Raw genomic sequence first — 72,089 nt, forward strand, 5'->3', positions numbered from 1 at the left:
ACAGGTGCAGGATGAGAAGAGATTAGTTTGTTATGTTTGGAAAGGGGTAGAGAGAATGAAATGAAGAAGTGATCAGATGTGTGGAGCGGGTTTACAGAGAGGTTAGAAGTAGTGCAGTTCCTTGAGAATATGAGATCAAGGACATTGCCAGCTTTATGAGTTGGTGGGGATGGAGACAGTGAGAAAGCAAAGGCGGTTAACAGAGATGTTAGTTCGTCTATCTTCCCCGTCTGGAGGTTGAAGTCTCCGAGAAGTACAGCGGGAGGGCCAGTTTCAGGGATGTGTGAGAGGAGATTATCTAATTCCTCCAAGAAGTCCCCCAAGGCGCCTGGTGGACGGTAGAGAACAACAATGGTATAGGATGGGTTACTGTGACGGCATGGAATTCAAAGGTGGAAGGAGTGCAGTTAGGTAGCTCGAAGAGGGAAAAGCTCCATTTGGGAGAGAGTAGGAGACCAGTGCCACCTCCTCTGCCAGTGGGTCTGGGTGTATGGGAGAAGGAACAGTGATGTACCTGAACGCGTTCAATGAACGATCGTTCATGAACGCGTTCATATTTTGGGCGAACGTGAACTGAACGTACTGTATTTCCGCTAGATGAACGTAATTGAGAACGCGTTCATTCTCAGCGCTGTATAACGGTGTTCAAAAGTGCGTTCATTCTCAGCACTGTATTATAACAGCGTTCAAAAGTGTGCCAGATTTCATATGCCTTTCAGCCGAAAAACCAGTTAAAACACACCGTAAACAGGCTTCAAAATAATGCGGAAAACCACCCAATCTGGCAACAGCAAGCTGCCTGTGATGCGTACGCGCCTGTCACTCCTGGCTGTCGCACTAAAATATAAATATACTAAATATATCAGACTCCTCACAACAAACAATGTGGAACCGCGGAACCGGCGAGCATTGAATGAATGAATGAATTAGTATGGACGAAGCCGAGAGCAGCTGCAGCAGCACTCGCTCAGAGTGAGACTCTACGGCAGGGGTGGGGAACCTCCGGCCTCCGGCCGTATACGGCCCGCGAGACAATTTGGTACGGCCCTCGAGGTAATTTATAAACACACGCAAAAATTAAAGAAATCTAGACCGCAAAAAAATTAAACAAGCGAGTGCCTGTTTTTCCTGGCCAAGGTCAGGGTCCTTGAACACAACACGAGCCTAACGTGTCATCACGTGGTATATGTCTCGACTGACAGGGTTGCAGTTCTGACGGAGAGCACCAGAACGCCGCTCCAGCACTTCAGAAATTGCAGTACCGATAAGTCCATACACATGCCGCAGTTTCTGCGTGTCTGTGTCTTTAGTTGAAAGCCCAGTGGCGATCTGTTCACCTGTCATACAGTCAATAACTGTGTTGTTATCATTAGCATCTGGTTAGCTAGCTATGCTAACGAATATAAGAAGCTTTGTCTACAACCAGTGAGGTAAAGGCACATCTTTATATGATCATTATAGTTATAAAAAAGATAAGATAATAAAGTAAACAGGTATAAAATACTATATGACAGTTATTAATAAAGAAGAATACAGTTTGAAAGGGTAGTGATTTGTCAAATATCCATAAATTAAAAGAAAATCTGCTTACAGTTGTGTTTGGGTGTTGAGAGATGTGTCCATAGATCTCCTAATGTTGCTCTCAAAGTGCAACAAATCTTCCCAGGGGAGCATGCCCCCCGGACCCCCCTAGAGGAGGTTAGGTCCCCCCCCACTTAAATCATGTTCACATGGATAGGAAACTAAATACATTTGCACACATCTTGTGTCCATAAATTATCTTTCTGTTTTGGTGGTCACGCCACACCCTGCACGTGCATGCATACGCGAGTCATGGTGAGATATCTGGATTAAGAGGTTGCTTTTTCTTTGCACATAATGAAATGAATGGGCTGTGATTTTAGTTTTTTTAAGCAGAGGTCAATAACTTGTACGGCCCTCTGAGTATATTGTAAAAATTGAAATGGCCCATTAACATCGTACAGGAGAAAAATAATAGCTCGCAGCAACGTATAGAAAAAAGAACTATGAACTATAAATTAGTTCATTTTGAATTATGAACTATGAACTGAACTAGTTCATTTTAAAATGTGTGAACTGTGAACTGAACTAGTTCATGTAGAAAGTGAACTTTCCCAACACTGAGAAGGAATATGCTGCGGAGAGAGCTGCTGGGGTGGATGTGTTGAATGGAGTAATCCAGGTCTCAGTGAGAGCAAGGAAATCCAGGGTCTGCAGGGAGGCGTAGCCAGAGATGAAGTCAGCCTTAGGAACAGCTGACTGGCAGTTCCACAGGCCACCTGAAACTAGATGTTGGATCTCAGTGGAGCACGTGGGATAGACGAGAGCAGGCCGGTTATAGCGATTAGGAGATACATGGGGCCAGTGATAATTGCGAGAAGATACATGAACAGGAATGGAGAAAATACACATGATTATAGCATGAGGGGCTAGAAAGCTAAATAAAATAAAAATAAGACACCAGCGATACTTAGCTCAATCAGAGTAGGATTTGCCTCCTCTTTGCCACCCTCGTGACTCCAATGTCTTTGTCAGTCTTCGGCTGTCTGACGCTGACGCTCCAGGAAAGAGCTACCTAAAATGGACACCTGATTGCTGAGTTCTCACAGCTGTGGGGCCACGCCCCTCTAATTAGTTAACTCTCTACAGCTGATGGGCGACAGCGGAGAGGCCCTGCCTATTGTAATGCAGGCTTGAGTGCCCACTGAGACCTGTGTAACAGGTTCACGTGAGTAGATCTGAGATTTAAAATCTCTCAAAAGTGCCGTTTTAGCTACAATAACTACAGAACAATTATACAGAGTAGAATAAATGAAACAGAGAAGTCTAATTAAACAAGAATATAACTTACAGTGGTTGCTGCGTCAATAGGTATTGTCGTCACCCGGTCTAGATGCACACTGAGTTCTTCAGTTTTTGAATGCGGTATTTGAATGCTTTTTTAGCTGGAAGATGACTAATTCACGCTGTTGTATACTTCACGCAATCAGCTGAGAGGCCCTGCCTATTGTAATGCAGGCTTGAGCATGTAACCAGAGGTTTAGACTCGCAGCACACATGGACATTAAAGTCTCCGCAGATCAAAACACGATCATATTTCACCATGATCCCGGACAGAAAGTCAGTTATAAAATCATTATTGTACTTTGGCGAAGAAGTCGTTTAACAGGAACGTCTTGTTTGCTATTGACCTAGCATTTAGCAAAGCCATGCAGAGTTTTCTCTCTGGGCTGGCCGAAGGTGTAGTGCGTCTCAGCTGACGAAGATGTGCGTGTTGAACACCGCGTGGACCGGGAGCAGTCAGTCGGGCAGGAGGAGCTGCCAGCGGGCCCAGCAGAGGCCGCAGCTCCGGAAAGACAGGGCGAATCCACCGAACCCTCGGATGGCGTGCGGCAGGAGGGCCATGACATCTGATGCGTGGATAAGTCACGGAAGAAGCCATCAGGTGTGCTTTTTGATGGACAAGCGCGCCACCATGCTTTCCCAGTCGCCTAAAGCGCTTTCGGTGAGGCAGGATGCAGGGCAACCGGCGCAGGTAGGTGGGAATATCTGACAGTAGAGAAACCTTTGATTTGATCATCAAAGGTAGGCCTAAGTCATTTTCAATGCAGGCCGCCGTGCTGACTTAATTCATTTGTAATTGTTACTTGGCTGTGGGTGCCCTGTCATGATAGGTGTTTATATAAATCATGTTGTTTTGTAGAGGGTCTCTGTCATTGATGCGTTTTGCACCCCGGGCCGCTGTTTTGATATTCCGCTGAAGTATACTCTGTGACGTAATATCTCTTCTTTTTTTTCAAGGGAAGGGCGGGGGGGTCAGAGGGCCTAGGTATAAAAATCACGGCTCGCCACTGGCAGTCTCACTGAAACTTGGTTGAGACATGAAGAATATGTCAGCATAAATGAGGCCACTCCACCCAGCCATATCAATACTCATATTGCCCGAGGCACGGGTGAGGAGGTGGAGTTGCAGCAATCTTTGACTCAAGTTTACTTATCAATACTTAACCAAAATTAAATTATACCTCCTTTGAAAGTCTCGTTTTCAGTCTTACGCATCCGACCTGGAAAACTTTGCAGCCAATCTTATTTGTTACAGTGTACCGTGCACCAGGTCCTTATTCACAAAGCCGGATTAACCATATGGGCAACCTAGGCAAGTGCCCAGGGGCCCTTGAGCAAAGAGGGCCCTCAGTGACAAGATGGAAAAAAAAAACTCACGGGCACAACCTCACTCATCATACATTGTTTTAAATGACACTCACTCTTCGCCATAAACAACACAGCTTTTCTATAGGGTCAAATTAATATATTTTCTAAACCGTTTCTGTACTGTAGGTCTCACTCAAGCCCGCCGGAGTCCGCGACCCACTTTTGGGTCGCGACCCACCAGTTGAGAACCACTGTTTTAAACTGTTCGAAAAAACTCTAAGCTATGAGAAAGCAACACAATAGGACTCTACACAGCGTCCCCCACACTAGTTACACACTACACTACTAATTTCTGCCCTGAAATCTATTCTTACTTATACTACAGATTTTAACATTGTTAGCACCAGTTATATTTGCTAATGGGTTAATGTGGAGCCATACTTCAGATCCTATTTACAGCCGGCATGCAGTCGTTATCTACTAGCCAACCGTTTCTCAGCATCAGTAGAAATAGGTTCTGTAAAATAGATGTTGCTTTGGCCCAATTATTGGATTATCTCAATGATTGGCCCATGCAGGAGGTCTACCTCTCCCTCCAACAGTGTGCCATCAATTGCTTTTTGCTCCCCGTGCCTATGTGGATCAGCCTCTATCATCTGTTGTGGCCCACTTTCATCGTCTCTTCCCCCTCCAAAGCTAAATGCAGCAGGCAGGGGTTATTTATGAGAAGTTTGAAGCAATGCATCATCACAGAGCCAAGATGGGGGAGTGGGTTTGTAATGGGTTGCAGCAACACTACGCGAGCCTATAATTAATGACAACAACAGCATCAAACCTGGGGCAAAGTAGGAGGACCACTGTTTTCCCCATGAAAAATAAAGCAGGAAGAGGCTGCCTCCGAGTAGTCCTACAGCACTAACACACTGCATCCTTGAAGAATGAAATCTCATTGGGAAGGTTGGGGACTGTAATGTGTTTACATTATTATAGATGGCATCTTTATAGTCCTGAGCGCCAAGAAATACAATTATCATTAAGTAACCTAGCGCTGATTAGGTGAAGAGTTCAGACAGCGTTCACAGAAATGGATGTGGCTAATCAGATAACTATGAAGTGCAGTGTAACACCCTGGAGTGGGGACATCAATTACCAAAAGAAGAAAAAGTGCATTATTGAGCTTAGCATAAACAACTCTGACAACTTATACACAGTATTTATATATCTGCAGTTTAGCTCAGGTTCTGTGCACACATTTGCACGCGTCAAGATGGATGAGCACAATCAACACCATCTTATGTGCTGTGTCTTTACCCAGGGTGATAATGAATCATCTGCAACATACTAAGCAATCATTTTACACTGACAGGAGAGAGAATCATTTGTAGTCCAAGATGCAGGAACAGAGAGATGATAAACCAAGCATGGCCAACATAAACTTTGCTTTCTGACGGTGCCATTTTGAAAATACATAGTTTATAATGCCCCGGCTGAGCAGTGATAAAGGACTTAAAATGGTGTAGTTTTTGAAACTCAAAGTGTGACTGTAAAAGGTATGACTTCATTGATTCCTCCTGTGAAACCATGTATTCAGATTAAGGCGGTAAGGAGAGTGTGTGGAATGGAAAAGGAACAAGTGTCAGACCAAAAAGACAACCAGGACTTAATTTTTATTCTCTCACTCCAATTGGTAACATGACAATAACATGATTGATGAAGAGTGAACTTTAAATAAACTTTTAAACTTTAAATAAAAAAAGCCAATATGATAGAAAATCACAAAATAATGGTTATTTTGTTCAATGATCATCAAGAACACACACACATGTTTTATCAGCTTAATGCAAGTTATTTAAGTTTGCAAAAAATCACTGTTCAAGCCTTGGAGTGGTAATAGATGATGACCACTTACTGTAGAAGAACAACATTTATTTCCCTGTCCTTCAAAATCAAGTGGACCATTATTATTGTTGCCAAGTGGCTGAAAAAGATCAGTCAAGGGAACCTTATCAACAATCTTTAAGTGTTTATTTTTGTATAGTGTTAAACCTGACGTTTGATTATTATCAGATTTATTTCTCAAAACCTTGTTATCTCTATCAGCCTCTAAATGTCAGCATCCGTCTGGCTCTAGCTGTAACTGAACATATTGAGATCAAACGACTCCCTGTGGGATTTGAGATCATTGCCTTCTGGATTAATACATGTACCTTTATGAATATAAATCATGGTTACAGCTGTCACACAGGCTTAATTACAACAAATATTCCTAATCCAGGGACTCGGAGAAGATATTTGAGCCTATCGGCGCAGCGAAATGCTGGATGTATAAAGGAGCACAGGTGTGCAGAGGGAGTGATAGTCCCCTGTCTGGAGGTGACAGGGAGGAAGTCAGTGAAACAAAGCCTTGCTATATGAGGGGGGAAATAAAAACACGTCATGTACCAAAGACAGGTGGAGGATCTGACTTCTACACAGCAGGTAATGCTATTAAATATGCACCAAAGACAAAAGCACCAAATCCCTGCATCAAACACAAACCCCACTTTACAATCCAGGTGCTGGGAAATGCTGTGAGTCATGGGAAAACACAATGACAGGTCCCGCTCTCAGAGAATCTCATTCACTAATGGCTGACCCCTCTGACATTTCCCCTTGCTGGTATATTTAAACCACATTTCACTCAACAATGTCCTTACATGACTACCTAGACAGGCACACACTTATAGTTTCTATAAATAAGAAATGTCAAAAGGAGATGACAATGATATGATGTTGTCATCAAAGAGCCTCATTGCTAAAGCTCCAACAAAAAGTTATTTTAGGTCAAAGCAGAAAGGAGAAAAGTGAAGAGTTTGTGGTGCATAACCCACTGTGTTGTTTATATAGACACTGTCATCCATTTCCACAGTGCACTGAAGCAGAGGGCAACACAAATACTTGTTCTGTTTGCAAAAGAGGCCAAACTCAGACAGTCCGACACATGGGCAGAAACTGAGGGCTTTGTTCTTTCATGAATACAACTTTTGAAGTCACTTTCATCACAAAACATTTCACTGACACTTTGAAATTAAAGTCTGGTGATTCTGAATGAGTATCCGTAAATTAAAATGCTTTCGGCTCACAAATCGCTACAGAAGAATGAATTCAAAAGACTATGTTGCAAGGCTTCGGAAAGAAATATGATAATTTATGGTTACTTGTGAAAATCTAGCTTATGGTTATGTTTCAAGGAAGCTGACGCATTGTTGTGGTTAACAATGTTTTTAAATCCCACAATACAGACACAAAACATCCACATTACGATGCAGATGCAAAATGTGCTGGATAAATATGGATGATGGTGTCAGAAGATGTGCACACAGACGAATGTGTGTTGATCACTGAATGCAAAAAGAGATTTACATGTGGCTGATCACAATATTCCTGATTTTAATCATGGCATTGATTTCACAACATGTACAGAAAAACAACTATAATAGTGACCTTCTGGTGTGTGTAAGGTGGATAACAGCTGTAGGAAATGTTGTGGAAGCATGCCGTCGGTTTTATTCAGCAATTTGTAAAAATGCACCCGACAGTAAAGTGTGATCAAAAAGGGCTTATTGCGATTTGATAATAAAAAAGTACAGTGGAATGAATGTCATATTTACACATTGACAAGGACTGGTTGGAAGGAGCAGCTGTTATTTAAATCCCAGCTCAGTTTTATATTCAAATGAGCTGTCATCACTTTTTATCACACATTCACTACATGCTTTTCCTTTAGTCAAAGCCTTTGTAAATGTGTTACAAAGAGACAGTGATTCATTTGCTGTTCAAATATCAAAGCATATAAGAGGACTGATACAGGAAATATAGACAACTAAAATACTACTATACACCACTCTGATTAAAAGGCGCTCTCAGGTGTTATGTAACTCATTATTAAAACTACAGTGTAACCATGTCATTGATTATCAATCATTTATGAAAGATACCTATTGTAAAGTGCCAAATACACCCTGTAGCGGAGAGATTAAGTGGCGGACAATCGGCATACATGTCTGAGACACCGCAGCAAAAGTTATTACTGCCAGGTTCAGCTCAATATGTGACCTGAGGCGGGAACAGAAATAACTACCAAAACAAGCTGTGTGTGCAAACATTTCCTCAGCCCCACGGAGGAGGAGGAACAGGAGGAGAACAACGAGCACTGGAGGACAAACGCGGGAATTGATTGGTACAACGGCAACTATGATCATCTCAGCTCTATGGATCAAAGAGGACTGCTTCAACAGCTCAACCCTGCTGCACAGCACACAAAACAATCCCTCCTTCGGCACAAAAATGACTTATAAGACATAAAACCAATGTTCATACCACACCTATCTTTCCGGCTAGCTTGTCATTAGTGAATCACACATTTATTTAACTGCTAGCATAACTCAATTGCCCAAATCATCGTTCAAAGTATGAATTAGATTCTGGTGTCATTTGTTTAATACGTTTGATGAGTTTAGAGGTACTGAATCAGTGCATGATTATTAATAATCGTATGTAATGATTAATTTTCCATTCCTATTTTATGCAATGAGCTGTAAAATTGTTTTTCTTAGTAATGGCTCTGCGAACAGTGTGTCTTTTAGGTTTGACTCTTCATCAACGTAACTCATTAATGGGATCCTAATTAAGAGCCCCTGTCATTTCTGAAATCAAAGATAAACCCTGAGAAGAACAAAGGGCTGTAGTCAAGACTAACTTCAAGTCAATAGAGTCCAAGTCAAGTAAAAGACCAAATCAATCAATCAATCAATCAATCAATCAATCAATCAATCAATGTTTATTTATATAGCCCAATATCACAAATGTTACATTTGTCTCAGTGGACTTCACAGTTGGTACAGAATATCAGTATGACAATACGACACCCTCTGTCCTTAGACCCTCACATCGTACAAGGAAAAACCTCCGAAGAAAACCCACAGTTTAAAGGGAAAAATGGGAGAAACCTCAGGGAGAGCAACAAAGGAGCAATCGCTCTCCCAGGACGGTCAGACGTGCAATAGATGCCGTGTGTAAATTGAAAAGATGATACATTTGCAACATAGGTAGTCCAAATGTTTGGAAATGCATGTGTGTATAATAGGAAGATGAATCCACGAGGATATCCATCCAGGACTTATGATCCAGGACCACAGCCACGACTCGCGATCCAGGGCTCGCGATCCAGGACACAGGACCGCAGCAACAGGATCATCCATGACTCCGGATCCCGGCGTATATACTGTAGACACCAAAAAGAAAGAAATTTGGGGAAGCTGGGTTAATCGGAACATGAGAGTACACAGGTATAGACAGAGAGAAGGAAGAAGTAAGATGTCCCCCGACAAACTAAGCCTATATCAGCAAAACTAGGGGCTGAATCTAATCAGCCCTAACTATAAGCTTTATCAAAAAGGAAGGTCTTAAGCGCACTCTTAAAAACGGATAGGCTGTCTGCCGCCCGAACACAAACTGGAAGCTGATTCCACAAATGTGGAGCTTGATAAGAAACGGCTCTGGCTCCCATTGTACTTTTAGAGACTCTAGGAACAACCAACAACCCTGCATTCTTGGAACGCAATGCCCTAGTAGGACAGTAGGGTATAATGAGTTCTTTAAGGTAAGATGGCGCCTGCCCATTAAGGGCTTTGTAGGCGAGAAGAAGAATTTTAAATTCTATCCTGTGTTCTATAGGGAGCCAGTGTAAGGCAGCCAGAACAGGAGTAATGTGGTCCCTTTTCCTAACTCTGGTTAGTACACGAGCTGCACTATTTTGAATCAGCTGAAGCGACTTGACTGACTTCTTGGTACTCCCTGATAATAAAGAGTTACAATAATCCAGCCTAGAAGTAACAAATGCATGGACTAGTTTCTCTGCATCGTTTTGAGGCAAGATATGCCTGATTTTTGCAATGTTACGTAGATGGAAGTAGGCGGTCCTTGAAATTGATTTTATGTGGGCGTTAAAGGATAAATCCTGATCAAATATAACACCAAGATTCCTTACAGTCTCACTGGAGGCCAAATTAATGCCATCCATAGTTAGTATATCTTTAGATAATTTGTTTCGTAGATTCTTCGGGCCAAGTACAAGAACTTCAGTTTTGGTCGTATTTAACATCAAAAAGTTTAAGGTCATCCACGTTTTTAAGTCCTTAAGGCAGTCTTGAATTTTATTTAGATGATTAATTTCATCAGGCTTGATTGATAAATATAGTTGAGTATCATCCGCATAACAATGCAAATTTATAGAATGATTCCTTATAATATTGCCTGGCGGAAGCATATATAATGTGAACAAAATAGGTCCGAGCACTGAGCCCTGTGGCACTCCATGGCTAACTTTGGTTTGCGTGGAAGATTCATCGTTGACACGTACAAACTGAGAGCGTTCAGATAGATAGGACCTAAACCAGCCTAAAGCAGTTCCCTGTATGCCAACTAAGTGCTCTAGTCTTTGCAATAAGATATCATGGTCGATAGTATCGAATGCAGCACTGAGATTGAGCAAAACAAGAATAGAGACAAGTCCCTTGTCTGAGGCTATTAGAATGTCATTTGTGACTTTAACCAGAGCTGTCTCTGTGCTATAATGTGTTCTAAAGCCAGACTGAAAATCTTCAAATAAATCATTGTTTTTTAAGTAATCACACAACTGTTTTGCGACTGCTTTCTCAATAATTTTTGAGAGGAACGGAAGATTAGAAATAGGTCTATAGTTGGCTAAAACCTCTGGATTGAGGTTGTGCTTTTTAAGAAGCGGTTTTATCACTGCTACTTTGAATGATTGTGGAACATAGCCTGATAATAAAGACATATTCATAATATTTAATAAAGAAGTGCTAATTAATGGAAAAACTTCCTTCAACAGCTAAGTTGGAATTGGGTCTAAGATACACGTTGATGGTTTAGAAGAGAGAATCATTGAATTTAATTGTTCAAGGTTTATGGCTGAAAAGCATTCTAGTTTACTATTTAGTGTAATATTAGAACTTACGTTTCCGGGAGCTGTTGATAATACTATACTGGTCAAAGGCAAGAGGTCATTAATTATGTTTCTAAGAGTAACAATTTTATCGTTAAAAAAGCACATCAAATCATTACTACTGAGTGCTATGGGAATAGAAGGCTCAATCGAGCTATGGCTCTCTGTCAGCCTGGCTACAGTGCTGAAAAGAAATCTTGCATTATTCTTATTCTCATCTATTAATGAAGAGTAGTAGGCTGCTCTCGCTTTACGCAGTGCTTTCTTATATTCATTGAGAGTAATATGCCAAATTAAACGAGATTCTTCAAGTTTAGTGGAACGCCATATCCTTTCAAGTTGTCTCGACTTTTGCTTTATTTTGCGGGTTTCTCCATTATGCCATGGAGCTAATCTATGTTGTTTTATTTTCTTCTTTTTCAAAGGAGCAACAGAGTTTAATTTTATTCGCAGCGCATCTGTAGCACTATCAACAACATGATCAATTTGGGGTGGTGTACATTTTGTATAAGTTATATCTCTCACAGGCTCCGCCCTCTACTGGACTCTATGGGTACTCTCTTACCCCGCAAGCATTCTCCCACTGAGACTTCTATAGACGTAGCCGGCCCTGGGCGGGCCTACCTGAATGCACGCGCATCACACCGTATAAAAGGAGGCCTCGCCTCCTGACTATCATCCTTTTCTCTTCAGCAGCGGAAGTGATTCCACGAGAGACTGCAGACGTTTGAAAGAAGAAGAAAGAGTTATCATACCTCCAGGGAGTCGCCACTGCTAGAGACCCGGGCCTGTCCTTCGTGCCCTGGTTGAAATAGCGGGCGCCGATCCCCACCACCTTGCTTCGAGTGGTTGGGGGACCAGGATACACCATTCCTTCCGGGTCTGGCGTCCATGGAAGTCCACCGCCCAGGGCTGTACTCTCCCTGGATGATGATCGTGGCGGCGGATGTGTGGGCTACTCACTTATTGCGAGAGATGCCCCCGCCTCACCAGGTCAGAGCGATTATTGGGCCGCAAGGCCGAATAAGTAGCTTGGTCCACGGGCCTTGCCCCAGGCCCGGTTCCCCCAGGGACCGGTGCTCGGTGGCTTCACGTGATATAGGGTCGCCCCTACTTCATCACAGGCCGCCACCGCTGCCCGCCGTGTGATGTCCCTGGGATATCACGCCGCGTGGCACTTTCCAAAGAGGATCGTGTTGATCTCCTGGGAGCCCCCATGTTTATGGAAGGGCTCTTTGCTCACGGGATGAGGATTAGTCGCAGCATAGCTGCTTCTTGCCCATTCCCAGGGGAAGAAACACTGTCCTACACTCCCCGCCCCTGCTGTAAACCCCAGTATAGGGAGCCAGCAGGTGGGCGTGTGCACGTGAGTGGAATAAACCGAGTGCTGTCAAAGCACTGCGCGGGTTCAAGAGACGCTATTGCCGGCGTGCTGTTGTCAGAAAACACACCTTGCCTAGTATAACGGAGCGTCCACACTACAGCTCCAAAAATAGCTTGGAGCTGGGCGTGTCTGGAGCTTGGGGATTTTATTCAAGCAACACGACCAACAACCAATCACATGAATCTCCCGCCCCCGACATACAAAGCAAAAACCCCCAGGGATTTTATGCGAGCAATATATAAACTCCCCAAACAGGCGAAAACCTACCAGTTTCCCCCACTGTCTCTGCCACCTCCCTCCATGCCTGGTTCCTCCGGTTTGTATCCCGGTAGGTGAAGAGGGTCTGGTCATACAAAACCGGGTGATTTGCTACGGCGATAGTTAGTTTCTCCTCCGACTTTTTTTGAAATATAGAAACGGCGGGATATCTCTCCCAGCTTAGACGCGGTTTGATTGGCTACGGCTTCAGCTGTCAGATTTTGGGAAACGCTCTGCTACCCACAATTCAGTTCGGCGAAAAAGCGCGGCTACGTGACGTCACCCCATTGAAAGTGAATGGGCAGATTGGAGCAGATTGGAGCTGTCGACGCTGTAGTGTAGACGGGCCGTAATGGCTCCGATTAATGCATTTCATCGTTGCAATGGGAAATACAGCGTTAATACGTGGGCGCACGGCCCTCGTGAGAGTGGCCGCGGTGCGTTCAGGGACCCCCGCAGGAGAACGGTGGTTTACGTTTGTAAACTCTAGTTCTGGAGGGAGGTGTGTGTGTATGGGAAAAATGCATTCAGTAAAGACTATTGCATTTATCCCAGAGTAAGAGTCATTTCTCTCCACAATTCCACTTTCCCCCATAATGTCCGGTTCAAAGAGACGGCATTGTGACGGCGCGCGCGGCCCCCCTCCCCCGAGGGCAGGCCACGGTGCGTTCAAAGATCTCAGTAGAGAGGTGAGACGAAGGGAGAGGTGCAGGCACGGAGATCCCGTGCCCGCGGCGCCCTCCACCTCTTCGGCCCACCCCGTGGAACCGGCGTGCCGGCACTCACGGGGACGGGTTTTTCCGTCTTTACGGATCTGGCTGGCGGGGGGAGAACATCTCTTCACCCGGGACGAGGGGGCGAATCCCGCCTCCTCCCTGTATAATGCACAGATCACTACGTTTTCTAATAAGAATGACACCCGAGCTGTTTACAGATTCGGGGTGACCGGAGCGGCGCGACACTCAGACCGAACCCCTCCTTTGTGCCCAAGAGCCTAAGGAGTGCGTTCAGGTCAGGGGCTATTCAGTTAGGGGGTTTTAGGCTTCCCCCCCATGTGGGACAAGGGAAGCTAAACTGCACCTCCTCTGCCCGGTGCGTGCGCTAGCATGTTATGTAGAGCGCACGGCTGCCCTTAGACGCACCGAACAGCTGTTTGTGTGCTTCGGGGGCGGGGTGATCGGGAAAGCTCTGTCCAAGAAACGCCTGGCAGGCTGGCTCTGCGAGTGCATTGCACATGCCTACGGCCAGGCAGGGAGAGCCTGCCCCACGGGGGTTCGTGCACACTCCACACGGGCTGTGGCTGCGTCAACAGCCTTACGGCCCGTCTACACTACAGCGTCGACAGCGTCGAAAGCTCCCATTCACTTTCACGTAGCCGCGCTTTTTCGCCGAACTGAATTGTGGGTAGCAGAGCGGTCGTCTCAGGCGTCTCAGGCGACAGAAGTTGAATGTTCAACTTCTGTCGCCTGAGACGCCGGAGTAGCCAGCGCCAGCCAATCAAATCCCGTTTCCCAAAATCTGACAGCTGAAGCCGTAGCCAATCAAACCGCGTCTAAGCTGGGAGAGATATCCCGCCGTTCATTTCTATATTTCAAAAAAAGTCGGAGGAGAAACTAACTATCGCCGTAGCGAATCACCCGGTTTTGTATGACCAGACCCTCTTCACCTACCGGGATACAAACCGGAGGAACCAGGCATTGAGGGAGGTGGCAGAGACAGTGGGTGAAACTGGTAGGTTTTCGCCTGTTTGGGGAGTTTATATATATATTGCTCCCATACAATCCCCGGGGTTTTTTGCTTTGTATGTAGGGGGCGGGAGATTCATGTGATTGGTTGTTGGCCGTGTTGCTTGAATAAAATCCCCAAGCTCCAGACACGCCCAGCTCCAAGCTATTTTTGAAGCTGTAGTGTGGACGCTCCGTTATTCAACGGTGTGAGTGTGGAGGATATATGCACAGCGGCGTCTTGGTCGACGCCAGGCCCCTTCATAAGGTTTTATCTCTTGGACATGTCGGGCTCTTTCTCCTCGTCTGTACTTGCGGGGGCAACACAGGACTGGTAGGGGGGAGGGGGGTTGTGGGTCAGTTGGCATCTGACCCCCTCCCCGGACGTAATGCGCCTTCGCTGTTCTCTGGCCTTCGGAGGGTCCCGGGAGGGGCGGGGGTGGCGCACTGGGCCCTTACAGGGCTGGAGGGCTGCTCTCCTCCTGCCGAGAGCAGGAGGTGGGGAGCCCTCCACACTTTAGTCCACACACCGACACGGGGTCAGTGTTTGAGTGTGGGGCAGGGGCTCTGGAGCTCTCCCTGTTATCCTTAGGGATTCAGGGAGGCAGGCGTGTAGTTAGCCCTTTCGGGGCCGAGGGGGCTCTCCCCATCCAGGGTGGGGGGGTCCCCCGGCACTGTTTTTTGAGCACACTTTTTGCGAGGTAAGCGCAGCAGGGTGTGCTCTGTCAGTCACAGCCCAGATTTCTCCTCGGTTACAACCGGGTTAAAGGAGAAGGTGGGGCAGCAGCTGCTGACCATAATAGCCAGTCAGGGGCAGTAGGGTGGAATATTGTTGGACGACAGTGCGCGTATACATCGAGGCTCCACCCACTGTACCCATAGAGTCCAGTAGAGGGCGGAGCCTGTGAGAGATATAACGTCGGGTTACGTAGTGTTACCCTTGTCATATTAGCACAGGCGGAGCCCTCTACTCGGGGCACTGTCAGTCCTATTCCGCTCGCTGAAGAGAAGTGTAGGATGATAGTCAGGAGGCGAGGCCTCCTTTTATACGGTGTGATGCGCGCGCATTCAGGTAGGCCCGCCCAGGGCCGGCTACGTCTATAGAAGTCTCAGTGGGAGAATGCTTGCGGGGTAAGAGAGTACCCATAGAGTCCAGTAGAGGGCTCCGCCTGTGCTAATATGACAAGAGTTACACTACGTAACCCGACGTTTCCTCCCTTACATGCAGACATGCTATCAAGTTAAGTATTGGTGGAATCTCTTCCTTAAATTTGGCTATAGCACTAACAGATAGGTTTCTGCTGCAGGAGCTTTTGACTAATGCTTTGTAGTCTAGTAACAGTACTTCAAAAGTTACTAAGAAATGGTCGGATAAAGCAGGATTATGCGGTTCGACTAATAGTTGCTCAATTTCAATACCATAAGTCAGAACAAGGTCGAGAGTGTGATTATAGCAGTGGGTTGGTTTATTTACACTCTGACGGAAACCAACAGAATCTAATATAGAGTTAAATGCAACAGTAAGGCTATTTTTATCGTCGTCAACATGAAGTCACCTACGATAATTACTTTATCTGTTTTAAGTACCAAAGTTGATAAAAACTCAGAGAATTCTGATAATAATTCTGAATAAGCAAGGCCGGATTAGTACCTCCAGGGGCCCCTGGGCACTGAGCGCTCATGGGCCAACCCCCAACCCACGTACCAACAAGTAACACCACGCCTACCCAATCATACCAACATGATCAATATTTAGAATTTTCAGTCAATCTGGCATGTCAAATCGCACACCCATTTGTCAAAAGCAGGGACTCAGCCACATAGTTCAACCAAAGTAGGTCTAGCCTTTTGCCCTTTTAGTAAAAAATCACAAGACAAAGATACAATGGATAAGATCCCAAGACAGTGTATGGCTCAGGAATACCTAGGTAATATCACTCAAAACCTCAGAGCAGCACCCCACTTAATGCCAACATATGACTGGCTGGCTGTACAAGTACACAAGGAGTTTTATTAGTTACGAACTAGCCGGGCAGCGCGGTCCCGTGGGTTAGATGCGCGTTCATAATGATGAGGAAAATAACTCTCAGAATAATGTTATTAGCACATTTTACAACTTGAGGACCGAATGTTTTTAATAAGGGCTATACAAACGTTCATACAAAAATTATCCAACGATTTACAGACCACTCTTTCCCAATGTAAATCAATGGGAAAAAGTGTTTCCGGGCCCAGCAACCTAACGGAGGTGTAGTACTGCCTTTTGGCCACAACGAATATTCTCATCAGAGTCTGGCCGCGGACCCGTTTCGAGTGGGTCGCGGATGTGTGAGTGAGGAGAATATGGGTTGACTCTCTCTGGGCTTGTGAAAACAGATAAAGTATAACTGTTTTGAGAAGCCCAGGCATATGTCGTGAGTATCTCCTGCTGTATGCTCCTTAGAGCCAGCTGAGATGTCACGCTTACGGCTCCAGCCGGCACTGCACATGCGCGTGACGGTGGTGCCCTTACAGCTCCAGCCGGCACTGCGCATGCGTGTGACGGTGGTGCCTTCACAGCTCCAGCCGGCACTGCGCCTGCGCGTGCCGGTGGTGCCTTTACAGCTCCAGCCGGCACTGCGCGTGCGCGTGGCGGTGGTGCCTTCACAGACCCGTCAATAATCCGCCTTTTGAGAGATGCCGTAGCTGCTCTCAAAAGGGGAAGAATTGGCGGGCTGTTTATTGGTTTTATTGATCTTATTTTCATTCTTTGGAGCTGCGCCCTCGGCCTGAAGCCTGGATGCGTCAGCGGCAAATGTTTTATGACAGAGGAATTAATCGGCATGTGACATGTGTTTGTGCGGACTTGAGGATGGTGTTTAGGCATCTCCCGAGGCGGCGGGAACACATTCACGGAGGGGAGAAGGAGGGGCTGTCACACCGCTCGCTTCTTCTTCCTCGACTGCTGGCCAAAATTCTGGGTTGTCTGAGCCTGAGCTGCAGCCGGAGCCGGAGATTTTCTCGGCCAACTTGCCCTTGTCTCCAGCCTGGGCTGGGGACTCGGGGTGGGCTGCGATCTCTGCTTAACCGGTGCTTTGAACCGGGCAGAGTTCGCTTGGGTGAAGGACTGCTGCTGCGAGGGCAGCGGCTGGGCCCTTCGAGGGAGGCAGAGGTGGAGTGCCTCGTCCTCCTTCTTCTTCGTCTCACACCTCCTTTGCATGGAGGCGAGAGCGGAGCCGAAAATTCCCTCGGGAACGATGGGCATATCCAGCACATCTTCCCTTTCTCGGTCAGGGAGGTTGGTGAGGTTGAGCCATCTCGCTCTTTCCTGCACCACCATGATCCCCATTACTTTGCCCGTGGCCTGGACGGCGCAGCGCTGGACACGGAGGCAAATGTCCGTGACCGCTGCCATCTCGTTCAGAGTGGCTGCTCCCGGGCTACCCGACAGGTCCTCGCAGAGCTCCGCTTGGTAGGCGGTTAGCAGCGAGGACACGTTCAGGGCCCTGGCGGACAGCGCTGCAGCTTTATAGGACTTTTCAGTCATTGTGGACTGAAAGCGGTCCGCTTTTGCTGGCAGCGTGGGGTTCCTGCTAGGTGAGGTGGGCCGCCACCAGCGGTTCCATGGGCGGTATGCGGAGCAGGCCGAGCCTCTCCATTCCATCGCAATCCAGTGAGGAGGCACCCTGGATTGGGACCTTGTTGTTGAAGGGCCGGTCTCTCCACGAGACCGACACTTCATCCAACATTTCTGGAAAAACCGGGAGGAGTTGCCTCCCTTTGCCCGCTGTTTGGGGAAGATGCTTCCCCTCGTAGCGGGACCTGGAGGTCTCCTTGGCCATTTCAGGCCACGGAACATTGGGTCTGACCGCAGCGCGTTTGCACACGGCCTGCAGGTCCATGCTCAGACCGGGCGAAGCTGGTGTGCTGTCGCCCGGGAGAGCAGCCCTCGCTCCAGGCTTTGGGCCGATGACATAATAATAATAATAATAATAATATATAATATTTTTATAGCGCCTTTCAGGAAACCCAAGGTCGCTTTACAAGTTGGGTAGGGGGGGGGGGGGAGTAGGGGAAAAAAGGCAGACAGGTTAAGGGGGTGGGGGGGGGGGGAGTAGCGGAAAAAATAAACCTATTAAACTAACTATACAGTGGGGAAAGCCTTGGTAAAAAGAAGGTGTCCTCTTCTTGGTCATCTGATTCGGACAGGAGGAACGCCAGGGCATCCTCCTCGTAATCCAACTCGAGGACATCCTCCGCGGGTGAGACCATGGTGAGGTCTAACCGGGAGCCCCCAGCTTGGTAAAACGCGGGAATCCGTTCCTGCGTGTCTTGTCGTCACCGGGCCCCGGCTGCCAGGGCGCGGGATTCCGGTTCTGAGGCCATCGCTGATAATGAGCCCCAGACCGACACGGAGAGGGGTTCGCTCTCTGTGGCGGACGCCCCCATGTCTTGACTGCCGGCCGGCGGGTCGATGGACATGGGGGGGTCCTGTTTCCGACAGGCTAGCTTGTCTCGCTAGCCGTCGGCGGAGGCTCTTGACTGTGAAGCGGACACAATGTCCGCATGAGCTGGGGTTGTCGATAGCGCGGAAAAAAAGGTATTACCCCCTTGTCCTTAATCCGGAGAAAAAAGGACAGTGTGGGTCTTTTATTCCCGGAGAAATACTGACTGGTGTGGCAGTATGCTCCTCTTTTAATCCTTTTCCCCTCCGTGAGGAAGAGAAAAGAAAAAACTTCCTCGCTACCATGGTGGTAGAGAGGGAGCGAGCTAGCAACAGGTGTGCTGCTAGCTTGAAGAAAAAATCGGACCTACCTTACTTTCTCGTAGAGAAGGGCGAGGTCGATTTTTAACTACTAACGGCGTTAGTACTACCGTCTTCCTGCGAAGCAGAAGGAGTAGCCGGCTAGCGCCCGTCGACCGAAATGGTATTTTGGGTTCAGTCTGTGGACAGTGAAGCTTGCCCGGCTACTGTGAGATGTGCTCTGAAGCGAGAAGAGGTGTTTGAATGACGCATGCGTTGTGGCGCAAGCTACTTATAGGGGGTGATTTCCCCTGAAGCTGACGTCAAGATCACCAGCCAATCAGGATTGGCGTAATGAGATTGATGCTTCTGTTTGCTCCGCGATGAGGCGCATCCCATAGTGAGACATCGAACAGAGTGTTATGAATGAGAACTATTCTTTATACATCCATGGGTACAACTTCAGATAAAAATGAACACATAATGAAATATGACCCCCGGTTTGATGATTGACAGGTCACAGAACAATGGGAGCTATCTACCCTTACCCACAATTTAAAGTAAGTCACACAGACTATCTCCTCTTTGCTCTTCTCTCTGTGAGGAGCAGCAAGCTGTCAGAACAAAGTAAAAAACAAACAATGGAATAAAATATTATTAATATGTTGGGTAGTAGCCTAATAGATTTATTTATTTTCTTCTCGGAGTGTACCAGAATGCATAGTTTATGTTAGTATTTCTAAAAATCTCCTGGGGGAGAATCCCCCCAGACCCCCCTGCTGGGGTTGGGTTTTCAGCATGTGTGCCTTTTTATGTTAGTTCAGCTTTGATTCCATCATCTCATTAAACCTTTTTTAAAACATACTTTAGTTCTGTGAAGGGATATAAGCGATATATGCACTGTACTTCACTTTTATTAATATTGTATGCTGCAAAGTGTATATATTACAGCACGATTTTTTGTTGAATAGATTTCAGTGCTTCAAAATGTTGGGTATTGACCAAGTAAAAAGTGGGTCCCGAGGCCTGACCAGTTGAGAACCACTGGTTTAAAACCCATTCTTGTACCAACATGCAACAAAGTAGATTTAACTTAGTGTGTAGCTAACCTAATTTCCAGATGTGAGCAAAACTTAAGGCTTGAAATGTCTTTAATTAAATGATTGAAGTTGACATGTCATTCTTGCGTGATGGCTTGCTACAAGGACTATAACAATACTAGAATAATGTAAAACAATTGGAATTGTGTCCAACGCACATTACATGATACAAGAGCATTTATTGAATTTATTTGGGAAAATTGGAAGTCAATGCCCCAACATCTGCAGTAAAATGTCCGGACAGTGGGTGTCATTTCCCTTTTTAAGATACTTTGAAACGCCTCTCACACAGGAGCAGCTCTTCATGACCGCATCTGGTGCCTGTATATCTGCTCTTAACATTTACCTTGTGTAAGAAAAGAGACAAATGATGTTGTGATCATGGATAATTCACTCTTGCAGTTCACTGAGCTTTGAAATTATCCAGTTCAATATCACAAGTTTCTGCTACATGTCACTTGAAAGTTTTTTAACAAGCTTTTGAAATGTTGTTGTTCAAGAGGAAGTTTCATACTTTACCAAAAAATCCTCAGGATTTTTTCAGAACTGAACTTTTCTTTACTGGATACCATTACAAGTTAGTTTTTTGTAAGCATGTGGCTTCTACGATCTACTATTTGTAGGCTTCTGCATACACAACACAGTATTATTAGCATGTGTGTGATGTACTGGCTGAGCTCATTTTCTTCCTTTTTGATTGTTGTTGGCACAAACAGCGATGTTTAATGCTGTTGATATAATTAGGATATTCTTCATATCCTAATTAGATCTAAACAGCTGAGCTGGGTCATTGCCAAGATGCAGAGCCTAGGCACTAAATATCAAAGCTGTACATATGCGGCAGTGTTGTTATATATAACTAGAGTTATTCGGCTTTACTCAAATATTACATATTCTGCTCACGGCAACATCCAGTGCAGTCAGAAGGTATTAGGACAGTGATGTGTTTCATCTAGCATTCAAACTAAAAGCCTAAATCAAGCCCTGCAGTCCAAAACCTTGTCTGCAGCTAAAAACTCAGCCCAAATAACAAAGTATGTCCTTGGCACTGATTTTCAATACTGTTTAAATTTGCACTGAATAAATACTGCACCCCACACATGCAATAATCCCACACATGCCATAATCGGTTACACTCACACGTTATGAAATGAGGTTTTGAAGATGTAAGATTTCTGTGGCGGACAAATGAGGTCTGTGATCCATTTGCCTTTGCACAGTTGTTTTGTTATTTTTTGAGGCCATGCCCAGAGATAAATGTTGAGTCTCATATGATGAAGATAACAAAAATCTCTCAGGACAAGCTTCAAAGAGTGCAGCTGCTTATAGGAGAACAAAAGCATTAACATTTCCTTCACATCCTGGTGGTTATGGATGGTTATCTCTTCACCGTCTTGTGTTCCATTTTCATTTTCCCATTATCTCAGGAAGGCTTACCTGTTTCAGCTTATTCTGTGTTGGTTCAAATAAAGTCCTGTCAGTAATTCGAAATGAAACTGAGCCATTTTTTGTGTGCTAATCACTAGCTTGTGTCACTTGCCACCAGGGTGACTGGGAACCTCCATGGCAAGACATTTTGTCACAACACAGCCGGCAGAATTAACAGTTTTATGAGTGGCACTGCCAGGAATCCACCATGGCGTCACATGGTGATACACAGAGGCTTCTTCGTTCATTTGAATTACTGTGACAAGGCCAGCTATGTGTTATTCAACAGTGTATCAATTCATGTGCAACAGATTTTCACCATATGAAGGTATCAAATAGAACAATTTTGTTGGACTGTCTACCACTTACTTGATCACCAACATAGATTGTGTCGTTGACTATTTTCTAAGCTCATACAGTTGTTGTTGTTGTTGTTGTTGTTGTTGTTGTTGTTGTTGTTGTTATTACTACACCTGTCAAGCTTTCCATTTTAACATGACACATTTGATTACCATGGTTTATTTCTCAATTTTTTTTTACTTTTGAAACAATGGGTCCTTGAGTTCAGGCTTGAAAGCAGGCATAACAGTTTGCAAGGGACTTGTTTTAAAACAGGAATGGTGTAAATAGGATCCTTTTTAATGGTGATTTATTGGGATGCACGATATTGGTTTTTTGAAACCGATACCGATAACTTCCTGTTTCTCAAGACCGATACCGATAACCGATAAAAAAAAAAAATGTACGCCACTAATTATTTGAACGCAATTAACGCATGTGTATTTTTTTTCCTCGGTCGCCCAGTAGTTTCAGAGCGTATCGAGTTTAAAATACCATCTACAAGCTGATGCTGACAGCCCCGCTCCTGCCGCCCGCTTGTGGCAGACCACACTTCCACGCTCACCGGCAAGCACCGACTGGCCATCTGGAGGACCGGGAGGGTATGTGTGGCCCGAGCGAGCGAGAGAGAGACCTTACGTGCATTGTTGTTGTTAGCATCTGGTGCTAGCTAGCTGCGCTAACGGATATAAGGAGCTGTTTAAATGAAAACAGAGGAGCGACATTTCGCCACAACTGCGCCGAGCACTTGACTTTATGCAGGAAGCCAGACAGTGGGACATTGTACGAAAAGTCAGCACACTCAGCACGGATAGTGCGCAACATGATTGCAGCGTCCAGGCAGCTCCGGTTCGAGCATATGCCTTGAGTTGCACATAGCTCCAACGCGCGTGTGCGCACACACACACACACACACACACACACACTTTGTATTGTATTATTGTCTTTGTACGCTTTTAACACACCATCGTAGCGATGGCGATGTTTCAGGTGACTGATCAGGTTCAAAGTATTAGGGATTGCTGGATTTGTGAAGAACTCCCCTCTTCCTAAACCACTAATACCACAGTACTGGCAAAACGGGAGGAACCGAGTGAAAAACAAGCGCCCCTCATCCCAATCCACCATCCATTTTTTTTTTTTTTTTACCCAAAAAATATATTGTATATTATCGGGGCTATTAATACTGGTATCGGGTTTATCGGGATGACGTCATAATTCCTAATATCGGACCGATAATTATCGTGCATCCCTAGTAATTTAGATAATTGATGCTAAACCTATGAATCTGCCTCTAGCTCACAATCCTTATTGAAGACATAGTAAAAAATAAACAATATTGCTCTTGAACTTCACAACTTGAAGGACAACTTAAAGATTTCTGATTAAGTGATATTTAGTTGTATAAGCAGTAGTTTGCTGCTAAGCTTACTGTACTTTCTCACAATTACTCACTGTACATTTCACTCTTACCTTCACAAGAGAAAACGCTTTGAGGTTGAGGAATAGTCCAAAATGTGGCAAATGTAACGATATCATGGTTAGGTTGCCAGAGTTGCTTGTCTGTAAACTCCAAATTCCTAAAGGGCAGGACTCCTGGGGCCTCTACTACGAAGCTGGTTCAACCTGACCTGGATATGTTTGAGTTAGCCGGTTGGCCTAATCCAAAACATACGCGCTGTCGCTAAACTGTACTACGACGCGGGTTATCAAGTGGATCGCTCAAACCAGCCGTTTCCTATCTAATTAGGTGCGCGTTCACATGAAAGGGGTGGTATTTGGAGCATTCGACCAATCACAAACATGGATAAGCGTACTGACAGCGCAGCGTCATACTTCCTGAATGAAAAGTGAACTTTAATACTAGTCAAATATGAAGAAGTTAAACTTTAAACATCCATGACTTAAACACTTTATCCAAGATAAAAGCCACATAGCTGCACCTGCAAGGTGAATACAGCTGGCAAAAGAAAAAGTGTTTGAATGCGTACATTAACAGGTTTATGATATCACTGCCCCGTGACACGAGTGGATCTGACTTTAATTACATTTGTCTCGAGTGTTTCGTCAACTTAATGTGTTGCTTAAAATAATACTTCTGCATACAGTATGTGACACTGTGAGTGTTGCACGGCCAGATACGGCTCAAAAAGCTGACTCAGATAAGGAGATATGATACAAACATTATGATGTGATATGACAACACACTCTCACTCCCTAAGCGTCCAATAGCGACGTTTGGTCATTGTCCGTGGCGTCCAATTGTGACGCTCCTTTTAAAAGACGTTTTCGTATTTCCCATAATAAGAAGTTGCCAGTATTAAACTGTGTACATCCCTGGTTGTTTAGGGGACAGGAAACACTCACATTTAAAACATATAATTAATAAATGGGTGAAAATTGCTTGTGCCCATTATGGGCAGTATTAATATATATACCCACACGCCAGCTAAGGTCAGAAGAGCTTTATTTAACAGCTGGTCTTATGTGTGTGACCCCTGTGATAACATTACATTACATTAATTGATAAGCCTGAAACATGCACTTGTCAAGGTTCAGAGGCACATTTTGCAAATATGGCAGTAGCCATCGATCAGCTTAAGATAAGATATACTTTATTGATCCCAAGTTGGAACATTTGCGTTACATCAGCATGTGTAACAGTTAAATATGCAGTTGTGTTTATTTGAAAATCATTTAGTATAATCACATAAATTCTGTGTTTTATATTCAACAATTCTGTGTTCTTTATTTATTGATTGTTCAATACCTGACAAGGCCGGAGATGAAATATCTACATACATCTTATAAGAGTATAATACATTATGTATAATATCAGTTAAAATAAGTGCTTCAACATAGTTAACATTGCTGGAGGTATGCACACATATTGATAGATGTCTTGTAATGCACTATTGAGGAACCTGCAACCCAAGTTTTTCATTCAGTGCAGAACTACACCATAGTTGTGTTAGGCCTATATGATATGTCAATAAACCTTAGAAAATCTTGAAATCTTGAAAGGGATGTGTAAAATAGTCATTACATACAGTCTTTAATTAACAATTAGTAGAGAATAACGAGTAATGAATATACTTTATAGGGATCGTATTAATATCTAATAATAAAAATAATTAAATTCAATAACATGCTTTAACCACCAGGTGCACCTTTATATCAGCTGTGCACCTTTATGGTGTAAATACAGCCTATCTAACAATTGGATCAAATATAAAAGTGAGCCGAATTAGTGTTGATACTGCAAGGAGACGTATTGTGTGAAAAGAAATGTAAGATGTTGTTTAATGGCTGATATATTTATGATCCACGTCACGTTTTCAGTTCCTCATGTTTGTCTTCTCATCAGGGCTCTATAAATACAGAACTACGGCAGATATGTAATATGTAATGCAGCCGAACCGTGTATTACAATGCCGTTATGTGATGACTTTCAAAGAGAAAAGCAAGCACACTCGGAATAAGGTATTATTATTATTTTGGTCTGTTTCCGGTATTTGTTAATGACGATGTGCTCTGAGATGTGAGACTGGAATTGCACAGGGGGGAAATAACGTAGGCTATCTTTAGATGCGGATTTTGTTAAACTAATATGTTTAGGCTGTGGACCAACACTATACATTGACGGGGAAGGGGGTAGCAATAAAGATAACACCATTAAACAGTTACACAACATAACAGAAATAATATCGATAGCAGCGTCCCTAGCAACCACCTTGGTAACAATGAAAACGTCGCGATTTCCTGAAGTAATCTTCGTAATAACTAGCAAACTAAAGATCATGTACATCCACTGCACACATAATCTGAAATAACAACTCATATTTCTCGCATCAAATGACATCAAAACGCATTTTAATGGCCAAACTAACTTTAAAATAGGCATTTTCTACCGAGAATAAAACGAATTTCGGCCATGTTTTCTTTTTCTGCAGGGAGAAATTTGAAGATCACGTGACATAGACGCCAGCCATTGGAATGAATGGTGAAAAAAACGGGGTTTGTCAAACAGAGCACATGGTGTAGGCCAAACGATAGCTGGGGATTCTGGGTAGTGTAGTGTCTTCTGCCATCCTTTACTCAGAAAACATATTTGTTTCTCCGAATCGAAGGGGAAAAATACAAAAGCATTGCACACAATTTAAACCAATCAATGTTGTGTAATTAACAAGGATAATCTGGTATTTTTGAGTCGATGAGTAGTGCAGATATCTCTGTAAAATCAATCGACAGTAAGAGGAGTACTTACTTCCGGGTGTAAAATTCTCCGTTATCCAATGGGAATGGACGCTCACATTACCTTTAAGGGCAGCCGACATAAACGAATGCCGTGCTTCCATGAGCGTCAAATCCCGACGCAGATGGGAATACATTGCAATCAGTTGAAAGCTATTTGGGTCCCTTTATGACGCTGAAGGAGCCTAGGAGCGTCACAATTGGACGCCACGGACACTGACCAAACGTCGCTATTGGACGCTTAGGGAGTGAGAGTGTGTTGGATATGATGTGATATGAATGATAATGGGACACATCGGCGTCTGCATTACTTATGTTGTGGCAGCTATTTAATTAAGCGTTCTTAACGCTAATGTTATAATAGTCAGATTGCTCTGAAGATGGGAGGTGATATTCTATTAATGTTCACGTTCACACAGTCGGTGATTTTTGCCGGCCGTCTTTCCTGCGACGGCAGTTTTTCTGTATTTCCTTTCTCCTGTAATATGACTTGATCGCTTTAAACTCCGCACACTTAGCTCTGATTGGTCAGCAGGCGGTGCTTTCACTGAGTTGAGCTCTTAGCCTGCAACCTAACCTGGTCCCGACCAGGTTAGCCGCTAAGCATAAGTTACCATGGAGATCTAGCCTGCTAAAAAGAGAACCAGCTTCGTAGGACCGGAAAGCCGGAGTTTCCCCTGAATTTAGCCGGCTAAGCGAAAATCCTGCTTCGTAGTATACCCCCCTGCTGTGCTTACACAGTATCCATGAGAAGTGAGCTAGTTAGTCCAACATGCTAACTTTTGCTGCTTATGTTAGATCAAATAAACAGCTTGTAAAATACAACATGGTAAAAGGAGCTTGACTGTGTAGTGCTGCTTGACAGGTGCTTCTATATTAGCTCCGAGACAGTATGTTTGAACTCTTGCAGCAAAATGATGACAAAGAGGTGTGGATAACAAGTCTCTTGATTTATAGCGAACAGGGTGAGGCAGTGTGACACCTCTGGGGAAAGTTGTGCTGATACTGTCCCTTTCATCCTGGTTGTGTACATAAATACATGGAAACATAGTCTTAAAGAGTGGTGTTGTTCATTTCAGGAATGGCTCGGTGTGTTTATAGCGTGTGTCGAGTGACAAATAGTGGTGTGCTCAAAGCTGAGAAGAAATGGGCTGTAAAGTTGTCTACTGGTATTTTAAGTGTATAGTGTAACCCTGAATTTAGCTTCATCTTTGGCCATGAAGGGAATACAAAGTCTCCCCTGTGCCTTCCGACCTCGAGCTGGAAGCAGAAACTGTTTATACTTTGTGTGTTAGTGTCTTTAACCCAATTGCGACATATTTAATATAGTTACTTGATACAACAGTCTATTTAAAATAAACCTTTGTGGATTAGAGCAAGAGGTGAAACACTATTTCAGCGAACTATTTGAGCTACATGAAGTGTTACAGTTTGACACCATCTGTAGTCTACTAGTCTCTGATGAGGAACTAGCAGCTAGATATTAAAGCTCCTGAAAAAACAGGTGAAGACAAATTTAAGATTTCCTTTTTGGTTTCACTTTTGACTTGCAGAGATGGAAATATAGTTGTTACCCTCAATTTACCCGTATAGCTTTAAAATATTTAAATCTATGAGGATACTGCATAAGTTGTCTATGAAGATTACCTTCTGAAGTACAGACTTCCTCAGCCTTTACTGTAAGAGGTTTGCTTTGTACACAGCAAATCATACATCCTAAACGGCAGAGTTTCTGAAGTGTCTCCACTTACAGCTGATGGTGGGATCATCACCTATTGTAAGCGTGAAGGTCCAGACATGTCTCTCCATCTGTTGGGAGGAAATGGTGATTATGAGCTTGTGTTAGGGTTCTTATCTCCACTTTAGCTGGCCAAAAAGCCATGTGTTCGAAAGATACACTTTCTAGCTGGAGGGATGTTTGGGCCTGATGAGGTTCACGGACAGAGTATGGTACAGTATGTGCATTTTCAAAAGCAGCATTCACATGGTCATCATTGACTCAAATCCATTTCCTTCAAACTAAACTCAGTTTCTCTCGAAATAACAGCGGCACATTGTTTGATAATGATGATAGCAGTATTGAGAATCAGATAAAAAGCAAGGGCGCCAATACAGTCTTAACGTTCCCATCTCTCTCATCCCTCGAGTGTAACTATCAGCTGCGGCCGAGGATCAATTCTTTTTTTTTTTTTTAAGCTTACGAGATCTTGTTTCACCGGTGCAGGCAATGCAGGTGTTTCATCTTTCATCGTCCCTGTGCGCGGCTTTGAACTGGACACCCTTTGAGAGAAAGGGTGCTGGAGGAGAGGTAGTCAGATATAACCTCTGCCTTTGGATGTTAAGTGTGTGGTTTTCTCCACCGACAGCCATGAGTAATAGCAGCCTTGTATTTCACTGTTCACCTTGTTGAAAATGAACAACGTATTTATTCTTAGTGAGCACAAAATGAGTGGAAAACAGAAACAAATTAATCTTGTAAAATGTAGCATGGGAGACAGGCCAATAATGCTACAGTTTATCACATTACTCCTAATAGCGATCAACCTTTTATGATGATTTTTTGCTTTTATTTTATCGTAAAAAATATTTACAAAATAGGATTAAGCCAAATTTCACTTTTGTGAAAAGAGTTTACTGCTTGAGGTCACAAAATATTTATACAACTACTAACTAACTCTCATAGTTATAATAATACATCATGAACGTGACCACCATCGCTTCCTAATTGCAAAGCGAATCCTTGTAATAATAAAGTTTAAATGCTACTATATTGTTAACTAAGTGTGAGCCCTTTAAAGCCCAAAAGATGACATATATAAAGCATCTGAAGATGCCATGATAAAGAAGTAGGCTACAAACATATCTGCATTTCCTTCTCATTGCTTAGCCCACTGAAGCTTTAGGTAATGCCCTTTTTGTCACAAACAGATAAAGAATAACGACTTTAGTAAGGGGTGTTCTACCTTTCATTATCCATTAAACACAGCAGTATAAGCATTGGATCTATTTTGCATCAATTCCTGAGGCTTTTAAGTTGCCCATTTTGTGTATCAGTCCTATTTTATTCAAGAGAATCATTTTATGTGGATAACTGAAGAAAGATCATGACATGAAACTCTCCCGTATTTACATTATATGTCAAATGGAGAAAAACGACTGAAGCACATGGATCCAATTCCTTTCAACTTGTAATGGTCCAAATGTTGTTTTGTCATCAGAGTAAAAGAAAGTGTGGCCTGCAGTGAGCTGAGGTCCACTCTTCTGTCTGGAGTTTGATCGAAGAAATACCTCGTACAGCTGAACACTGATGGATGAGTGGAAACCCCTCTTTATGTAAAATGGAAGCTTGTGGCCACACAGTAGGTTGTTCTTAGTTTTCTCTGATGGATACATTCTCTCATGCTTAGAATCATCAAATTACTTATGGGGTAACGTTACATCATGAAGAAACTTTCACTTTCACAATTGTTTTACAGAGGTCTGCTACAATGAGGGAAGAGCGGTGTAACTTTACTTCAAGTGGAGTAAAAATTCTAGGATCCATTTTTGTTCAGAAGAGTGAGTCATACAGTTCCCCACGACCCGAGATATAGAAGTGAGTGAACCACTAACGAATGTGACAATAGTGTAAGACCTGTCTTTTTTATCTCCTCCTCTTTAAACTGCTTTAGGATCAGTGTCTAAGACCATTGAAGCATACTGCATCAGTATATGGCTGCACAGAGGTCTTAGGGACATCAAAGGTGACTGATGTAATGACTTTATAGTTAGCAGGTCGCAGAAGTTCTTTTTCTGCCTTGAAACAAAAAAGTATGCAATCTAGTTACACCTTTAATTTCACGGCCATTCATTCATATTGCTTCGTGTCGTGCCTGGCAGGTGTTTTTTTTTTCATAGCTGTGAAGATCTTATTCTCCCAGCCTCTAGTCCATTTTGCGGAATAAAAACCTGATCTACCTTTTTCTGGTGCAGCTGGCAGTTGCTTTGTCTGCATTTTGCCAGCTTTAGGTCAATTCAAGGAGTAAGGTTGATTCCCCTTGTATCCTGGCTGTAATGATACCTGAGTTCTCAACCACATTGGCGCGTTTCCACTGCAGGCCTCGCCCGGTTTGGTTAGGCCTTATTAGGCCCGGCTCACTTTAATGCTGCGTTTCCATTACAGTTTAGGAACTGGGGTAGTTTCTATAGTAACGCAGTGTAGGCGGAGCCGTGACGTCATTTTCAATGAGAGCCCCAGAAAAACAACACAGCCGTTAGCTCTTAGCACTCAGAGCTCACAGCTCTTCATATCTGTTCAGAAACTAGACAAAAGTTAAACAAGTACAAACCACAGACTGCCTGTGTCATGGCGAATACAGTCGCTGGTTTGTTTATGTCTGTATAGGCCGTTGTTGTGAGTGTGGACGGTCGTAGCATATATAACGTTAACTTAGCCAAGCTCCATTTAGAAAACACGCATTTTAAAAGGGTTTTTCGCCTGCCGTCTGTCAAAGCATTAATTCATGGTTTTTACTAACCGGTATCAGTATGTTGTTACTTCGGCATCATTTTGAAACGTGTATTACAATTAAATCACGGTCAAATATGTTCATCTTGTTATAGTTGTAGCCCCCTTGCCAGCGATTCTCTCTCTAGTTTAGCATACTCAGCCTGACTCAGCCTGGTTGTTCCTGGCCCTAGAACCACGATTTTATGGGGCCAGAAAAACTGAATTAGGACCCGCTAGCCGGTACTAGGCCAAGTGGAAACGCAACCAAAAACGGGCCCCGCACGGCTCAGCACGCTTAAAGTGAGCTACCCGCTGCAGTGGAAACGCGCCATTAATGAACCTTCAGTTTGTCTGAATAGCGACTGATTTGAGTCTGAAGACATGGTAATGACAAATAACCATGATGGATAGACTACACTGAATAGCTAAGTGGCTCAGTCAGTGGATCACATGCTTTGAAGGAACATAACAACGTGGCATCAGTGATAATGACATGCGTATAGTGCCACGATTGCAGATGATATTATTAAATGAACTTGATCTTTACCACTCTATTAAGGTCTTTAGGGGAATGATGCCTCTTTACCCTGCATGTAGACCCCTCAGAAAAGGATGATAGTATGAGTTGCAACCTCTAAATTGTCTCCGTCAGGGTGTTTCTCTGAAAGCAGCAGATCTCTTGGTATTTCCCTCACACATTCACATTTTCCTTATGCGCTGAATCTGTAAAAAAAAGAAAAAAGAAACTGGGCTAGTCTCCCGGCACACGTCGCTCCTGAAATAGCTGCAGGTGATAACTAGCTGAGGTTTGGTAGCAGGTGTCCTGTCACCTTCGCCATTATGTATGCATACCTGTGGGCGGAGGTGGTAATTAACTGTTGCTTCGTCATTTTTAGATGGTTGCCATGACAGCTCTCTCTGTGCTCTCTCTTTTTTCTCACCTTTTCATCTTCTTATTCTTCTTAATAAACTGTCACCTACTTACAGTGTCTCTTTCTGTTCCTTTTTTCCTGCGTGTGTTCTTGTGTGTTTACAGTACATATGGTAGGAAGGCAAGTCGACTGCAACATTCTCTTACAGGGTGTGTGTGTGTGTGTGTGTGTGTGTGTGTGTGTGTGTGTGTGTGTGTGTGTGTGTGTGTGTGTGTGTGTGTGTGTGTGTGTGTGTGTGTGTGTGTGTGTGTGTGTGTGTGTGTGTGTGTGTGTGTGTGTGTGTGTGTGTGTGTGTGTGTGTGTGTGTGTGTGTGTGTGTGTGTGTGTGTGTGTGTGTGTGTGTGTGTGTGTGTGTGTGTGTGTGTGTGTGTGTGTGTGTGTGTGTGTGTGTGTGTGTGTGTGTGTGTGTGTGTGTGTGTGTGTGTGTGTGTGTGTGTGGAGAGACAGGAGCATCCATCACTATCCGATCAGGTCACGGACTGAGCCTGGTGCTCTGTGGCCTTCAGGTACCGTCAGCTGAAAACAAAGTGTCTCGGCTGTCATCCAGGGTGTCAGTGAGATGAGCACCGGATCAGTCTGCCGCAGTCCACACGACTTCTCTCAGAAATACAATTAATAATAATAAATTAGATTTTTAGGTGCCTTTCATGACACCCAAGGACACCGTACAATTTCCAAAAGCCTGATTGACACTGGTATCCAGGTCTGTGGCCAAAGATTTACAGTGTGGTCAGTCAGCATCTTTTTGGTTTTCCACAGAATGTATTCATAGCTTTTGAGTATTCGACACAGTGACTCCTTTGGAGTGTGTGGTTCTTGCTTTTTTCAGAATAATAATGATACTTTTATATTCCTGTTCCATATTCTAAATATCTGAAACGATACGTGACCTTTGAAACCCTGTGATAGACTGTTTCCTTACTTTTGTTCCACTTATAGACTAAAGAAAAAAAGAAAATTCAGCAGATCATTCATTGGTTGAAAATCATTGTTTATGTGCTGCACTAAAATTACATTTCTTCAGGTCAAGTAACCCAACTAACCATGTGACCAAATGATAGCATTCAATAAACTCTTATTTATTCTGTCAATGTACACAAACATAATAAAAGTTGCACTCTAGAATAAACATGGATAACTATTTTGGCCCTTCTTTAAACACTACTATTACTAAGCTTTTACTTTGTTAAAGCAGCTTTTACTTTGTTAAAGCAACTTTTACTTTGTTAAAGCAACTGTATGAAAGAGGCTAATTCAACTCCCGTAATATGTAAAGTGTTTTAATATATTATAAGCTGTAGGTTGACTTTGCATAGGATGCAATCAAGTACAACAATACCAAACCAGCACTGAGCCTGTCTGACCATCTGAAAATAATACTTTTACTAAATAGTATTTATTTTAGTGCTATTGTATTAGCCTGCCTTATATTATAATGTGCCCATCCCCTGTATCTATCAAGTACAATTTGCCAGATTTAAATGACAGTCCCTCCCTCGTCCACTGCCCCTATTCCCTCACGGATTAAGTAATAACAAGAAATGGATGCCTGTGGTAAAATATTTAATAACCAGGAGAACCAATATGAATATTTGAAAGTGGAAGTGCGATATCATCGAAGGTTGAGTGTTAGTTCAAGAGGGAGTTGACGTTTGAGTGATGATATCTGAGGTCTGTGAAAGCTCCTCTCCGTGTCTGCTGACTGGAGATGGAGAACCGAGGGGATGAAGAGCAGACATGGCAACATTAACAAGCTACTGAACCAAATCACTCATACCTCCCCCTTTTTCAGACCATTTTGATGGTTCCCTTTTAACGCTCAATCACAAATCTATGATTTTCTACACCTTACAATATCTGGTTGTTTCTTTTGTATTTTGACAGGATTTATATTTGATGTTAGTCATGCATAGTGATAAAATACAGAGTGATATAACATAAGGCCAGGTGTCAGAAACATAATAAGACAGCTTACATGTTGGCAGTGATGTTCAGCACTTTACAAGACCAGACAGAAAGACAATCTAAATGCTACAAGGTTGTGAGGGCATGAACGTCTCTGAGGTGATCAACTTTCATGGATTACTTCGCAATGAACTACACCATATGCTACTCACTTCACATCATGCAGACTCTCAATTCTGTGTTTCCAGTGGAGCTACAAGAGTTAGGTCTCTTGACAGGCAATTATTTTCCACTATGGGAAAATACGTTGCTACATATTTACAATTTGGTACCTTAGGATTGTAGCATTTCTGATGGAGATTTCCAATGTATTACAAATGTATTTTAGAGAATAATCTACAGGTGGGAAAAAAACCATTTTTAAATACAGAATTGTGTTTGTTTTTTTAAAGTAGAACCGAGATTGATGTAATATACACACACGTGATGTTAGACTAGATATCAGGGATTTCCCCATTCCTCAGGCAGGCTTAGAGCAGCAGCCTATGTTTACATTGATGTCTCCAAAGATTCAATAAAAGATAAGGCACCAGGAACCAAAGCAGTGTGCTTACCTTCATCTGTGTCCTTGGCTTAGTCTCTCTCATGGTATGTTTATGGTGTGAAGCACAGGGTGACTGCCATGTTACACAATTCCTCTCTTACTTAAGAAATGTGTCTTTGATGGGACACTTAAAACGAGAGTTGGATGATGTGTGATATGTTCCCCTTATTGATTTTCTCTGTGGCATCTGTTCTGTGAATGTATTTGGACGTATTATGTTGATATTGGCAATGTTACACATCAATGAGAAGCTATATTGGATATGAAGCCAAGCTAGCAGCATGTCAGTCTACTTTTGTTCAGGACAGAATACTCAGCAAATACTTGATGGATTACCAAGACATTTGGTAAAATATGCATGGTTCCCAGAGGAAGAATTATTATAGTTTTGGTGATCTCTTAATCTTTTTTATTATCCCACCAAGCCTGTCTACGTTTTTTAAATATTAAACGAAAAGTGTTGATCTATTCAACGATTAGCCACACAATTATTACCCCCCGGATATGTTATACAGCAAGATATACTGTATTTTGATATTTTTAAATTATTTACTCCATAATAGAGGATTTTGTTCATGATTTGTACATTTTCATAAGTCATGCATGTCAGCGCCAAGCAATACAGTAAGCCATACCCACGGATATTCTCTTTTTATTGCATATGTACGTATGAATTACAGTCATTGTTGTTGCCATGTCTGACTCTGCATTTCAAGATACTTTCATTGGTCACACACAGACCAAACATACACATTGAAATGTTTGCAGGCAGTGCACAACAGAAGTACAAAGAATTAGAAATAGCTACAAAAACAAAACCCTTTTTAAATATACTAGTATGAGCAGAATACCTATAAGTAAAAACATATGCAAATAGTGAACGTATACAAAAAACATAATATAGTGTGTATATACTGTATATAACAGGCTGGTTATACGGAAGAAGATAAGGGCCACATGAAAAAAAGTCACAATTTTGAGGGGAAAAAATCTGACTTTTCTTTTCAAAATCTAAGAATTGACTTTTTTCTTGAAGTATGACTTTTTTCTCAAGATGTCTGTCATACATTCTGGGATTAAAGTCAGAACTAAGTTTTTTGCATACCAAAATTGTTTTCCCTAATCCTTTTCCCTATGGTTGAACCTATGATGTGAAAGTCAAAATGGATGTGCAGACAAAGTGTCTTTTTGTCACTTGACATTGTTATACTCTTTCTTTGACACTAAATTCCCGCTGCACAGTCACAGTTTAATGACATACTCTCCCTGCTTCTCGTTGAGATCCTCAGCACATCTCTCAGTGGTACTGAACTACTCCATGTCATGACCCAAAATTATCTCTGTGATTGTGTGTAACTCTAAAATACAAATACCAGCGCACCATGTAATGAGCATAACAGCATGTGTTCCCCCCACAGCTGTTCTGCTGCACTGGATGTCATGTTGGAGCAACTAGCTGCTCTGTTTTGATGAATAAGTCAGCTGCATAATTCCAAATCTCTTTATTAGTCTCCTGATACCACTGTGGATCACTTCAGGCACACGGCTCAGACGACTTTAAGGGCTTCTGTGCAAATAAGAAGGCATTAACATCAGATGAGTGTGCATTAATGACAACAATCTGCTTATCCTTTTAATTAATCCTAAAATATGTCAATGAACAATTTCCTGTAGCTAGCATTTCATGATGCCCTATATAGATGTACATCTATGTATTTATTAAACTTCCATCGCTCTTATTAGACCACTGGGGCATGATGTGAGTCAGGTGCCTGTCTGTCTCTCTCTCTCAATTCAATAGCTTTATTAGCATGACCATAGTTACATATAGTATTGCTAAAGCTCTGCTGCATAGTTGCAACATCTATACACAAATACACACGAATAAACAAATAAACAGTTATAAACAAACTGCTAAGAATTTGAACATTAAGCAAGAACATGTTTTATTTTATTTTATTTTCTTACAAGGAATACAGATTCATTTAATTCATATAATACAAAATAGAATATATATATATACATAAGGTCTGTACCTGCCTGTTTCTATGGCCAGGCTGTGAGCACTCAGTCTGTACTTTGTCAACTCAGTCTGTACATTGTCAACATCTTCCTGTGTTTAACATCAGTCACTGCGGTCAGGTAGGCTGCCACAGTGTTCTCTCTCTCTCTCTCTATCTCTCTCTCTCTCTCTCTCTCTCTCTCTCTCTCTCTCTCTCTCTCTCTCTCTCTCTCTCTCTCTCTCTCTCTCTCTGTCGTGCCTTGCTGTCTCATTAGCCGTGTGCTCCAGGGTTATTGATCCCTGAGAGACGTTAATCATGTTATCAAAGCTCCAGTTGTATGGTGCGATATAGTAAACACAGGAAATGAGGATATGAGGCTTGTGATTATGTTTACTGTTTACATTGTGCTGGCTTGAGCCTCTGGCTCTGTCTGACCCGGAGTACAATCTGGAGGAAATATTTATCGATTACAGGCAGCAATAAAGGGACATTGCATCTTGTTTGATGAGCATTTGTGTAGGAATAGAAATAGCTTTTGCTTTCTGACTTGCTTTTTTAAAATATTTCCATTATACTAAGGCTGTGATATGCAGTTATATTCTTTATGGACAAATGATGGTTATCTGAAAATAGTTATCTATTTTTTTTAGTCAAATCTGTTAAAATCAAAGTTTAGTAATTACAATCTCAACATGTGTATAGTTACATAACTCTTTTCAAAGTCCATAGGTAATCTGATTTCACATGTTTTTAGTTATAAATGTGGCAGCTCATGCACCATTACTCTTTTTAGGCTTGTAAAAAGTGTACCACTATATTCTAGACCATTTTTGCAATGTTAATATGCATCTGACAGGCATCACATTGAGCTCTACCAAACCAAAGACTTTTATATTGAGATATATATGAAACACAACTTTGGATCTGGATCAATGACTTCAGACTTTTGCCCAATCTGCTTGATAAGGTCAGTGCATCACGGAGAAATTCAGTCCTTAAAAAACTCTGACCGATGTTGGTCATACATCATTCCCTTTAGGGCCACGAGACGTTTATTTTCCATTAGTAAATTATTCTGACACCGATTGGCTGGATTGCTGTGACATTTTATGGCGATATTCGTCCCTAGAGGATGAATTCTAGTGACGTCATTATCCCCTGACAATTCCTGGGATTTTAAACAAACGTCTCAACATTTCTTTGATGGATTGTTTAGAATTTTGCTCCACACATTTCTGTTCCTCCCCCAATAATAATGTCGGGAGTAATCCAGTTAGTTTTCATCTAGCCCAACCTTTACTAAACTTAGATTGTGAGTACAGTGAACATTACATCAGGATTCAAAGGCTTTGTCATAGGCATAAAAGCTACACTTTAGTTGTTGGAAATTAACATCTTAAAGGTGGGGTAGGTAATTTTGGAGAAACCAGCTCGAGTGTGCTAGAATTTGAAAATATACAGCCGGAAGAAATCTGCCACTTCCTTACAGAGCCCCTCCTCCAACACACATGAACGCGCACATGACCAATGAGGGCACGAGATAAGTTTGTGCACAGATGGAAGGCTGACAGGCAGGTAGGCCATCCAGTTATTTTAGCTGGGCCGGCTCAAATGATTGGTCGTGCTTTTTACAGTACCACGGCTTCCACAGATGACTTTTTTTATGGATTTGTTGTCAAAGCACTTAAGATATTCATTGCTATCGGGATGTTAAGAGCATTCCATGGAATATAACAAAAAGTGTATCTCTGGCCGGTTTCTCAAACTTACCTACCCCACCTTTAAGTCTCCGAATCCTCCAACAATGCAACATCCAATATACTTAAGATAAAATGAAAATAATGCAATAAAATAGTGCAATAGACCTAATGGTCTAGTAAGTTACAGGGAAAAGAAAAGTGTGTTCACATGAGGTATAGTAAGATAAACAGAAATACAAATCAAACGTAATACTGTACAGTAGATGATAGTGTACTTTAATACTATATATATATGTGGATATGTAGGATTGTCATGTCAGTAACTAAAACAATATATAAATCATCAAAATGAATGCAATTTATTAGTAAAAAAAAAAAAGGTTAAGCTTACACATACTATGTATAAACATAAAGGTTCACCTACTGAATAAAAAAAAATCAACCAAAGGAAGTGAACACCATAAAGAATACTAAGGCAGTAGGTGTATAGATCTGACAACACTTAAAGTATTACCTTACAGAATAGTACAGGTTACAAAGAAGAGATCCAATCCGCTCCTTTTACAACAAACACAATATGCACTTTTTAACATTGTAATCCTGCCAGTAATCCCACATTTTGAGAAATGTAACAGCAATCTGATTACCTGTTTTTTTTTATTTCACTGTTGGGGAATACAGTTACCTTTTTAATGCATCCAGTTACATGTAATCTGTTACTCCCGACGACTCAGTGATCTGTTTGGTATTTCGAGCCAAACACTTCAGAGACATGTTTTGTATATATATGAGACCTATTATATATGGATGAAAAACAGTATAATAGGGGACCTTTAAGTTTTGCTGAGGAATCAAGGTGTTTTCCTCATTGTGTCACTACCTTGGCCTCACCTCCCTCTGTGTGATCAGCGCCTCACCTTCTGACAGATGTCCACCAACATTCTGCCTCTCAGAGCCCACTCTGTATCAGCGGCCCACTCCTGCAACTAGAAAATGCATTTCCTGCAGAAAATGCGTGCGAATGCTGTAAACTGTGAACATTTGTGGCTGAAAATGCAGAAAAAGCTGAATATGTTATTAGCTGAATGGTAACTTAGTGGAGAAATGCAGAAAAGTGATATGATTTGAATCAAATTGTTACAGCTCAAATGCATTGCAATCACTTTGAAAAAAAACTTGAAAGTGAAATGTTCAACTGGAAGAGTAGGAAAAATAGTGAAAAAGCTTAATATTTCAAAGAAAAGGTTTAAAAAAAGTATAAACAATAAAATGTATAGCCTCAATGTCCTGAAATAGCTGAATAATTTAATAGTTGAATGGTTTATAGCTGAAAGTAGGCTTAAGGAGTTAGATATGAAATGTAAGTAGTAGTGAATGAATGTATATTAAGAAAAAAAATAAAGTAAAAAGGCTTTGAAAAGCAGCAGAATATTTTAACTGCAAACTTTTGAACTAACTTGATGGCGAGTGATCTGTCACCATGGCAACTGAATTTGATGAAACCCCATAATACGCTTAGGTGTGTTGATGGCTGCATCATTCCCAAACCTGTGAAGTTTTGGGCCGTTTTCAGCATGTTTCACTGAAGTTAGGAGAAAACCGTGTTTCATGATTAGCATAACGGCATTTGAAGAAATCTCAAAACTGTCCCATAGATGTCTTCACGGCTGGACTGTTAGCACACATGTGAAGTTTGAGCACTTGTTGACAATTTTCATAGGAGTTATAGCAATATCGTGTTTTATGGCAAGGGCCATGGCAACAGCTTTTGAGGAAAACTCACTATTGGCACATAGACATGTTGCGAGCTGAACCATTATCTGAAGTCTGGTGCTGTTTTAACCCTATTCATAGGCGTTACGACGACATCTCGTTTTTTGGCGAGGGATGTCCGTTTCCATGGAAACTGCATATTTTGAGATCTCAGATTTGGCTTAGAGCTGTTGAGGCATGGACCGGTGATATATAAGCGAAGTTTGGGGGACGATCGGACCATGTCCATTGGAGTTACAGCGACATCGTGTTTTATGGCGAGGGATGCGTTTCCATGGAAACGGCATATGAAGACACCCCATAATTGACGTAGAGCTATTGAGGGCAGGACCATTAACCATTATCTGAAGTCTGCTGCTCGGAGCATGTCAGTTGGAGCTATGACATCATCGTGTTCCTTGACACAGGTGTTTATATTTGAGCTAACGACGACAGCTGTGTGTGTGTCCAGAGATCAAAGGTTTCCATGGTGATGTGCAGTAATCAGTCAGTGGAGAGTCTTTCCATTGTTCTGAATGAGAGATAAACCTCTTGCATTTCTAACTTTTGTTGAAAAAATAATAATACAAACCTCCAGTCTGTCTGTGGGCATGTCTGCTCTGACTAGATGATGTCACTCAGGTGTGTGGGCCCAATCTGCCCAGCAACACCATGGTTACCAACTGCAGCACTGAGTGCCATTAAGAATGCATTGAGGATTATATCTGACAATTTTGCCACCTGTTCAAAAGCTATGGCTCCTATAAATAAATGACCAGAAAGTGAGCATCAGGGAACCCCAATGAACTGATATATGTTTTTTGTTTGAGCATTCGCACTAATAAAGGTTAAATCAGTGAGCACAGATCTCTGGGTGTTGCTCAGCATTGCCCTCTGTCAGTCCGTTATGGGCTGTTCCTGTGGTGGGTTTCAAATGACTGGGTGACTGAGTGAAAGTGACAAGATAGCATTCACTGTTCTTTGCTGGCCTCTTAGCGGGCTGAAAAAAAGGGAAATATTGACTCTCCCTTCAACAATACAAATCTGACTGTTTTAGGTGAAGTTAAGAAATAATACACCATAAAGTTGAAAAGTCTCAAAAATGCTACAACTACTGTCACAAACTGGATGAATGTGAAGTATGTTGTTAAAGGAGGATGAAAGCGTAATTAAGGAGCACTATTGGAGTGACTTTGATGGTTATTGGACTCAGGATTAATTCATTTGGATTCCCGCTGTATGAAGAAATTAAAGGACGGTACGCAAGTGGAAACAATTCACAAAGGGATTAAACTGTTTAAACCACCCAGGTTGGGAACCACTGCTCTATGGCATTGTTAACAATTCAGTTAACCTCCAGAAATATTCCTCTCTCTTCAGATGTCTTGTCATTGATGGTTGAAAGGGAGAGAAAATAAATCCACTTATCACATTTTATTTATTTTTTCTGCAGTCTCTTTAAATATCAGCTCGTTCTCCCTAACTTGACACAGTATCTTGCTCAGGGATCTGGAAATAAATAATGAGCATGCAAAGAGAAGTAGTTTATGTTACATGTGCTCAAGTGATCGAGGATCTGATTTAAGAAATGTACTTTCTGAATTGAACACCTTTTTTTATTTTCTATTGCAACACAAGGCAAAACATGTTTTCTTGAACAGATCGAACGCACAATTGTATAGCAATTATGGGAATCATTTTAACAACAACATAATCTATTAAAACCAATGCATGTATTCATAACACAATCCCATTTAGAGATGACTGCCTTACACAAACACCTCGCTGTAACAAAGACACAGAGTCGGCGCTCTTTCAGTGAATTGCTGAAGATAATTGCCCTTAATTAGAAAGCCTTGATTAAGGTGCAGCGCCTGATTCAAGAGGACGCCAGCAGTGATGATCCCTGTCTGTTTCTCTCCATTCTAATTGTTCATTTTAGTATTCAGGTCCTCTTTAATTGTTCCTGTCAAAAGACCTTATGCATAAATGACACCTTTCTCAGCAGAATGCCACCCATATTTAAGCCATCAATTCATGATTTTTAAAGAATACTCCAACTTACCACATCTTAGATTCAGAGCCTGTTGTGGTGCAGATATGTTTTTATTATTTAAATGTAATCGTCAGCACAGCAGCCATCACAAATCAAATGTAGGAACAACAGTGAAGGTCATGAATGCTTCATGTTGTGTTCCTCATGGCAGTGACACGTGTTTTTCATTTACGAAACTGTGCCATGATTTGAAAAATGCTTTTAATTTCTGACCGCCATAACCACTTTATTCATTGGTCCTCCATTAAAGCTCACAATGCTGTTGAGCCGGAAGCGTAGTCGACACAACTTCCCATGTCCTCAAATCCGCCATTAAGTATTCATCTCGGATCGTTTTGGAGAGGCCTGTTATTGAAATGCTATAATTAGATTCCTTTGCGTGAGAGGCTTGCAGGGTGTTGATCATTGTTATTTCATGAGGCATACACGGCAATGAATCTCATATTCTCAAATGTAAATGTTCCTACTTGGAGACAAGCAGTGCCCTCAAGATATTCATACATTTCAGACAAATGATGACTTTCCAATGTCCATGAATCATTTCAGAGATGTTCATTTGAGTTTTTTCAACAACATAGTAAGGCTACTTCTATTTGATATAAACGCAACGTATTATTATTTTCCCCACAGCACACTTGCAGTATTATTAATGTTATCTGTATGTTGACCTTATGTCATTTTATCTATGTGTATCTTTTATCTAAGAGAAGATTGAGATAGGAGATGTTTATATGATGGGGGGGGGGGGTAAAGCAGCATGTCTTCTAATAAGGAAAAATGGAGAGTTGGCGCCCTCTGGCGCTTACAACGTAAATAAAGACCTAAAATTGACGATAATACTGCAGTTCTTTCCAAATTGTTGTTTTCAATAATTCCATTGTGCCTGTGCAAGCTGTAAGGAACATGAATATCTTGTACATCTAACTACATCACTTGTGAAGTCTTCCTCTGGAACATGGTCTCCACTTATGATAATGTATTCTTTCATTTGCTTTCAGACCCCTCTCATCTCCAGGGAGAATAGACCCATGTTCCAGTGAGTATAACATTCAATTAAGACCTTTAACATTGTCCTCATTCAGGTCTGGAGTGAATAGTGTTGCTTCAGTACAATTCTTCAGAGGCGTTGTTAGCATACAGTATACGCATGGTGTTTTTGTGAGGCAGAAAGAAACCGAAGAATAAAACACACTTCAACTGAGTAACTTAGAAACATCGGGCTTTACAGGTCCGATGTTTGGATCAGTGGATATTCAAGGGCTATTAAAGCTTGAGATAAAACATGCGTGTGGTTCAGCGTTTCCCTGAAACCACTTGTTCATGAGTCGCACAATAATAATGCTTATTATTCAAAAGAAAAGACAGGCAAACACATTTTAACATGTATTCAAACAAGCATGCCGGCAGGTTGTGATTACAGTTTTTGAAAAGAACCAAACACTTGTATAAGATGCAAGTTTAAAAAAAAGTATTTATAATATGATACAAGGATATTTTGTGCAAGAGGTTGTTGGGGCTGTGAGACCTGTACATTATGAACAAAGCACTTTCAAATTCAACCTGGAAGCAGAACACGGCTACTGGGCCATGATTGTGTCAAACGGCTAACTGTCAAGATACTAGCTGTAAGAAACAAATGGTTTCCACTTGTATACAATGGCTGTATATGATTAGGTTACATATTTATATAAAGTGCAAAAGAAACACTTACAGCGAAGGTCTGAAGTGCTTTGTGACTGAGTGTAAGCCCTCCACCACATGCTGAAGCGTCATATGGCCGAGTGGCTGGGCTAAAGTCTACAGACATGGCAGGGCAGCATCTCAAACTGTTGGCAAAAGTTCAGCTGCAGAATATACTGTATTGCAAAATGCATTAAAGGATGCAATATATTGACTTTTACAAATATAATCAATTTGAAAAGTTGTGAAAAAGTTTGCTAGAATTACCCTTTTTACAGTTATAAATACACACTTGTCGTTTACTACTCCTTTTACACTGAAGCATAGCACCACATGCTCTCAATTTGTATCAACCTTGAATATAAAATAACCTGAAATACATGAGGAAGTTCTTATCAGGGGAATAAGAAGCCTTTGACATTAAAGATATAGGAAAATATATGCACTATTAGTGACTAGATTACATGTTTTGTTTATAGTTCATAATTCTGGGTTGTCTCTAATAATGCTTCAAGGTTACAAAAAGCGAGTGAACTCTGCGTCACAGTCGGGTGTCAAGGGTCGAGAGAGCAAGGAGGCATCGAGTGCTCCGCCGGACTCTGTCCAGCACCTCGCCGTGTCAAAGCACCTGCAGCCGGGGATTCTGGGGGATTATCTAGGTCTGCTGGGAGCCCTGTGGAGGAAGACATCAGCCATTAGTCCACAGTAGGGCGGACACATGATCGAAACCAAAGACTGGGTGAATATAATGTAATAGTTACAGTTGTGTTATATATGTTGTTCCTTACCGAGTTGGTTCTTTTACGTTTCCAGCAGTCTGGATTGATTCTTTTCTGCTCCTCAGCCAGGACTTTGGCCTCCATGGTGTACAGCCTCCGCTCCTCATTCTTCATCTTCTTCCACTTGTCACCCAGGATGACACTAATGGCTCTGAGTGTAAGGTGAGAGACAGAAGATAAAGTGCTCGCCTTTCCCAGACTAATGAAGCTCAGCGCAAGTTCAACCAGGATGACCGTCTTTACTAATCCATTTACTACTTCTCTCTCTCCTCTCAATAAGTGATTATTTTTATATTTTCAACCCAAGCTATCGTTTAGATCCGAGTATATTCAGGAAAAGAAACAGAACAATGGAATAGTCATTGTGAAGTGGGAAATAAGTCTTTTTTGTGGTTCTCTTATTATCCTAAGATACTGTTATGTTTGGCTGTGAATAAGAAATATGAAGGACAGACCATCTATTTCTATTTATTTTGTTTGTTTTAGAAAGGGGCAGGTCCCTGCTCCTTTTCGGTCAATAGTGTGTTTATAGAGACATGTTTTGTTAACGATTATTATACTGAAAATGAAATGCAGTATGCAATCAAAAAGTTGTAAAAATGTCCCGATCTACTTCTATACAACTCATTGTATAGTATGACACTTAAATTGCATAAAATACTAAAAAAGATATGCCATGAAAATGTTAAAAAGATAAGGGAAAAAAAAGTAATAATAGAGGGTAAAAGATAAGTCAGTATAACATCTAATAAAGAAATGTTGGCCCCTTAAGGCCAGATGTTCTACCTCAGGTGCTGAATCTGGGACCTGTGGCTTTAAATGACAAATGGATTCATAAAAATGAATATATATGTTTAATGGTCCAAGAGAATATAATTAGATTGAAGGTGAAGTTTAATGATAATCCTATGGTAGAAAAACAACACCATCAAATTAAAATATTCTCTGGGTGGAAGGGAGCTCTTTTATTTCCCACGCAGGGAAACCAAAGTGTCTGGGAGGAGATTGGCTTCATACATTGGTCCGCCGCTCGTTTGCAGATGAAAGTATTGCTCATGGGATCTTAAACATCCCATTGCACAATGTGACGGTACGCTCATATTAAACTACTTCCTCCTCATCATTTCCATTTCCTGGGATGAATGTGGGGAACGTTCATGTAACAGAAAGGCTAATGTGGACACCTGACGATGTGCCACAGTGATATAGAAAGGAATCGCAATGGCTGTTTGCGTACCTGTTGTCCTTCCCAGGATACATATGTGTGTACTCCACTCTGTACTTCTTGGCGAAGAGCATGAAGGCATTCATTGGACGCTTGCATTTTGTAGGCGTGGCAACAGTGGCTGTCACTGAGGTGTTGCTCTTGTTGGACTTTCCGGTGGAGGACTGAGGGGAGCCGGAGCGCTCCAGCTTGTCACAGTCCGGACTGACGGCGCCGCTGCTGGACAGAGACGTCCTGCGCTGCCGGGCCATGCTGCTCAGGACGTACACTGCCGAGGAGTCCAGCGGGGTGAAGTCATAGCTGCAGGAGGACACAAGGGAGAGTAAAGATAGCGGTTCATATTGTGTTATTAGTTTACTTTGTTGTCTGACACAAATATTATCTGAAAATGTCATATTTGTCAATAAAAATGCATTTCTAAAAAATACAAATAATTGACATGTAAAGGAGTGTAATAATTTTGAGTGTACTGTATTTTGTTTTGAAAAGATCAGACTATTTAGTCATATTTGTGTTTTGAAAACCGCATTAAATGTTGCTACAAACAGTTTGTAGTATTTGTAAAAGATGATGATTAGACAAGGAATGTGTACAAGAAGGCTGCAATCCAAGAATTTACTAATTTATGGTTACAATTTGTGGGAAGTTATAATTACTTTATTAAAGAATACTTTAACTTAATGTGATGTTATGCTAAAGAAGTTCGGCTGCATTTGGCCGTACCCAAGAGGCAAAAATATAGTTGCTAAAAGCAGAAGAATAATCTGTACCTGTAGATGAATCCCGAGACCCCCGTCATATTCTCATTTGATGAATTGTTATACAAAAAGAACGATATCTACTATAGTAAGTCTCTTCATTGCATAAAGCGAGACCACATTATTGTACCTTCTGAAGGTGTCAAAGACAACAGAGTCATCGCAGTTGATGGCTTCTGGGTGGCTTGGGGGAAGGCACACGTTGGCCACCTGCATCTCGTAACAAGGGATCCCATGATGCACCACGGTGAGGCTCGGATAAAAGGAACACCACCCTGAAAAACACCGATGGTACATTTTAAAACAGTTCTAGTCATACAGCTGTTTATTTAAACATAAACCAAAAGGAGTTTTTACATTAAGAAAAACACATTTCTCATATTTCAATTAAATCAATAAATATATTAATGTAAAGAAATATCAATATTTGTATTTATTTTTAACATATATTAACTTCTAAGTTCTTGTTTTACCTCTGTTTTTGACAAAAAATGGGTGATCCAATCGGCATTCAGCTGTCAAAAGGCCCTCCTCAGGTGAGCCGGGGTCAAAGGTCAGTTTGAGGACAGCCTGGCCAAAAGACACCGTCTCTTCATGGCTCACCAACTTCATCCCCTCTGAACCGTATCTCTGTGAAAGAAGCAAAAGACCAATGAGAGAAATGTTTTGCATAATGAGGAAGTAGCTTAACTCGCCACCAGAGAATATATGAATTTGTGAATTGCTGTAGTAACAGCTTTCCCGGCCATTATACTAAATGAGACCTCTGCGAATCAACAAGACAGTCTTCAGTTTCTCTTCCTCTACTTTTAGCTTTGCTGTCACCTTGTGGTCATTACAAGCCGTTGTCTTGACTACTGACATCACAAGGGATCATGCACTTCACTTTACTAGCAGTCAGCAATCCTGAGGGATGCAAACTAATTACAAAGGGTTTGATCAGTCAGGAACAGCCATGCTTCTTAAATATTAATAGGTAAAACGAACAAGAAGGCAAGCAAGGCATGTTCATTACAAAGACCTAAACCCAATTTTACTGAGAAGAATCTGAAAGATTTGAGCTTAGCTTTAAATCTACATGCAGTTTTTACAGACTGCAGCTCTTCAGGCAAAGCACTCTCAAGGTGGAGGCCACAGTAACTAAAAGCCCCTTCCCAAGTGCCTGATCTAAATATGGTTTAACCTAAACGGCACAGTCTGGAGACCGGAGAGGGCTGATGGGGAATTGTCTGTGAGCAGGTCCGAAATAAACGGGAGAGCTGAACTATTAATGTTGTACGAGTTGAAGTTCAACTGTTGAATGTTTTGATAATGCAGTGAAAAGACTTTAGCAGTTATCGGTTCAACATTAAAGCGTAAACTAGATTCTAACAATCAGATGTTGAACGAATACTTTAAAAAAATATTTCTTAAGCAGTAGATTGATAATCTTTTAATGACTGATGTTATTTTCTAAATGAAGTCTGACACCCAGGAGGAAAATCTAGTTTTGTACCTGTTCTCTGGCTTTAAGGTATTTAAAGTATGGATTAATTTCCTGCTGCTGTTTTTGGGGGCCAACATAAGGAATTCAGTATTATTCATGTTAAACTGTAAGAATGTGTTTGGATCCAATAATCTATGTCAGTCCGGCATTTTTTAGTTTTGTTTTTTTTAAGGTTTTTTAGGTTTTTTAGGTGATTGGAAAAATATTGCATGTTTTTTAAATCAGGTAGTGCAATCTTTTGTTCAGCATACATGTGTTTGCATCCCTGAAAACTAAACATGAGGTGTACAAAGCGGGAAACTATTCCAGCCGATTCCTGTTAAATAGCTTACGGTTTGTTGCCTACCTTTAAAGAGAAGGAGGAAGGCCTCATGGTTTCATCGTCTGTGTCCTCATCAGAATCCCCCAGTTCATCCACGTCCTGCCACTCCACATTCGGACCTCGATGGAAGCGCAGGCGAGTTCCTGAATAAAAACAGGACAATGTGACATGATTAATAAGCAGTGTTGATACTGAGAAGAGAATTCGGGAAAAGGTTGCAAAACTGCTTTTTGGACACCAGGGGTCAGAATTTCTTTACACATTTTTGTAGCCAGAACCTCTCAAGCTTCTGTCCAAAACAGTTTTTATTTCATTTTTGGTTATTATTAGCAAACTTTGAGGGCAAAGTAGTTCAAATGCAATCAGTACTTTTTTACAATACTAATTACAGGTCTGTTCACAAACAGTTCTGACAAGTTTCAATGAAAGATAGAAAAGAAAAATTGTCTAAAGTCTGAAATAAAAATGTTTGTGGCTTACATTTGCACATTACCGTTTAAACAATAACAGATTGAAGAAAACACGACTAATGACTAATGACGTGGATTCTGGTAAGTAGCTATGAGTCATAATTCTCAGATGTAATTTGGAAAAGCTCAGGTTTCACTTGAATGTGTCTGCATGCACAGGTGGAATACCGTTTGTACATGAGTGTGTTTTCACCTTTAAGGAAGCAATGCCAGGCTGTGGAGGGCCAGGAGTGAGACCAGGCCATGTCTTCATCATCAGAAAAAGAGGAGGCCATTGAGAAAACTCCAGATTCGGACTCACTGCTGGCCTATTGTATATTAAAAAATAACGTGAAAAAATGACATTAGTTTACATGTAATACACAATTTATGGTTGAATCTTAAGTTTACAATGTTGACTGAAGTGAAGGGTTACCCTGACACGCCTGCGCTCCCTGAGGTAGCCTCTGGACGGGATGGGGGCACTGCTGGCTAATGGGGGGCGAGCGTAGGAATGTAAACTATTACTGATGTGGACTGGTGATGATCTGAAAAAAAAAGACATTATCATTCACATTTATTTGGTCACTGTTGATACTTAATATTTGTGTTTTTAATAATCTACAGACAGCAAAAGGTGATTCAGTTGTTCAGCAGAAGCAGGGTTTAGACAGTAAGACAGGGACAGAAAGCTATTCACTTTATTGATTGCTGAAAAATGTACAGAATTTCGTAAGATATTTCTTAACATATTTTCTGAATGATGTGACTAACTCGACAGTCCTGCTATGTGGAGCACCCACATGTTTTACTGGGGTTGTACACTTCTCTGTGTTTATATCCCTGAATAGTGAATACGCTCATCAGACTTTTGATTTGCATACTATCTTGCCTCAGTACAAACCTCTTGAGGGGGGCGCTCTTTAGCAGGGAGGTCTTAGGATTGGTGGCAATGTTAGCCAGCTCAGCCAGCCAGTTGGTGCTGGGTGAGCAGCTGAGCTCCTGGTGGGACACTCCTGCTCCAACCTGAAATATCCCTGGAGACCTCTGGTCCTCCTCCACCTCCTGCAGCTCCGGCAGGTCATCTGGGGAGAAGTCAACGGTCAAATTAATAATCCCTGGACTGTGACTAACATTTATTTTCATTGTGTATAAATCTGTCAATACCGTTCTCGAATATTTGATTAGTCTAAAAAAATATCAGTTTATTTTTCCAAATACCAAGATGATGACTTAATGCCATATAGATCAGTACAAATCCAGATTTAAAAATCAGGAATTAGATTGTATTCGTAATATTCTCAAACCAATGGATAACATAAATTAATCGCAAATCTAATTATTAACATGTGGAAAAGGCCAGTGTAAAATGTGATTATGCTGTGTTGGGATGTTACCATATTCCATGTGGCATGCAGGTGAGGAAGGCAGGTCCTCGTTGCACTTGAGTGGATCGAAAGACTCGTCCATTGTCACAATATTCTACTGGTTCTTCTCTCTTTAACAGGCTGCAGGTCTGTTTAATCAGATTCCGTCATCATATGCTGCCACATCAGCTGATTTCATGCAAAACAAAAAGGGGAGAAAAAAGGTGAGTTTTCACATTTAAAGTGAAACTGCTGCTCAATCCTATTTAAAATGCTGCCTTAAAAATAATCACTAAAAAAGGATTGCATACGCCTGAATGGCGATACGCGTGTGTTTGATAGTGATATGGTTTCAGAAAGACATAATGAACGGATCAATGTGGTTAGAAAACCATTATCACAGTAGCCAAATGTTTCTGAACGCGCAAATAAATAAACAGCTGTGCCAGTCTGTTATCATAGCAAGACATGTCATATATTGCATGATTAAAATGGAGAAGGTATGAAGCCTTTAGGGAATCCTTTGTCTCTGAATCGACACAGTATACCACTGCGGCTGGTCACGTGACCCGCTGCGTGGAGGCCTTGTTTATAAACTTAAAGGGATTTGGCGCATGCGTACCAGAGCTCATTCATTCATAACTGCGTAGCAAAAGTGAAAAATAGCAGGAATTCCTCTGTTAAAGTGGCTTTTAAAGATTCGAAAACTGGAGGTTGGAGAAAATACGAAGTAAAAGAGTGTAATCCTGATTTTAATATAACAATGTGTTTTTTAGCGACATGCAAAGTACAACAAATAGGTGACGATCAAATGATTCAGTTTACAAGAAGGAACTAACGGATATGTGCGTTCCAACCGTCATTGCACGCTCTGACAAACGTCGCTTTGACTTCGTAAACACGGACACGAATATATATATATATATATATATATATAAATATAACGATTCAGAAGTATTAAAAGGTCCAAACAGAGAGATTGACACTTGGGCCTGCTGTTCCCCACTACCCAAAAGCAGTAGCAGTGTTCAGACCCAGAGTCTGTCGGGTCTAACACTGTAAACAAAAGAATGTCAACAAGTTGAGGCATGACGCAACCTCACTGCCCCGTTCAAAATGAATGACACAAAAACACGGAGAGTCTTTTAAAACGAGACTTTTACACGAATCAAAGCAGATTTCACCAAATGAATGACGTGTTTTTTATACACATAAGAGCTTTTGGTTGGGCTTGTTATCACCTAAACAACAAGCGTCATCGCGAAAAAAAACATTGTCGAGCACAACATGTCATTGAAGATCAAATAAAGGCGTGACAACCCCGCTAAAACATCGAGTTAGAACAGCAATTACACCAATCACACGACGCTAACGTTAAAAATACGTTTACACCGTTTATGTATTCGATAAAAGTAGTCTGTTTTCCACTTACCAAACCAGTCGCCATAAAGAAACTCTCTGGCATGAACTCGAAGGGTGGGAATGAATGCATACAGAGAAAGCCTCCTATTGGTGGATAAGAACATCAATAACAAGAATCCGGGAATTATATTGGTTCACATGAATGCGAAAAACATTGAAGGCGGGGCCTAGTTTGTTTTTCATCGTATGATTGGATGAAAGTGCATGCCTATTACTGCCCAGTAACAGTTGATTGGCAATAACAGGAACAATGCATGGTTATTTTTTTTATCAACAATGTTGCAACCACAGCAAGAAGTATAGTCTGCTTTCTAGAACTAGTGTCATTTCCCTTGCAGTTGAGTAATTGCAGTTACAATTGTAACTGTTTTACAACAACATTATTCAAACAAATGCATACACTGAATGAAAAATGTAATACAAAGAATGCGTTACAGAATCGTATGGCTGTTGTGACAAAATATTAAGTGAAACGCAAATATAAAAATGTTCTTTATTGACATGAAAAGTTAAACATACAGTACTTTCAGCCAGTATCATGGGTTTGCCTTCAAAAATGACCAGCACTACCTGCACAAAGGGGGGGGGGGGGATGTCAGAATGTTTCAATGTTAATCCAGCTATGAACAGTTTAAGCTGCAGTAAACCACAGACAAATTACAGAAGACTTCAATTATTAATCGTAAAAATAGAGAAGAAGAGAAAGAGAGAGAGAGAGAGAGATAAAAGACCCACTTTAGATTCCTGCTTAGAGGGAACGTTGGAACATATGTTTCCAAAAGTTGTTGGTAGAGGTAGACAGCAATAATGAATGTCATAATCATAATGTATGTTTCACAGACACAAAAACAATATGACCTACATGTTACATTAAAACACAGGAAAATCAATTGTTTCAAGACACTGCCTATAATGACTAGTCTAGTGGGGCAACTTATTCAATTAAAGCTGGGCATATATAATAACAGTAAATACTCAGTTTCAAATTGTATAGCAATGTGTTGTATATTCTTACAAAACTGTCAGCTATCTCTCTGAAGTTTGTTTTTTGCAAAAGCATAGAATTAGGCTAACAGCCACAAACACACTTACCAACGATGATATAAAGTTTATGAACGTGTTCAAGGGGTTCAACATTATGATAAACAGAAACATATTTTGTAAAAATGTTAAAGTACTGCCAAGTTTACATTCTGTGGTAATCAAAATGTGAAATATGTTATCAAATCAACTTCTTTTACAAATTGTAATCCTTTCTCATATTGTGGCACTTGTACCAGTGCACCTCATGCCGCGAATGTTAGTGCTCTAGCCAAAAATGACGAGAGATCGTGACATATTTGCTCACCATTATCCAGTAAGAAATTAGCTTTGGCATCTGATTTCCACAAACAATGTTTAGAAATGTAGTACAAACAATATTATACTGTAGGTGTAACTATAACACTGTGGAGAAAAAGGTGAGCAATAACAAAAGTGTTCAATATACAAACAGATAATGCGTCTTACACTGACAGGTAAAATGTACGCTTACATTTTAAGGTGAGAATCGTGAGAATTCTACTTCAAACAAGCTTTAAGCAACTCTGCTTTGGCTTACTGTAACACGCTGTGGCAACTTTGCTAAAATGAACCTCGTCTCATATGGGATTCTGACGTAGTCTGTTATATTTATCTGACACACAAATGTAGTAGTGGATATTCACATTTGTTGTAAGAAAAGCTGTTTAAGTGATTATGGGGGAAACATCGTAACAACCCTCTTTTTCATCCACCAATTCATGGTCCATTGCTGTTCATGCACTTTGTTTCTCAATCTCAGTGCTACTCCCAAACAGGGCCACCAGCTGCTCCTCATAGTTAGCAATGTTTCTCTTCATGATGTCCATACACGGACCCAGCAGTCTCTCGAAGGCTTGTACGTCAATGACTGACAAAACAGAAAAAGAAAAGAGGAGTCAGAAATCATTTAAGGACAGTTTCGACTTAGAGTTATGATTGTTTTTAAATAAATCATAAACATATACCCAAGCATTTGACGCGTCCCACAGCATAGGCTGATGCAGCTCTGGGCTTGTTTGTGACAAGCGCCAACTCTCCAAAATACTGGCCTCGAGAGCACATGGCGATGTCCACCTCCTCATCTTCCTGATCTTTTTTCGTCTGACAGGAAGAAAAACACCCAATTAACCTATTTGGATATGCAAACACATTTTTTAAACTTAAATAACGAAGGATAAACTGGTCAAACATACCCTGCTTCTTTTCATGGTGATTCTTACTTGGCCAGACTCAACAATGTAGAAGGAATCTGCTAAATCACCCTGTAATACAAAGAAAAGTAAACGTGTGACTCAGTATCTATTATTGCTCCATTGCAGCAGAAGGTGAAAGTATCAATGTAAGAACAGATCATAGAGATTCTTCACCTGAGCAATAATCTGCTGTGAATCATTGTACACGTTGGTGGATATTACGTCCACTACCTTCATTCTCTCTGAGAGCTGTGGAAGAAAATATATGTGGTTAACAATGGAGTTACTTTTAAAGCATGGTCAACTTTATTCACATTGGAGGACAAACTAATCCTAACCTCTAATGATGTAAGCAGTGGTAGCGTTTCAATGAAGGCCTCATACAGCCTCCTTTTCTTGGCGTTGTTCTTCACTATTATCCTCCTGAATGTCAGACGATCCTGAAACACAGATTAAAAGAAAACGTAAAAAAGAGTATTTTTTGTATTTATTCAAAAGCCCCTCTTTTTTCTTCCTGTAAAACACCTTTGATTTTGACCTTTTTTACATTTTCCCTAGACTGTTCTGGAATCTTTAAGCAAACAATACCTCTTATGAAACAACATTTCTGCAGTAGGGGTCACTGTTAACCCGTTGTTAAGTAAGAAAAGCGTCTCCTTCAAACCATAACACCAGCTCGGATAATTCAAGCAGCATCAATCAGGTGCTCATGGAGGCTATTGCTCTAAGCGATACATCTTTAGAAATATCTCAGTTAGTTTGTATGTCATTCAGCAGGATGATGTTTTAGATTCAAATAATATCCAGTAACATGTTTGATGGCAGCATACTATTCTGTAGAAAACAATGAATACAGCGCCCTCTGGCTAGGGAATAATAAAGTCCCAACGAATGAGCAAACACAGTTCTAACCTTGAGGTTAACTTATCAGCAGTGCTGGAAAGTAACTATGTATATTTACTCAAGTATTTTACTTGAGTACATTTTTTGAGGTACTTGTACTTAACTGAACTTAACTTGAGTCTTTCCAGTTTATGCTATGGTAAACTTTTACTCCTATATCAGTTGGAAGGAAATATTGTACTATTTACTCACTACCTTTATTTGAGAAGATTAATAGTGACTTTCCAGGTTAATAATATTAATACAAAAATGTAATTGACAAATTAGTTATGGCATATTATTATAAGGTACATGGCATGATAAAATGTTGTTTAAGTTAGCTTAACCTTAACCAGCTACCACATTAAAATGATGTGTGCATAAATGGATTGTAAGTTAAAATCCAGTGATATAATATATATTATTCAGAAAAATACCAGAAGTTTACTTGAGTATTTTTACACCGTGGTATTACTACCTTTTACTTAAAGGTGGGGTAGGTATTGGTAATTTTGGAGAAACCAGCTCGAGTGCGCTAGAATTTGAAAATACACAGCCAGAAAAAATCTGCCACTTCCTTACAGAGCCCCTCCTCCAACACACACGACCAATGAGGGCACGAGATAAGTTTGTGCACAGATGGAAGGCTGACAGGCGGGTAGGCCATCCAGTTACTTTAGCCGGGCCGGCTCAGATGATTGGTCGTGCTTTTTACAGTACTACGGCTTCCACAGATTAAAAATGTTTATGGATTTTTTGTCGAAGCACTTAAGATATTCATTGCTATCGGGATGTTAAGAACATTCCATGGAATATAACAAAAAGTGTATCTCGAGCCGGTTTCTCAAACTTACCAACCCCACCTTTAAGTACAGTATAATATCTGAGTACCTCTTCCACCTCTGGTTGTCAGTAGAGTCAGTCCAAGGCCTAAGAACATGGTGTACCACAGCTTTAATATCTAACAAGGTTACCAAAAAGTTAACCATTACAACCCCATTTCAAATGATACCAAGTGATCAGCAGTATCAGTGGAAATAAGCCTGATAGATGTCCCAGACCTAAATCCGTTAAACTACTGTTTGAACAGAGGCCCTCACTGTCCCTCCTCGATGTCAGTCTGTTGAACACGACTCTCTGCTTGTTCACAAACACAAACTACAAGTACCGGGTCAATAGGGGATACTGCTGCAACCTGCCCGGTCTGCACACAGATGACATAACAACGCTGTTCCCCACAGTATAAGGACACAACCTTTGCTGAGTCATTAATAAACAAGCTGCTTCACAGATCAACTACAAACAGCTGTTTTCAGACCCAATTTATAAAACTGTTTTAATTTAGATTTACCAGTTTTTGTTATCGCACTTTGTGTTTTCCATTATGGTGTTTAAAGCCCCAGCTTAAATTCTGAGAATTGAATAACTTGATTACTCAACAAGTTAAGTTCATCTGAGGTTCACTTTGCCTGGTTGAGCGGGTCTGATAGCGGAGCTCTCTGAATGGGCCACACGTTTTTTTTAATTGGCCTGTATTACATTCATAAATAAACATATCTTTTCACATTCAGTTTCCACATTCATTAGCTTTAATAAATGCATTAATGAACATGTATTCATATCCAGGGGCATTATTAGTGCCCTCTCACGTACTGTTGCATTCATTAGGTTTCATACAGTTTGTTATCGCAGTAAGTCCACATGATCTCATCTAATAATGCCAACACTGTCACTGACAACCTGGATATTTACTGTTAAATGTGGCAACTAACAGCACCGCAGGTTTTTAATCCTGTGCACGGAGCCAACTGTGCCCTTACATGAGGCTTTAATGGTTTACTCACTAGGCACCAAACGGCTCCAGGGGAGGTGGCGATTATTGTGGCTGCCCTGGGGGTGTTGTACATCAACGCTAGTTCTCCAAAGCTGCCTCGGTTGTCATAGCAGCCTACTATCTTGTCTGTGCCATCAATCTTCACGAAAATGTTAAACGTCCCACTGAATGAAAAAGAAAAACATCAGAGAAAAATATAAATACATGGCAGACATATTGGTGTGTCCGGAAATCTTGAATCAGCTTGAAACATTGATTTGACAGATTATTTCACAAACATTTTACAGTTCTACAAAACAATCAATGATCTGATTTAACAAATAATAAGTAAGTCATGTTGTGAGAGCCACACGAAAGCTCACCTTTCAATAACATAAAAGTTGTCCCCGTCGTCGTCTTGATCAATGATGTGCTCGCCTTCGGTGAAGAATTTCTCTAACATGGCATCCAGCACCTGAGACATCTCCTCCTGTGTAAAATATCAGTCAAATAAATGAAAAAAAACAATCATGCAGAATCCACTCAGCGTGCTGTTTCAGCTACTTTAAAATAACCATCTTAACAAATCATGCATAGTGCACTGAGCTGGGCAAAGATCTGCTGGCCTCGGGCCATGTCCTCCTTTGTGTAATTTAAGAGATGGCAGAGCACAAACCAGAGGAGCACAGAGTGTTTATGGAATAATCCACTCACCGCATCCAAATTCTTGAACAGAAGAATGTTCCAGCATGCTTCCTGTAGTCTCTGTCTCTGCTCATCAGTTTTTGGGTGGGTGACCTGTAAATTAATACACAGGACTTATGATATAAGCCTATGATGGCAGACACTTTAAAGTACATATACATACATATACTTTATCATGTTGACTGTTTGATTCATATTCAGAGCTGCAATCCATACTAAAAATCAACCAAGATCTTCATGGTAAGAAAGACAGTTTACCCGTGGCTCTTTATCCTCATCATCGTCATCTGGATTGAAAGCTTCAGCACACACTGCATGACAGAGATCAACAAATGAATGAACTCGACACTTTCTAACAGAGAGCATAATTCACCTTCAAATTAAGATGTCTACCCAAAGGCAAAACCTTCGGAAACAACAACATTTTAAATAAAACATAAAGTGTCATATTCAAGTGATCATAACAACAGCAAATCTCAGGAATGATTCAGCAACATTTCATGTATAAATCTTTCAATGAACACAGCTGTCTTAAGAGCGTGTGCTGGTGGCTTTCATACTGCACAGGACACTGTATCATAACAAACGTTCAATTCTTCTTATATTAATTCAAATATACTCCTTTTTCAGTACATTATTAAATGCATTTTATTCACAAGCGCTATTTCTTTGGCCTATGTAGAGGGTGTTTAAGTAAAATCTGAAGTGATAAAATGTAAGTAATAGCTTTAGCTGTTTACTTGCTCATACTTTCCATGCAGGCTGTCAAACATGCAGATGCATCAGTCCTAATGCAGTTATGAAGTTGAAGCCACAATGTTACTATTATCATGAGAGGGAGATTATAATTAGTAGCAGTACTTGTCCTCCTCTCCTCACCAACGTCACTCACTGACATTATTAACCCGGCTAGAGACAGAGTGGTTTCACAAACTCTAATAAATCTGCACGAATATATTAAGCAGAAGACATTGAGAAAAGAAAGATGGAAAAATACTTAATTTTCCCTTGTAATGGAGCAGGTCTGACGTATTCATGTGTCAAAGAAGTTGTATATGTTTCCAGCACTGACACAGTCCAGAGTTTCCCTCTTGACAGAACATGCTTGAAACAACCAGCGAATGATAACTCACCTGATGCTCTTCTGATGAATCTGTTTATTACCGGGGCTGCAAAAGCAAAACATATGTATTAGAATGTTTTATTTCATGATACAGTACATCTATCTCACAGAAAAGGTGAATCATTGATGCAGATAAGGTTATCCTAACACACAAGTGTTTCTACATCAGTGGTACATGTGTAGCGGCGTACACACAGACCTTTGCTCATTGAGGAGCCTTATTCATTTTTGGTAAAACCTGAATGAGGACAGCTGCTTTGAAGTGCGTTTGAATCTAATTTGAATGAGAAACAAAATTCAAATGCAAAACCCAGCAAAGGTGCCAAGCTCTAACACAAAAGTCTCAATATGAAATATACATTAGGAGGTCTCATCCATTAATAGCCTGCCAGCCATTGTTGTCCAAGGAGGCTTGTCTCACATTTAGACAAGGCACTGGAGGTTTGATATGGCACAATCATGACCCAACAATACTACTATAGTTAGTTTACTGACTGAATGCAGTGTACGTGTCCTTATGTAACCATTGCAGGCTGCCTTGCAGACCCCAACCCTCATTGGGATGCTGTGTCAGAGCTCTGGGTTGCTATGCTACTTGCTGCACCTTGTGGCCACACTGCACTGGCCACAGTGAGACATGACCACAGCTCAGGGAGCACAATTCATCCCGATACAGTTACACACATATTTTGCATTGCTTGCATCACAGCAGAGGTTCATTTGTCACGTGTGTCTGCTTTGTCATATTTTCTTATACATAATCATGGAAGGCCCATCCGGCCTGCACCTGAAACTGGAAATATTGAAATGACCTAGAGGTGCAGGGTAGGCCTGTGTGGAAATAAACACAAACCCCTTTTTTTTGCAGATGCTTTGCCTGAATGCTGTCCTTGTCACATAAACGTTTCTGCACAGATGAAGACAAGACACCTTCATTATCCATCTTTCACCCTCTGTGACCATATATGGCAAATGACAGCGCCGTGGTGGATGCAAGGTGGCGGAGCATCACGCGAGCAATGTGTCTCCATCTGAAGCCGTGTACACAGCGAAACATGCTCATTGTTCCTAATGAATAAAAAAAATCCACCACCACATTTCCTCCCGACATAGAGTACATATGATCGCCTACCTATGAATTCCTCGTCATCGTCGTCGTCCTCCTCTCCGTTTTCCGAATCGATCTGCATGGCTTCGTCAATGAAATTGACCGCTTTTCCAGGTCTTGGGGCCGAATTTTGGTCATTGCCAAAAGAGGCCTCTTTGGTCTCACTTTCCTTCAGCTGGGTGAAGTACTGTAATGCAAACTCGAGCAAATCCCTGGGCTGATTCCTCAACACTTCCACGGTAAAGCTCTGTAACAGCTCCGTCAGTCCTTCAGGAATTTCTATACTCATTCCTATTATCAGTCTATAATGTGGACAAAACCGGTTTGCTACGAATCCGAAATAACCAAAAGCACGCAGTGGGATGAAAAAAGCCAAAACGAGCAGACGGGTGTAGTCAGGCCACCCAGTCAGCAATCCCTCCACAGCGATTCCTCTCTTTTTCTTGAATGAAAATGGCTCTGGATTTTTCGTCCAAGCATCTTCTTCTTCTGCTGCTTCTGGCTACAGGAAACCCACGCATGTGACCCAGGAATCCATGGCAACCACCTATCCAGGGATTGCGTATGAGCAGCAGCGGCGCTGAATCTGAAAATCAAACGCAAAATACAAATGATGAGAAACCCTCCGGTTTATCAGGCAGATCGATTCAACGGAGAGAGAGATGACATATCGGATGCACCTAATATGTTTTAAATATGTTGTTTTACTAGCAGCTCATCTGTAGGCTATGCCTTTTTACAGTCGGTTGTAATGTCTCACTTCAAAATTATTCATAATCTAGTGAAAAACATTGACGTGTGAACACAAAATACAAATCTTAAATATCTTATTTTATTGCCAACCAATCTGTGTTTATTTTACAGAGGGTCGTAATGGCTTACTTTGAAATATTTCATAATTTAGAGAAAAAATGTGCTTTAATAAAACATTAAAATCTTCATCTTAATCTTAAATGATTGTATTGCCAACACATGTTGCAACAATGTCTCACTTTAAAACTAATTCATAAACGAGGGGAAAATGGACATGTGATAGAAAACAAAATCTATCACATAAAGATATTATTTTACATTGGGATCAAACTGATAAAACATAAACACCGTTAGAATGTACAAGAAGGACAGTGAATAACAGTATTATTGTCATGCTGTTATTCCAGCTCAAATCAAATCTTTAATTATATTTATAAACTAATTTAGAACAGTATAAGACAAAGCTCATTATAGGGACTGCTCCTTTAATAGATCCAGCAGTTTAGGCCCTGTTTCTTGTTCCAGAGGGAGAAACACTAATAAATCTGATGCATATTTTAATGACATTCCTCAGAACATTCAGACTCCCAGGCAAATACTGTGTGCTGCGAGGAATATCCAATTACATGAAGGCAATTCCCCTGTATGTGAAAACCTACTTTGCAATATACCTATTCCGAACCCTTGAAATAAAAGATAGAAACTCAAGAAGACCCTTAACACAATTTGTATAGACATCAAGACCAAAACATGGAAACGACGGTCATTTGGATTTCCAAAACTATTTTCAGTTAAAATGATATCTTCCTTTACACACACTCACAATATAAGGAGATGACAAACTCCTTCAGTAGGAGCAATTATTTGCCTTCATAAAAAGTAATGGCACAGATTAGGTAATCTACATTTAAACGAAAGCAGATACAGGTGTGTTCTTTGTGTATTTCAAGCATCCATATCTGGACAATTCAAATGGCAGGAGGACAAACAATCTATAGTTTTGAGGCAGCAAAAACCACATCACCAAAGCATTTAGTCGTGGATTTGTGGACAGACTGGGGGCTTTGGTCAGAGCATCTGATCAGATTGCCAAATGTGCAACAACCCCTCCATTGTGTGTGCCACATTGCAGAGATTATCATACTGGGTTAGAATGAGCAAAGGGTAAAGAAAGGTGAAGGAATACAGGTTAGCAGCAGGGAATCATTTGACGGAGAAAATAAAGAAAATCCACCAAAAGAGCCCAGCTATTATCTGCCATGTTGTCAGCCCACTGTGCCTCCACCGTGAGATCCCTCCCCCCGCTGCCTGTGGCCCATATCTGTCACTCTTTATCAAGAAAGCACAACGTTCTCTCACTCAAGCGAACATATGGGAGCACGTCTGTGCAGTGACCAGTAATGTATGCTGCTGCTGCCTAAATGCTATCTCCCACACTCACCACTCAAGGGCTTTCATTTGGTTGTGCTCAGTACAGCCCCAACACTGGACCTACTGTAGGAAGGAAGACATCAGAAACTGTTATAAAAACCAGTTCCGTGCACCAGCACTGCTCTCTGGACCAGAGATCCTGAAGATGGTTTCTGCTTAACGCTTCTCATCAAAGCAATGGAGCATGCAGCTTCAGGATAATTACACTTCAAAATGCAAAGAACCTCTCTTGTCCTTAGGTCGCATTAAGACTTTTGACTGCTTTTTACAAGATGGGTACAAGGTAATAATAAATAGTAGTAGTAATGATGAGGTATGTGGTTTACTGCATAGAGCATAAGTTGACATTTGGAATAGGGCTCAGCATGTACATAGTCAAAAACAAGTCATTGTACTGTATTAGGTGACAGAATTGTTAATGATAGAGTATGCTCTCATTTCATTGGGTAGCTTGCAAACGTATGACAAGTCCTATCTTTATGAAGGTTGTCATGTTCTGTTTTTTGTTTATTCATATTCAGCCCACCTCCCTTGACGTTTTAGAGGTGGAGGACCTGAAGTATAATGAAATACAATATGGCTTCTAAAGTGGCAGTAAAGTAAAATCAACACCCCTCTAAAACATTTCAAACAAATACTAATACTCATGAATGAACAGTACATGCCTCTGCATCTGAAGACAAGCAGTGTATGGTCAAGCTAATATGCAAAATAAATCATATACATAAACATTGGCATGGTATCAACTATTTTAAATAGGTTCCCTTTAGGCAGCAGTAACACATGGGTCAAATGCTTTGTTCCAGCTCATGGTTTATAAACTCAGACCAGGTGTGGGAATTCATTCATGTGAAAAATATGGGCCACACCTGGGCCCATATTTTACAACTCCTATGTAAATGTGCTGACTGCAGATACCTCATGCTGAGTGTTTCTCTACTTTCTCAGTAGTTAATACCTGCAACACCAACAACATGCAGCCTCTGACTGAGTCAATAAAGAAAAACAAACCCATCTACCCTCTTAAATAGTGTGAATTACAATGTTCCTAGCTTGTTTAGAGTACAACTTGAGACAGCTGTTTTTGTAAAGTGTGAAGAAACATGTCTAAACGGTCCGATGAAAACCTCATTCAGTGAGAATAGTTAGGTTTGAGCTCTTAGAACATTTTTGGGATAATTTGTTTGTTGAATTGTTTTTGCTTTATACACAGAGGCGTTTCTTTATTAGCCTATTATTTTTATATAAAATTGTTGTACAAATGATCATGTCATGAAGCTAGGATGCATTGCATGTTTGTTATAGCACACTGGTCTTTTGATCCTATAAAACTTCCTACTATTCACATTGTCAAGACGTGGGTGACTGTGCCACCTACTGGGCATGTAATGTAACACAACTTTGAAATAAATTATATGATTTTATATCTAAAAAAATGTTTAACAAGGGAATGATTATTATATGCAAACACTAGTGATGATGATACAATCATTTTGCAGTTTCTTGTTAATGAAATGCCAGCACAGATAATGTCTGGAATTAAAAGAAACATTACACTTTTATTTCAAGACACCATGCGGGTAATACAGCATTTTTCTTTCTGCTGAGGTTAGATAACGCCTTTCAAGTTTCCACCACAGACAGATGTTTAGATAATACTGTGTGGTTTGCTCTTATCAGTTTTTACTAACAAGTATGGTTAGTGTGTCACTGATAAGAATTGTTTCTGCTGAAGTAAAACTGTTGAATTCACTGTTGGTTTTTTTAAATAAAAAAAGTGATGTATTCTTAATTCGAACATGCTGATAAACTCAAAAGCATGTGTCGAAATGAGTCGCCCAGACTGCTCCGTTTTAAAAAGGGTTTCCCCTCCACAAGTCCCCAGGTGAAGAAAACATTAACAAATATCCGACCTACACCATCATCAAGTGCAGACGACACAACGGTGATCGGCCTCATCCACAACAACGATGAGACGGCCTGCAGGGAAGAGGTTCAGCATCTGACTGAGTGGTGTGCTGACAATAACCTGGCCCACACAATAAAAACAAAATAACTCATTGTGGACTTCAGGAAATCGAAAGGCAACACACACACTCCCATCCACATAAATGGAACGGCGGTGGAGCGTGTGTCTTAGCTTCAAGTTTCTGGGGGTCCACATATCCGATGACCTCTCATGGTCCAACAATACCACCACCAGCATAGTAAAGAAGGCTCAGTGGTGTAGTCTACTTTTTTGTAGGGGGTATACTGTAATAATTGTATTCATCCAGAGCGACGCATCGCGGAGCGACACCTGTCTCGAAGCAACACCTCATGAACACCATCACACTCACTAATGCATAGACTAGTCTTGAGACTGGTTATGTGTTATCAACATGTCAATGTATTATAAGCATTTGTATGTGACTTTTAACTGCCAGTGACATTAACAATAAAAAAATAAAAGAATGAACAATGATGGAAAAAGCCCACTCATCTTCTAGGGTTGAACAATTAATCGACATTTTTATCAAAATCTCAATATGGCCTACTGCAATTTTCAAGTAATATACAATAAATATGGTCATGCTACAGACGTCCTGGCCCACACATCATATTCTACACTTAAAAAAACATCTGTGTTTCGCATAGATCTGCACAAATATCACACAATAATCATTTTAAACCTATTTTTCAATGCATTAGTTTATTCAAACTTGTTCAGCGCTATTATCTTCCATAAATCATTGTCAAACTATGTACTGTATCAGCTTAAATGAACAAGCAAACATCCTTGAAGTGCTACAAGACAAATTAGCTTCAAACAAGAAACAAATTAACAAATAAGCTTCACCTCAATAAATGAGGGTTGAAAAAGCACTCGACATGTCCATACTGGGTTCACTGTGTTCGTCCACTCGCCCTGCAGATGTAGCCTCGTCAATGAGAACAGACAACTTGCTTGAAGATGTCACAATACTGTGAACAATTTTTTTCTGCATCTCTTTTGCTATGTGTTTTACAATGTGTGTGGAACTGTACCTTGAGTGCAGACTAGTGCCCATTTTGGCACCATTTTTTTCCTGAAGCTCAATGAGACTATCATGGTCAGTAAAAGGTTGGTTCATCTTCGCAAGATGCTGTTCTGAATACAGAATCTGTCTCTGCAAACACAGTCTCTGACACAGCTCTCACCAAATGTCCAACTAAATCCTGTCCACCCTTCTCCGTGAGCTCCTGGGCTATTATGTGTGCTCTGGAGTCTGGACGTCTCATGTCGTCTAATATATTTACCTAACTTTCTGTCCCTCCACTCTAACCAAGGATGCCTGTTCTTAAATTCCATAGCCTGACTTTCAGTCCACAAGGCTGGCCAGGAGCTCTCATCTGTGTCCGAAACAAGGAGATAATATAAACATTGTGTTCTGACCACACACACACACACACACACACACACACACACACACACACACACACACACACACGCACGCACGCACGCACGCACACACACACACACACACACACACACACACACACACACACACACACACACACACACACACACACACTATCTCCCTCCCTTTCTCTTCCATTGATCCACCACACTAACGTTGATCAAGTTAGCTAGCAAGTTAGCAAGTTAGCTACAGTTACATTAATGATATCACCTTTAGGACAGCCACCTGACATGGCTCTTCTTCTATAGTGGTAATAGGGGAAAACATTGAAATATTGTCGTGTTTTCGTTTCATGTTTGCTTCCTGTTTAGCGCTCCGCGAACTTGAATGGTGGACGGATCAAATTCTGATAACGTTAGAGAAACTTGGGGTTTGTCAGAGCCGTGTGTTGCTGTTGCTTAGCAACAGACCACAGGCCACATGCGACGGAAGCTCCAGACGTCCAAAAGTATTAACGAAGAGGCGAAAGCGTGAAAGCGCAGTCACAAAATGAAGTTGTTACGTATCATCGCTCATTTTTAAGAGGGTATACGGAAATCACTGGCATTTTCTAGTGGGTATACGGCAGGGGCGGACTGGGACTACAAATCAGCCGGGACTCTCGACCGGCCCACTTCGGTAGCGCCGGCCCACCGCAGATTTGTATTATCACTGGTCCCATTGTAACCACTGGCCCGGAGCATTCGTCCAACAAAAAAAAAAATCGACAAATAATGAAGAAAATGAACACATTTATTGCAATAGTAACGTATGCACTAACTACATTACTAGCCTACTTGTAGTACAACATTTGAATCATCAGTTCTCATTTTCCTCAATTGTTCATATTTGGTTTATTAAAATAATGATATTGTGGTCATTGTTAAAAAATGTCTGCTATTATGAGTATTATTATTTGTATAATGCACTTTCTGCCTTCCTGTCATTAGGAGTTAGACATGTAATGGCCATGTAATTGATTTGATTAGATCCTTCATTATTCTAAACTGCTGGGATATTTCGCCAATACCTTTATATTGTCTACTCTTCACTTACTTGTCAGCATAGGTCGGCATTGATGTACAGAGCCGACAGAAGACCTTGTTTATATTGGCATCATATTGAGAGCAGTGCAGCCAGTGACGCGTCCTAAAACCAGGAAGTAAGCTGCTGGTTCCCTCGACAAAAAGCAACGGGATTTCTCCACAGGGTTTTGGAAAATAGCTGGAAATAAGGTCTGTGGAAAACAAACCTGTTTGATAAATGCACGTTTTGTTCAGCCGAATAATCTCCACATGTCTACCCTACTTTTATAATTTTCGAATCATAAATCTAATCGATAGATTATAAAAGGGTTTTAGGACGCGTCACTGCACCACTCTATAGAAGCCAACTCCATCGATCAAGCTGGCTGAAACTTTCTCTCCCTCTTCTTCTCATGCTCCCTGTCACTCTCCTTTAACTCCTCCGGTGACTCTCTTTTATTTGAAGATTGTTTTTTGCACGGCGCTAGTATTAAAAACATTTGGCGAATGATTAGGTGGCGCGATAGTCTGTAGTGAAGGAGCGCGCTCCCGCTCACGGGAGCCTGCTCGCGCTGCGCTCCGCAGCAAACAGCTGTTTATTTTTCACCCAACAACGACAACCGACTCACGGAACGCTATGTTGTAGCGTTAATAAACGAAACAATTTAACTAAATTGCTAGTCAAGATACCAATACCACAGAAAACGTTTTTTTAAAGCAATATTTTTAGTGGCCCAAGCGGGCAAGTGGAAAATACGTTATGCTGGCCCGGGGTGTCAAGTGCTTCCGGGCCAGCGGGCCATTTAATGTCGAGCCCTGCGTATCACGTAGACTACACCACTGAGAAGGCTCACCACCAGCGTCTCTTCTTCCTGAGGAGACTAAATAAAGATCACCTCTCTCCTCAGATTCTGGTGAACTTGCATCGCTGCACCATTGAGAGCATCCTGACCAGCTGTATCACAGCCTGGTATGGGAACTGCACAATGCTCAATAGGAAGGCATTGCAGAGGGTGACGAAAATCGCCCAACGCATAATCGGTGTCCCACTCCCTGCCATCGAGGACATCCAGGGGATACGGTGTTTGCAGAGGGCGCACAACATCTTCAAAACCTCTCATCCTGCAAACTATCCGTTTGTCCTCCTACCCTCGGGGAGGCGCCTCAGGAGCCTCCGGGCCAAGACCAGCAGGTTCAGGGTCAGCTTCTTCCCCAGGGGCCAGGGCTGTTACCCTGCTGAACTCTGCCCACTGATAGACTCAAGCCCATACCCACCTGTTTATATATTTTACTGTCAATGCCGTTTACACTGTATATATTCATCCGTTTATAGCCTATCTATAATTATTCTATTTATAATAATTCCATGTATAATACTCATTATGTAGACGCCTGCACTGCTTTTTTGCACTTCTGGTCAGATGCCTAAACTTACATTTCGTCATGTACTACGTAATGACAAAGTTGAATCTGAATCTGATAAGATAAAGAAAATACTTACCTGTACAGCTCCACTTTTCCTTCCTTTTCGCCTGGGTTAGCATCAGGTGCAGAGACACAATCAGGGCCGCCCCTGGCCAACTTGGGGCCCCAAGCGACATTGTGAGATGATGCCCCCCCCCCAACCGACAGTTGTTTTTGGAAACAAAGTAGGCTACTTTGCAAATACAATTCCTGTTTATTATTAACAGTTACTTTTTCATACAGTGAGGTAAATGGTAAATGTGCATGTCGTTCAGTATGCGTTTACAGGTGAATACGTCTGCATTTCCTGCCAAATACTAGCCTCAAAAAGATTAAAATATAATGAATGCAAATAAACTAATAATCATAATCAATTCAATAATATAAATACTATATTATTTTATTATAATATAGTTGTAATATAAAGACAAAATATGCTGATGACATGCTCAAAAACTGATATTTCTTAAATCTGTATTCAAATAGTTCCCTCTGTCAGCAATGTATCAACAAATACACACATTTCTATCAGTATTTCTCTGTGTTGTGGTTGACATGATGACTGGAGGAGTTAAGGGGAGAGGCTGAGCATCACCATGAAATGTGCAAATTGACATAAAAATGAATAAAAGGGGAAAAAATGCTCCATGTTTTTAGGCTGCAAACTTTAACTGTTATGTAAGCCGACTAGACAGTTTATCACTCTTCCTCCTGTACATTAGCAGATAAAAGGCATCACATACTTGAATGGTAAATAAAGAATGCTGGAAATAACTGCATCTCCATTAGCCTATATGCTCTGCAGAGACTACCTTCTTCATGTCGTGAATTGCAGCTCATGTTTTAATATGGCAATTTGACTTGTACAACATTCGCAAGTTGTACATTTGACAATAACCCACCTTTGAGTGACGCTCTAGTTTCAAGTTGTTTTTTTTCCCTTCTTGCTTGCGCCGGACTGAAACTGTCTTTTCACCGACATCTCTTCACCTGCACTAGTGGCCGTATCAAAGCCGTGATTGGTCAGATGTCGATTCATTGCAACGGTGTCGGGTTACAGACGTGCTCCCCTTGGCACCTCTCACTCTCGCGGGGGGTGTGCGGAGAACTGAGTGGAGAACTGCGCACAGCAGCTGAGGCCCTCTGGGCGGGGCCCCATGCAGCCTGCGTGATTGGCCTGTAGGGAGGGGCGGCCCTGGACACAATGCAGGAGTCCAGCAGGTTGGCCAGGACAGTAGTAGCATTATGTACACACAAACCATAGAGTACGCATTTCCACATTATGGATGCAGTAGGATACAGCAAGGATAAATGCATTCTCTATTCAGAGTCAAACAGAGGACGGAATAATGGATTAGTGGTGGAGAAGACCGATTACCAATTTAAGTGAACAACAATATTTATGTTTGGAATAAACTCTGAAACTAGATTTGGCCGTTTTTTAGTTTATTAAAAAAAATGTAATCACCTTTGATGATGTTAAGTTTTTATGTGTAGGAAATTGAATACCTGTCATTAAGAAGGTTGAGTATATAAAAAAAAAAAAATAATAAACTGCTTCTTTTCCCCGTTAAGGCTTTTCCATCTTTCAATACTTTGTCAGTTTTCCTTGGCATATTCATTCATTTGTCTGCATTATTACAATCTAAGTTTGTGATTTGATCTCCAAGACAAACTAACTGCTCTTGGACAGACATTTGTATCCGTCAAAGAACCTAACATCGATCGTCGCAGTGCATTTGTAAAATCACCAAACAGAAACCATGTGTCCTTTTTCCAGGAAACATTTATTCGATCAAGAGACAGGATCGCTTCTTTCCATAAACAGGTCAGTTAAATATTAACAAATTTACAGTCATGAGGAATGTAATAAAAAACAAAAACAAAAACAAACAATGCTCGCCTTAAAAAACCCCAACCCTAGGACCCCACCCAGAATAACATCGACCACGCTGGAACAAGAAGTCAATCCGTTTCCAGCTCAGTTGTTACATGCTCTTCTCTTCAGTGCTTCACAGCTCGTCTTTGTCCGATGTTATCTGCAAGGGAACAAAATGAAAGTCATGAAGAGACAGTCAGAAGAACAAATACATGGCATCCCATTTCTTTACATCCTTAAGATGCCTCAGAACGTGAAGTGTTCATACCGTTTCTTCTTCATCATCCATAATTTCCTCTTCCTCTTTAGCGTCATCTTCAGCATCATCCTCTGCATCATCCTCTGCTGGCTCCTCTGGCTCCTCCTCTGGCTCTTCTTCAATCTGTCAAATAATAACATTAATATAAAACGGTCTGACTGGGCGCCCAAAAGAAAGGCCGACAATTTTTACAAAGACATGCAATACTAAAAAAGAAAAAAAAAGTGGAACCATCTCAAATGCAGTTGTAGGTCAGAGCTCACCGGCTACTGAACAGGAGATGTGGCTCGACATATGCAAACTGAAAAAGGAGAACTTTGATACGCAAATGTCTGATAAGCAGCTACGACTTGCCTGTTCGTCCAGGGGAACATTCATGCTGAGTCGCAGCATGCGCTCTATCCTCTCTCCGTAGGCCTTGGTGTCGGCCAGTTGGTATCCTGAGCGCAGCGTGGCCGTCTCAAACAGAACCACAGCCAGATCTGACGCCGTCTGGTCCTCAGCGTCCTCCTGAGGGGAAAAACCTGTCATCAGTTTGTCTGCTAAAAATACAAGAGGCTGCCTGTATGGACACTTTTTCAGCAAAATCATTATCATTGCATAGGTGCATCTTTTAAAGTTAAATTAGGCATCATTACAATAGTAATGACTTTGTAAGGTGATATGAGTCAGACTTACATTGACTTTGTTGAGCATCTGCTTGACGAGGGGATGTTTGGGGTTGATTTCTAATGTTTTCTTCTGGCTCGCATAATAGCTGACGAACAGAAAATAAGCATGATAAGCTTAGTTCACAACATGCTTCACATTTGGATTATAGAACTGTGACAAAGGGCGTTAACATAGCTGAAGAGCACAGGGTCGTTACTCACTTTGTGGAAATGTCTTTTCCTGTCTGGTAAGCCTGTGCCTTCATGATCCTCTCCATGTTTCCGGACCAGCCGTACTGACTGGCTACCAGAGCGCAGGGGGAGTTGGTCAGCCTCTGGGAGATGATGGCCTTCTCAATCTGTGGGACAGACAACATCGTATTGGATAACATAACAGATGGCGCAGACACAACTTAAAACATTTTATTGCCTCAGTGGCTGGTGTTTCATTTCTCATGTCATGTATATTACACAAATAAGAGCCTGTGACCTAAGTTTTCCATTGCCATATCTACACTGTACCTAATGTGCAAATAACAAAAAGCCTTTAATCTAATCCTCTACCTTGTCCTTCAGAGGCTTGTCCTTCAGCCAGGTGGTGAGAGGCTCAAACTCCTTCTCCAGGGCCTCCCTCTTCTCCTTGGTCTTGTCACTCTCGTCGAACTTGATTCCCTCCTTGGCGACGTTCTGGAAGCGCTTCCCGTCGTACTCGGGCAGCGCCTGGATGCAGTACTCATCCACAGGCTCTGTCAGGTAAATCACCTCGTAGCCCTTCTTCAGCAGCCTCTCTACGAAGGGAGAAGACTCCGCCTGCAGAGGGAAACAGATGTTTAATGCCAAGCCATTACATTTTACTTTAACTGTTTTGAGTCTTATTTCTGCAAACCCTTTATTCTCTTAGCAAAATAGGGCATTTTTAACCTTGAGATAAGTCCACCACATCCATCATAGACTATTCTTGCACTATTTCATTTGTATTTACTTGCACTATGTTATCTGTGTTATTGTGTTGCACTGTTGGAGGAGCCTGTGACCTAAGATGTTCATTGTCATAACTACACTGCAGCTATGCACACATGACAATAAGAGCCTTGAACCTTGAGTCACTCACCTCTCTCCTGCTGGTCCCGGCCATGAAGTAGATCTTGTCCTGCTTCTCCTTCATGCGCTCCACATACTGCTCCAGGCTGGCCACCTCGGTGTCGCTGTTGGAGGTCTGGAAGCGCAGCAGCTTGGCCAGGCGGGTCCTGTTGGAGTGATCCTCGATCACGCCCAGCTTGATGTTGGTTCCGAACTCCTTCCAGAACTTCTCGTTGTAATGCACCTCGGCGATCTTCTTGATCATGTCCAGAGTCTTACGCACCAGCTTCTTGCGGATAACCTGAACACGGAGGAGATGAGATTACAATGAATGTTGAATTTAGTATTCCTAACCTTCTTTATCTTACAACTGTATTTAAATCTCATTCTCTTTTGAAACAATTCCTGATTCTCCTTTATCAATCTTTTATTTAAAAAAAAAAAAGCTTTTATAAACCAGTCAGTAAATTCTACAAATATTATAGAGTACAAGGTTAATAACATGTAACACTCAAAGGGATCCTTATCAATAATACAATAAATTGTTTTTTAGATGGTATAAATGCAACATGTGAAACTCACCTTGAGCAGTTTGTGCTGCTGCAGAGTCTCTCTTGACACGTTCAGAGGAAGGTCATCAGAGTCAACCTAGAGAAAGAATACATGTCCATTAATCCCAGAGCCGAGACCATCTAGGAAAGTTCAAACATTCCACATTAGCACATGTCGGGGTCTGCACTGGGGTTAGAGTCACTCACCACTCCCTTGACGAAGTTCAGGTACTTGGGCATCATGTCGTTGAAGTCGTCAGTGATGAAGACTCGCCTCACAAACAGCTGAGACAGAATAGACATTCATTTAGAAACCATTTTTTGCAGGAATTCATGCATAAAGAACCACCCTTCAATAATGCCTGAGGGAA

General features: G+C 41.5%; 3 protein-coding genes across 3 annotated transcripts in view; all 3 read right to left on the reverse strand.

Annotated features, from left to right (window-relative positions):
• Window positions 1–43,283: 43,283 nt before the first annotated feature.
• On the reverse strand, window positions 43,284–51,403 carry LOC117447944 (HMG box-containing protein 1-like). Its single transcript, XM_034084969.2, has 11 exons — window positions 51,329–51,403; window positions 49,927–50,085; window positions 49,434–49,614; window positions 48,966–49,077; window positions 48,744–48,858; window positions 48,105–48,223; window positions 46,746–46,902; window positions 46,403–46,547; window positions 45,527–45,814; window positions 44,299–44,440; window positions 43,284–44,183 (listed from the first exon to the last, which is right to left on the reverse strand). The coding sequence occupies exons 2-11, from the start codon at window positions 49,997–49,999 to the stop codon at window positions 44,166–44,168; spliced, it is 1,350 nt and encodes a 449-aa protein (XP_033940860.1). The 5' UTR covers window positions 50,000–50,085; window positions 51,329–51,403; the 3' UTR covers window positions 43,284–44,165.
• A 394-nt stretch (window positions 51,404–51,797) lies between these two features.
• Window positions 51,798–59,711, reverse strand: LOC117447617 (cAMP-dependent protein kinase type II-beta regulatory subunit). The gene is made up of 11 exons (XM_034084385.1): window positions 59,229–59,711; window positions 58,107–58,142; window positions 57,232–57,284; window positions 56,983–57,066; window positions 56,652–56,758; window positions 56,300–56,453; window positions 53,912–54,013; window positions 53,748–53,822; window positions 53,574–53,642; window positions 53,346–53,481; window positions 51,798–53,248 (listed from the first exon to the last, which is right to left on the reverse strand). The coding sequence occupies exons 1-11, from the start codon at window positions 59,491–59,493 to the stop codon at window positions 53,115–53,117; spliced, it is 1,215 nt and encodes a 404-aa protein (XP_033940276.1). The 5' UTR covers window positions 59,494–59,711; the 3' UTR covers window positions 51,798–53,114.
• Window positions 59,712–69,067: 9,356 nt separating this feature from the next.
• Window positions 69,068–72,089, reverse strand: part of hsp90b1 (heat shock protein 90, beta (grp94), member 1) — a 6,855-nt gene continuing 3,833 nt past the window's right edge. Inside the window, exons 10-18 of the mRNA XM_034084787.2 lie at window positions 71,926–72,003; window positions 71,750–71,815; window positions 71,199–71,468; window positions 70,652–70,897; window positions 70,310–70,446; window positions 70,116–70,194; window positions 69,792–69,947; window positions 69,447–69,560; window positions 69,068–69,338 (exon numbers count right to left, since the gene is read on the reverse strand). Coding sequence (XP_033940678.1) covers window positions 69,312–69,338; window positions 69,447–69,560; window positions 69,792–69,947; window positions 70,116–70,194; window positions 70,310–70,446; window positions 70,652–70,897; window positions 71,199–71,468; window positions 71,750–71,815; window positions 71,926–72,003 — 1,173 coding nt within the window. The 3' untranslated portion in view covers window positions 69,068–69,311. The remainder of the gene's footprint in view (window positions 69,339–69,446; window positions 69,561–69,791; window positions 69,948–70,115; window positions 70,195–70,309; window positions 70,447–70,651; window positions 70,898–71,198; window positions 71,469–71,749; window positions 71,816–71,925; window positions 72,004–72,089) is intronic.

The sequence above is a fragment of the Pseudochaenichthys georgianus genome, chromosome 6 (assembly GCF_902827115.2).
Source record: "Pseudochaenichthys georgianus chromosome 6, fPseGeo1.2, whole genome shotgun sequence".
NCBI classification, from domain to species: domain Eukaryota; kingdom Metazoa; phylum Chordata; class Actinopteri; order Perciformes; family Channichthyidae; genus Pseudochaenichthys; species Pseudochaenichthys georgianus.

Coding starts and splice junctions, on each gene's coding strand:
- LOC117447617 (XM_034084385.1), bottom strand. CDS start 59,493: ATGAGTATAGAAATTCCTGAAGGACTGACGGAGCTGTTACAGAGCTTT. Junction 56,759..56,982: donor TGTTCAAGAATTTGGATGCG/GTGAGTGGATTA, acceptor TATTTTACACAG/GAGGAGATGTCTCAGGTGCT. Junction 53,249..53,345: donor GGGACGCGTCAAATGCTTGG/GTATATGTTTAT, acceptor CTGTTTTGTCAG/TCATTGACGTACAAGCCTTC.
- LOC117447944 (XM_034084969.2), bottom strand. CDS start 49,999: ATGGACGAGTCTTTCGATCCACTCAAGTGCAACGAGGACCTGCCTTCC. Junction 49,078..49,433: donor AAGAGCGCCCCCCTCAAGAG/GTTTGTACTGAG, acceptor TTTTTTTTTCAG/ATCATCACCAGTCCACATCA. Junction 44,441..45,526: donor TATCCTGGGAAGGACAACAG/GTACGCAAACAG, acceptor CCTTACACTCAG/AGCCATTAGTGTCATCCTGG.